Source organism: Gossypium hirsutum, chromosome A06, assembly GCF_007990345.1.
Source record: "Gossypium hirsutum isolate 1008001.06 chromosome A06, Gossypium_hirsutum_v2.1, whole genome shotgun sequence".
NCBI classification, from domain to species: Eukaryota; Viridiplantae; Streptophyta; class Magnoliopsida; order Malvales; family Malvaceae; genus Gossypium; species Gossypium hirsutum.
Window position 1 is genome coordinate 116,173,374 of NC_053429.1, and position 72,089 is coordinate 116,245,462.

General features: G+C 33.8%; 1 protein-coding gene, 1 non-coding gene and 1 pseudogene across 2 annotated transcripts; 2 read left to right on the plus strand and 1 right to left on the minus strand.

Annotated features, from left to right (window-relative positions):
• The first annotated feature begins 28,680 nt into the window (after nt 1–28,680).
• On the plus strand, nt 28,681–30,986 carry LOC107961976 (glucose-6-phosphate/phosphate translocator 2, chloroplastic). The gene is made up of 5 exons (XM_016898171.2): nt 28,681–29,533; nt 29,623–29,848; nt 29,938–30,160; nt 30,278–30,491; nt 30,645–30,986. The coding sequence occupies exons 1-5, from the start codon at nt 29,015–29,017 to the stop codon at nt 30,654–30,656; spliced, it is 1,194 nt and encodes a 397-aa protein (XP_016753660.1). The 5' UTR covers nt 28,681–29,014; the 3' UTR covers nt 30,657–30,986.
• A 4,677-nt stretch (nt 30,987–35,663) lies between these two features.
• Nucleotides 35,664–54,544, minus strand: LOC121230543 (putative pectinesterase 11; annotated as a pseudogene).
• Nucleotides 54,545–71,400: 16,856 nt separating this feature from the next.
• Nucleotides 71,401–71,505, plus strand: LOC121231214 (small nucleolar RNA R71). The gene has a single exon (XR_005929280.1). It is a non-coding gene; the product is annotated as a small nucleolar RNA R71 (small nucleolar RNA).
• The last annotated feature ends 584 nt before the right edge of the window (nt 71,506–72,089 follow it).

The following is a 72,089-nucleotide window of genomic DNA, read 5'->3' on the forward strand; positions in this document are numbered from 1 at the left end:
TAGAGTACAGCTAATCGTCTTTTCACTGCCACTACTGGTGCAAAAATCTCCTGGATTAAACATGATCTTCACTCTATGAAAAAGGGTGATTTAAATTTTAAGGAATATATAGGAAAATACAAAATGTTTATGCATTACTTGCAGCGTCTAGATCAGAGGTGTCAGAGACCGAAAAAGTGGAAGTTATTTTGGTTGGTCTCTTGTCAGACTTCGATGCGATTTTAACGTTGGCTTCATGTTCGACGGAGCCCCTTCCCTTCTGGTGCCTACGTTCTTCTAGAATTTGAGAGTAGACAAATGCGAGTGGCGTGTGAGGTTCTGATGCATGCTCATCTAGTCGAAACGCCAATCACTACAGTGGTTACCTCTAATTCGCAAGATGCGCGTGGTGGGAGGTCTTCAGTAGGTTCGCGTGGGCAAGGATTTCGACCACGAACACAGTGCCAAATATATAGCTGCTTCAGTCATTTGGCACAGCGCTGCTTTTATCGTTTCAACCGCGATTATGGCGACCCGAATGCCTCCACCATTGTGTGATTTTCTTCTTCGTATGATGGCCAAGGGTTACGAGGGGATGAGTTTGCTGGCCATTCTGGTCTGTTCGGAGGTCCTAGGTCTAGAGATAATTCGTGGGGAGGTTTGCAAAATGGTGGCAATTATTAGCCGCAAGCTAGGGCTCCTAATTATGACTATTCGTACCCCAGTGATGCTGGCTATGGATTTGGCCTTGTAGGTGGATCGATTAATGCATTGTAACCCGTATTTGACGTCGGAACAAGGTACGAGGCATTACCGGACATAAACAAAATCAAACATACAAAACCGAACGTAAATCTCCATCCAAATTTAAACTTTTCATATGCATTCATATCGTCCCAAAAATGAGCCTACAAGGCCCAAAACATGCATTGGAAGCGATTTGGGACTAAATTGAGAACTTTAGAAATTTTTACAACACTTAGAGAATTTTTGCTAAAACAGGGGTTACAAGCTCGTATGGCTTGGGACATGCCCGTGTGGGCAAGTCGTGTGGTCATACACGCCCATGTCTCTAACCTGTGTAACTCTCTGTTTATCACCCAAGAACAAATTGAAGTCACACGACCAAGATACATGCCTGTGTCCCGAGGCCGTGTCCTTCACACGGCTAAGACACACGCCCATGTCTCTTTTCGTGTGCTCAATTCTGAGCATTCTGTTTTTCAACAATTAAAGTGCAGGGGACACACGGCCAAATCACACGCCCCATGGGGCTGACCGTGTGTCACACACGCCCGTGTGTCTACCCACGTAGACAAAAACAAGGCTATTTACCAAGCCATTTTGCCATCCTCACTTGCACATATTTACTCAACATCACATGTCACAAACTCAAGCATGAAGAGCAACCAAATAATCACAACCAAGACAATAACATGTCATTCTCATACCATTTTCAAATATGCTTAAAACATCAACCTTTCCACATCAAATTATGCAAGTTTCCACATTCACAAATGACATTAATACAAATATACTTATAACCAACATTAGCCAACTTCCAAGGCTATATACAAAATGAACCATGAACCATTTAAAATTATAACCATCACATATTAGTACCATATCAACATCTATCATACACACAACATTATTCATTCCATAAATCATTCATGTCAAATTCACCTTCATTAGGCTTCATTTGACTACTTTTAGTTAGCTTATTGTACACACAAATTTATCATATCATCAATAGACCACATTACCAAACATTCACATTCACCAAGCATACCATGATCATATCACCATATACATTGACACATATTGAATATACTTAGGCTCACAACCATGTTGCCCAAATAGCAAAACAAGCCTTTGACCCTTACAAGCCAATACATTGGCTAAAGTCATAATGACACATATAACAAAATGACCAAGTCCCTATACATGCCATAAACTCCAAATACTCAAATTTATCAATACCTAAAATGATAGCTTGATAATGTGATAGAATCTCTGAAGATATCCAACTCGAGCTAGCTTAATAATCCTATAAAACATGGGAAATGAATGGGGGTAAGCTATATAGCTTAGTAAGTCTGCATGAAAATAATAAGCAACTCTTATTAGGCATTTATCAAGTTCAATAATTTAAACACAAAATATTACTAATTTCTATAAATCTCATAGTTATGATTTTATTCAATCACTATATTTACTCTATTAACTTATATGCATAATTTAACATATCTTGACATTAGCCTAACAACCATAATCTCTCTTTCGTAACATATCACAATAATTAACAAGTCATTACTAACCTCATAGTAAACATGTACATTAAATTATGTGTACTCATATTTCCAAGCATATATCTTAATATTTTTCAATTGCCTGGAATTTTATCTTCCCTTACTTTTATAACCACAATAATAGGCAATTATGCCAATCTTTTCCTTTTTCTCATATCCGATAAATCACAATTCGTGCGAATAAAACATGTTATATCATAACTCAATTTGGCCCAAAAGCCAATCACATGATTTTCAACTGAATTTATCATGAAATTCATACATCACAAGTATAGACCAATAATCACCAGATTTTCACAAAAGTCATTCTCGTAGAAATCATGAATTCACAATTTCATGAAATCAATGCTTATAGACTTTACGTACATACTTGTACCAATTCGTAATACTTACATACTTTTTCTCTTCTTTGACATACCCATTGAATTTCTCATTGAACTACTTGGAATACTAAAGGATACTTGGGAATCCCATACACTCGGTACCATACCAATGCCATATCCTAGATATGGTCTTACATGCAATCTCGTATCGATGCCAATAGCCCGGCTATGGTTTTACACGAAATCTCTTATTGATGTTATATCCTAAATATGGTCTTACATGAAGTCTCATATTGATGTCATATCCCAGATATGGTCTTACACATAGACTTAGTAACCCTAATGTCATGACACTTGTATCCTATCTATTCCTAAGGTTCAACCAGGACTTTCACTGTATCAAACCTCTATCGGTCATTTCCGTAGTGTTGTACTCAATAACATTCACATTTTATTTCAGTAATATAGCATTTACCAAATTAAATCAATTAATCATTTAAATATATATAATTTAATGGTTATTAAACATATGAACTTACCTCGACATAAAAATAGAAAAAAGGACCTAACCGTCAAATACTCATTTTTCCCCCGTTCTAGGTCCAAACCTCATTTTTTTATCTATATTATCACATTCAACTTATTCAATCATTATACTATTCAAAACAGCCCAAAATCACATTATGGAAAAAATTACGTTTTTCCCCCTAAAGTTTTACATTTTTACATTTTAGTCCCTAGGCTCGTAAAATGATTTTCATTCAATTTCTTCAAAACCCAAGCCTAGCCAAACCTATATCATGCTCATAATAGCCCATATTTTTCAATTATTCACACTTTAATACCCATTTTACAACTTTTTACAAATAGGTCTTTTTAGGTATTTTTACCGAAAATCACTTAGCAAAAGTCATTTAACAAACAACAAACATGTATTTTCTACCATCAAACATCAAAATACTTACATGTACCACATGGGTAAAATTTTAAACTTTGACATCACTTCAAATTAGTGGTAGAAATAGATAGATCTTGTTACGAGGATTTCAAAACGTAAAAATCATTAAAAACGGAGCTAGAACAGACTTACAATTGAGCTTGGAAGTTGAAAAAACTTAGCTATGTCTTCTCCATGCAAGTTTCAGCCATGGGGTAGAAGATGAGCAAAAATTGGATTTTAATTTGGTTTTTAATTCATTTTAATTACCAAATTACCAAAATGCCCTCAATGAAAAACTTTAGAAACATTTCTAACCATGTCCATTTTTGTCCATCAACTTAACCAATGGCTAATTACCATTTAAGGACTTCCAATTTAAAATATCATAACAATTGGACACCTCTAGCATGTAGAACTCAACTTTTGCACTTTTTACAATTTAGTCATTTTGACTAAATTGAGTGCCCAAACGTCAAAATTTTTGAATGAAATTTTCACGAAATCATTCCATAAAATTGTAGACCATAAAAATATAATAAAAATAATTTTTTTACGTTGGATTTGTGGTCCGAAAATCACTATTCTGACTAGATCCACAATCAAGCTGTTATATGCATGGTTGATGCTGGCTATGGATTTGGCCTTGAAGGTGGATAGACTAATGCATGGTTTGGTGGTTTGTCTGATTTTTGTGGCCCATATGCTAGACCATTCTTTGGCCGTGATGTGTAGCATAATTTGGGGCGTGATTTTGGCCAGCGCAGTAGTGGGCCATCTACCCTGGTGCACATGTTGGCTTATGCTGGGCAATATCTTGGGTAGATTCTTGGGTAGTCTGTTGGGTCAAATGCTGGGCAGTCTGTTGGGCAGAATAATGGGCCGCATAGTGAGCAGGCCAATGTTAGTCAAAAAATTTCACTTTGGCCTAATGCTAATTATGTTGATCTTGGAGACTCTATGCCAAATAATGCTCTTGAAGTTCCGTGGCAAACTAAACCACGAGCTTGTGTATTTGATGTTGACTCCTCATAGTGTGTTGGGCTACCCTGAATTTCTAATTTTCATGCGTCTAATTTTTAAGATGCTAAGCAATATGATTCCAACTTTGATAATTCTAACTCATATGTTCCTGTGTCGGTAGGAACTTCATCATGGTATCCAGACTCAGGGGCCACTCATCATGTCTGTCAGAATGCGTCTAGTTTAAATGACTCTTGTAACACCCCTAACCTGAATCCGAACTCCGAATTAAGGCTAAAAGGTATTACCGAACTAAACATTTAATTATCTCATTCACAGTGTCAATAAACATAAACAGAGATCGAGCTTAAATACATACTGATATTTAAGTTATACGCCATTTTCGTATGGCCAAAATATTTACAATTTCAAAACATAGTTATCATCAGCCTAACCTATACATGCCATATCGAGTCCAAAATATAACTATACCAAAAAGATCGATAGTGTGATGAACTGCTGACGATCCCCGAGTCGGTGGCCAAAATCAACAATTTATAAAACAGAGAAATAAAGAACAGAGTAAGCTTTCAAAGCTTAGTAAGTTTTAAGCATCACAAACAATTAAAGACTTATCGAACATCGAAACATTCATTCACACTTAAGTATCATTCTTTAGTACTAATAATTCACAAAAATCATTGACTGAATGTACATGAGTACATAAAGAAATTTTAACATATAATTCATATACAAATATACCATGACCGATTAAATCATTCTCATATTCACAAATATAACCATCAATCATATTTATATATATTCTTATTTGATGCTAATGATTCACTTCGAAATCAATTCACCGATGAGTAAGTAATACGTACCCGAACATTTTAAATGTATAGTACTTACTCGACGATGGTTTACTGCGAACATTCAATATCGTAATCTTACTTAACTTACTGGCATTAAGCCTGTTAGGTCTTAGGACTTGAAACCAATTACCAGCACAAGCCTGCGGGAATTTAAACCCGGTATAATACCAGCTCGAAGGTTGCGGGACTTTAGCCCGGACATATTTCCAGCATGTAGCCTGTGGACCTTAAGTCCAGATATAATTCCAGTACATAGCCTGCGGACCCTAAGTCCGGATATAATTCCAGCACATAGCCTGCGGACCCTAAGTCCGGATATACATCACTGAATGTCATGCATACTTATTCGCAAGAAAATTCAATTCACATAACATCTCACAATCATAGTTCATTTATTCCATTCGAATAATAGCATAACATGGGCACCATTCATATAACTTTTGGCTCAACAACATACATAAGAATATATGTCCATTTACTTTCCAAGCTTAACTTCTAATGTCTATTCGGCTTTAAGCCTTAAACATAAATTTTTTGTCACTCAACTATATTCAAATAGAATCAATAGATCGCAGTACAGTTATCATACACATATCTAGACATTATCAATTACGTACTAAATGTGACTATTCAAAACTTACCTCGGATATACTTGAACGGTTGCGGAAAGGCTACTCAATTACTTTCTCTTTTCCCCTATCCAACTTTGACCCTCTTTGCTCTTGAGCTTAAATTCAAAAATTTTAAACTTGTCATTATTCGACTATTCAAGCATTTCTTCAGAAATATAATATATATATTCGACTTTCACACACATAGATCATAGTAAGTTTATAAGAAAACATTAAGCAACTCATTAACAAATTTTTATCAATGATTACCAAATAATCACAAATTCACAATAAGCTGTCTTCCTGAGCAACAGTCACCAAATTATTTATAACTGGAGCTACAAAACTCCAAATCAATTGACGTAAAATTTCCCTAAAAATAGACTCATATATCTTTTATCCATAAAATTTTCAGAATTTTTAGTTTGGCCAATCAAAACCAGATTTTTCTTAAAGTTTCCCCCTGTTTCACTGTTTGACTAATCTGACCACCCTTTATTACGAATCAAATTTCTAATTGTACAGAAGTCAAAATAGGTTCTCGTTGATTTCATTTGAAACTAGACTCATTAAGATTTAATTAAATAGTTTATTCATCTTCTAACTCCACTCTCACAATTTATGGTGATTTTCCAAAATCACTTTACAGCTGCTGTCCCATTCAGATTTATTACAATATACTAAATCACAAGTATTTGCATTCATATTATTAACCAAATATAGTTATGCAACCAAAACACAAATCATATATACCTTGTAATATGCATATCAAAATAACTCCAACCATGATCGGATATAACCGAATTTAAACATGAAAATTAAGCCATTTTCGAACTCCTATACTAAATCAATACATACCAAAAGCTAATTTTTACATATCCGTCAACTCGAACCTAAAACCACAACCGAATACTCAAGTACATATTATCTATTCTATTATTACAATTTATGCACATGTGGCTAAAACAAATTGAACCATTTTGAACACAAATATCAACTAAAAGTACAACCATTTCCATATGTATATTTTACTCATGCAAAGACCATAACCGAATCAACCATAGATACCACCCAAATCATCAATTTTTTTTAACACACCTAACTACTCAAAATCAACCTTTCATACACTCATATCTAATATCATAGGTAATGCCAAATGTTCAAATTCAACTAAATTTAAATATTTAACCTTCATCATTTTAATTAATCACTACCTATTCTTCAAAACTTCAAATACAAGGTAATTAACACATATACTCATTTTATTTTATTCCCACCATGACCGAAAGCTCAAATTCTCCCAAAACTCAAAATTTTAACATGGGTTGAAATAAGAACTTGATAACTAACTTAAAAACAACTAAAATTTTAAGAACTAATAAAAATTCTTACCTTGATTTAAGCCTATGGTAACCGAATGAAGTTTTCTCCCCTTTCCTCTCTTACATTTCGGCCAAGAAGAACAAAGGTGAAGCTTTGTTTTCATCACCCATTTTCTTTTTATTAATTCATTACTAAATTAAAATTATAAAGCCATTATAATTAAATAATACATATATTCTATATAACATATCATCATGGCCGGCCACTACCTAAATAAAATGAATATTTGACATGCAAGTCCATCCTCTTTGTCACATGCATTAATAGGCCACTTAAGATTAACCTATCACATTTCAGAATTTTCTCACATAAGTCCTATTTAATAATTTCACATACAATTGACCAAATTAAAACATGAAACTTTCACACGTGTATGTACACATACAGTAAGCATAGATTATAACGGTTAATTATTTTTATGACTCGGTTTTGTGGTCCCGAAACCACTTTCCGACTAGGGCCAAATTAGGGCTATCACAACTCTACACTTATATAGGTACCTCCTCTCTTTCAATAGGAAATGGGGCTCCCACTAAAATTTCGTCCATTAGGAATACTATTTTACCAACAACGAAGAAATTATTACATCTTTCTAATGCCTTATGCGTACCTAGCACCTGGAAAAATCTTATAATTGTCTCTCAATTTGCTACCAACAACAATGTATTTTTTGAATTTCACCCCTTTCAAAGGACATCCAGACACAGGAAATTTTGCTGCGGGCCAAGTACGTGATGGCCTCTATTAGTTTTCCGTAAACCCGTCTGTTTCTTCTGCTTTAAATCCTTCTATTCATAACACTGAGATCCACGATTGTCCTTCGAATGATGATGTTTTTACACTATGGAATAAAAGGCTTATTCATCATTCTCTTGTAATTGTTAGAAGTGTTCTTAATAAGTGTGGAATTGTTTCAAATAAAAAATGCCTTGATAATATTTGTTTTACCTATCAGAAAGGGAAATCACATAAATTGCCCTTTTCACAATCTACTACTGCATATATGGAATTGTTTGAATTGGTTGTGTCTGGTTTGTGGGGACCAACTTCTGTTCCCTGTGGAGGTAATTTGTACTATGTTCCATTCAATGACACGTGTAGTCGGTTTACCTAGGTTAATTTGATTAAACGTAAATCTCAAGCAGTTAAATGTTTTTCTTCAATTCCAAAAGATTGTCTTCACTCAATTTGGGAAGAATATTAAAAAATTTCAAAGTGATTAGGGTGAGTTTCGTGCTTTTGTGTTAGTTCTCGCTAGTCAATGGATTCTTCATCATCTTACTTGCCCCCATACTTCTGAACAAAATGGTGTTGTTGAGAGTAGACACAGACACGTTGTGGAGATCGGTCTTACATTTTTGGCCCAGGTTAATCTACCAATGGACTTCTGGAGTTATGCTTTCTACAGTGCTGTGCATCTTATTAATCGGCTACCCGCTCCAGTCCTTAAAGGCCAGTCTCTGTATCAGATTATTTATGGGTATAAACCCACATATGATCATCTCAAGGTATTTGGTTGTTGTTGATTTCCATATTTGCGACCTTTCGTACGACATAAGCTGGACTTTTGCTCACAACCATGTACATTCCTGGGATATAACTCTCAAGAAAAGGGCTATAATTGCCTCACTGTAACACCCTTCGCCCGTATCCGACGTTAAGATAGGGTCCGTGGTGCTACCTGACTTAAACTCAACTAACTATATACGATTTGGGCCGTGAAGTCCCAAACAATTTAAAAAATTTTCTTTCCACATGCAATCTGTCCCTTATACGGGCTTACGAGGCCCAAAACATAAATTCGGGATGGTTCAAAGCCCAACCAAGTACTTATGAAAAACTTAGAAAATTTCATGAATCAAGGCTCCATACGCCCGTGTGGATATAGAACACACGACAGTGTGCTAGGGACATGCCTATGTCCCGAACCCATGTCTGAAAACTTGGGCATTCTACCAAATCCAAACAGCCCAAGTGCACACCCATGTCCTATAACTATGTCCTCCACACGGCCGAGACACATGGTCGTGTCTCTTGCCCATGTGTTACTAGCATGCATACTGACTTTATGACACGGCCTGGGTACACACTCGTGTGGCCTACCCGTGTACTAGAATAACTTTAAAGTTTTAAGTGCAGGAGACACACAACCATAATACACACCCATGGGCTTGAGCCGTGTGTCACACACAGCCTAGACACATGCCCGTGTGTCTTACCCGTGTGGACAAACTAGGCTATTTCCCAAGCCATTTTGTCACCCATTTCGTACAACCTACACAAGATCATTTCAATATACAAATTTCATTACAATGGACACCAATATATCTATAGAAAGAACATTATATGCGTTCATCAAAATGAATAATAGCCATTATTCCAGGCTTGATACAAGATAAAAGGGACCTTTGACTTAAGCCAAAAATACATGAATAATTCTCTTAATTCAACATCCTAGTCTAGCCCTATACATGCCACCTTCAAAAATATAAATTAAACTATACCGAGTGTTGCGGCTGATAGTGTGATCGATATCTCTGACTTTAAGGGATCTTTAAGCTAGCTTGGCATCACTAAAAGAAGGGGGAAAGAAAAAGGAGTAAGCATAAAGCTTAGTAAGTTGCATATAAATAAATATACAACAACAATCTCACCATTTATCAACATGCTTATAACTCAAAGGTAAACATAACTCAACTTACTCATTATCGTCTATTCGAGTCACATTTTCTAAATTAAGCTCATTACTCATGCTTATCATATGGGTACCTGTAACACTCATAACATGATTATTCTTTCTTTATCAAAATTTATCTATAACTTTCACCATTGAACCATTTGGAATACTACTGGATATTCTATGAACCCTCAACATGGGATATATTACCGATGCCATGTTCCAGACATGGTCTTACACTGGCTCTCATATGTACGTGCTGATGCATGTCCCAGACATGTCTTACACTAGCACAACTCTTAGTCAATGCGTGTCCTAGACACGTCTTACACTGGCTATCTTTGTCGAGGCCGATGCATGTCCCAGACATGTCTTACTCTGGCACTCATCTTTGTGCCGATGCCATGTCCCAGACATGGTCTTACACTGGCTTTCAAGTCACCCAATGTCTTAGCATGAATATCCAGTTCGTATCCTAATGTTTAACGGGATCTTTCTACTATATCAATATTGCTAATCATTCTCAATTTATAAATTAGAAACTCATACAATATCAATTCAATGACAACATGAATACAAGTATTAACAATGTAGTTGTATTATTTACATACAACTTACCTCGATTTACAAAAAGTACTTGACTAGTCGGCTTATTCGGATTGCTTGGCTTTCCCCCTGTCTAGGTTTGGTTTTGGCAATTCTTGATCTATAATAACCATATGCATCCATTTAGTCGCTAAACACAATTAGGCATTCATAAATTCACAACTTTGGTAAAATGACCATTTTGCCCCTAGGCCTTGGCAAAATGACCATTTTAACCCTATGCTCGAAAATCAATTTTTATCAAATTTATTCATATTTCAAGCCTATCTAAACTCTTTTTACTACTAGAGAAATCCCAAATTCTCATTATGTCACACACTTACCACCTATTTTGCAACTTATGCAAAATAGTTCCTTTAAGAGTTTTCATGTTAACACCTTTCACAAAAGTTGTTTATAACACAACTAGGACTCATATTCTTCCATAAAAAATCGGTAAACATCACAAATCCTTTCATGGTAACACCTTAAACTTTCAATCATTTTTTAAAATAGACCTTTCATTTGAAAGCCCATGCTTCAAGGGTCTCAAAAATGCAAAAATCATCAACAAAGGGTATGGGAATCACTTACTTGAGAGGCTTAATGTTGCTGAAATTTTTGAAGCTTTCAAAACCCTCCTATGGCTGGTAAAAATTGGTGGAAAAGAAGAAAATAGAGAAGAAATGGCCTCTGTTTTATTTAATTTAAAACTAGTCAAAATTGATGACCTCACCTTCACCTAATTTTGATCTTCTCCTCAATTTGTCTCCCCATGGCCGGCTATGCTATCAATTAAGGGCCTAATTGCCCTTTAAAACCCCTTAATTTTAATCCTCTATCTATTTAACACATTTGGGGGTACTAAAATGCAACTTTTTCCTTTAATGCGATTTAATCCTATTTCAAAATCGGGCTTGAAAACATTAAAATTAGCTCACCAAAATTTTCATGCACTATTAAAATCATACTATCATCTTATAAAAATAATAAAAATAATTTCTCTAACTTCAGATTTGTGGTCCTGAGACCACTGTTCCGACTAGGCCCTAAATTGGGTTGTTACACTCACACCGGATGGTAAGGTGATTGTATCTCGTCTTGTTATTTTTATGAGCATCGGTTCTTATTTCCCTTTTCTGTTGTGGACAAAGTTCAGACACTTACGTGTGCTCCCACGTATGTTCCTATTGTTCAGTTTTCATCTTCTCAACCTACTACAGAGCCTAGCAAAACCATTGTGCCTTTGCCTACAGTTCTTGTGGCTAGTCATAGCTGTGATTTAGTGCGGTCTGGTTCAGTTGCCTCCCTAGCTACATATAGTCTGCTTCAAGCTGCCTCAGTTGATTTATTGGCTGAATTAAAGTCTGGTCTAGGGGAGCCGCATCTTTCTATTAAAGCTATTCCGTTACCTATAGAGATTGTCACTGCTCCTCCTGTATCTCCATAGAATACTCATGCTATGGTTACTCGGTCTAAGGCTTGAATTTTTAGACCCAAGGTTTTGTCAGTAGATACTGTAGATTTTGAACCAAGCTCTTGCTAATAAGGAATGGAAATTAGTAGTTCAAGATGCTTTAATAGCTAACTCTGCCTGGGAACTTGTTCTTCTACCTCCTGGTCCGAAGGTGATTGGGTGCAAATGGATTTTTAAAGTTAAGAAGAATCCTGATGGGATGGTTGATCGACAAAAGGCACGATTGGTAGCAAAGGGATGTTCACAGGTACCTGGGTGTGCCTTCAAAGAAACATTTAGCCCAGTGGTCAAACCTGTTATTATCCAAACCATTTTATCTGTTGTAGTATCTAATGGTTGGCAACTTTGTCAAGTTGATGTAAACAATGCCTTTTTAAATGGAGACCTGACTGACGAAGTTTTCATGCAACAACCTCTAGGTTATGTTCAGTATGGTCATAATGGTGAGCAGTTGGTGTGTCATTTGACAAAGGCATTGTACGGCTTATAGCTAGCACCTCATACCTAGTTTGAAAACTTGAAGCAGTTTCTTATTTCTACCTATTTTGTCTTATCTAAATTGGATGCTTCATTGTTTGTTAAAGTCTCAACCAAGTTCACCATTTATGTCTTGGTTTATGTCGATGATATTATTATTATTGGAAGTTCACCTGAAGAAATAGCCTATTTTGTTCAGCATCTACACAATGAATTTTCTCTAAAGGATATGGGTGATCTCCATTATTTTTAGGGATTGAAGTCAGTAGATTATCTTTTGGAAATATTCACTTATGCCAGCGCAAATACATCTAGGATCTTCTTGATAGAAGTTCTTTGGCTAATGAAAAAAGTATTCATACGCCTATGGTGGGTTCATCTACCTTGTCTAAATATGAGGGTGACCGACTCGCTGATCCTACTAAATACTGAAGTCTTGCTGGGGCTCTTTAGAATGTGGTTTTAACTTGGCCAGATATTGCCTATGCTATAAATCGTGTGTGTCAGTTCATGCATGCCACCACTACGGCCTATATGCTAGCATTAAAACATATCTTGAGGTATTTACATGGCACTATTACTTATAGTTTGGTTTTTCGATGGTCTGATAGACTTTCTTTGGTCAGTTATATTGATGCCAACTGGGGTCTTGATTTTGATGACTGATGTTCTACTATGGGCTATCGTGTCTACTTTGGTCATTCACCTGTTTCTTGGTGTTCTAAGAAACAAAAAAGTTGTTTCTAGATCCACGGCAGAGGCTGAATATCGAAGTTTAGCAGAAGCCACCAGTGACATTGCCTAGTTGGTTTCTCTATTGACAGAATTGAAACTTAGTTCTGATGATCCTCCTGCTGTTTGGTGTGATAATTCCAGTGAAGTGGCTATTGCAGCTAATCCGGTCTTACACTCAAAATTCAAACATGTCAAACTTGATCTGTTTTTTATTCGAAAAAAGGTGGCTAATGGCTCTTTGGTTCTTGGTGAAGTGCCATCCTGTGACCAGGTTGTGGATATTCTCACTAAACCATTGTCCGTATCTAATTTTACTCGTTTTCTTCATCTTTTTCGGGTCATACCACTTGAGGAAGCTGGGTGAATATTAGAGTATGTAAATGTGTTAGGCAAGTTGTTAGTCAGTTATTAAGCCTAGTATTCTGTTGTAGGTTGTTAGTAGAAGTTAGCCTACTTTCCTCATGTATAAAAACCACTTCTCTGTACTGATACAAGCAGATTAACAATACAACACTATTTGAATCAATTCTCTTTTATTCTTTCAATTCTCTTTTAGTTTGTTTTCAATTTTATAGAGCTACTAACACTCTCTCAAGGATGCTTGTGTTGGTGATTTTTTTGTATACCTTCAGACTTGAATAATCTTTTTAGAAGGGTTTTGTATGATTGAGAGAGAAGACTTATGAACGAGGTGTTGGACAACCTAATGATCTTATTTGTTTTGTTGCTCCTAAAGGTTTCTTTTCGGTTAAAAAATTAACCAATCTGATTCTCATTTCAATCTCAAGCATTGCTGTCCCTCCAAGAATTCAACATTTCTTATAGCTCTTTCTTAATAAGGGCATTGTTCATCGACGAGAAGGTTTGCTTTGCTCTTTGTATTCTTTAGGTATTGAGGATCTCAACCATCTACTTATTTTGTGCCTACTATCTTGGTCTCTTTGGTGTGATGGGATGAGTTGGTAGAACCTCCCTAATAATGTTTTGGATTTTCTTTTTCTGGTATGATCAAGAACCCTTGGCTTGTTGCTTGTATTTGGATTGCTCTTGTAATAACCCAAAATTGGGTCTAGTTGGAACAAAGGTTTCGGGACCACAAAATTCGAGATATAAATAATTATTTTATGATTATTTTTAGGTCTATGATATGATTGCATGATTGTGTGAAAATTTTGTGAAGAAATTCTATGCATAAAGTGCTCAATTTGATGGTAGGGACTAAATTGAATAAGTTGCAAAACTTGCATTCTAGAAGTTTCTAGTATGAAATTCCTTTGAAATATTAATTAGGAGGTCTTAAAGAGAAATTTTACCAATTTTTAAGTGATGGACAAAAATTGGAAATAGATGGAATTTTTGAAAGTTTAATAAGGAAGGGCATTTTGGTCATTTGGTAATTAAAAGAAATAAAAAGGGAAAATAAAGCCAAAATTGACTCATCTTTCTCATGGAGGCTGAAATTAGCATGGGGGAAGCCATGGCTAGGGTTTTCAAGCTTTCCAAGCTCAATAGTAAGTCCGTTATAACCCCGTTTTCAAGTTCTTTACGTTTTTGGAATCCCGATAATTTGATTAAGCTTATTCTAGCAATAATTTAAGCTAGGGTTCATATTTGGAAAAATACCCATAGGAGAAATGTGTTTATTTTGATATTTTATAATAGAATATGAGGTTTTAAATTATGTTAGACAACTTGTGCTACTCGGTTTTGAGTGAAAATGAGTAAAAGGGCTTAATCGGTAAAAATACCTAATAGTCATGAGTATATGTTAGAGTGAGAATTTGATGTTTCCATAGAAGGGAAAAGTGATCCGCATGTGATAAAACATAAGAATAAGGGATGAAGTTTAATTCCCGAGCCTAGGGGCAAAAGTGTAAATATGCAAAAGTTTAGGGGCAAAATTGTAATTTTTCCAAAGTTTGAGTTAAGGACTATTTTGAATATTACATTAATTAAATAAGTAAAATATGATGTTTTAGATCCCGAAAAATGAGATTTGAACCTAGAATGAGAGAAAAATCGAAAATTGGGAAAGTTGGTAAAATGGCCGTTTTAGTATCGAGGTAAGTTCATATGTATAATAAGCATTAATTTATGCATGTTTCAATGTAAAATTGATATATTCATTATGATTTCCGAGGTGTTGAAAGTATGTAAGTTGGTATGATAATAATATAGCAATAATGTTGTAATTTATATTTGAAAGTTAAATTTAGTGAATTAATTAAATTATATTAAATTAAATGATTATGGTGCCAAGTTTATGAATTGATTTAAAAATATGTCTATGGTACATGAAGTGCATTGAATTATCATACATAAATGTGATTTCTATGATTATGGATTTTATGGGAAATTGTAAGTTCATATGATTTTTAATAAGGCAATGTGTAATTTAATGTTATTGCCTTGATATTAAATGAGATGTAAGTTTATATGTAAGTAATACATCAATATTACTTGTATTATGATATTTTATAATAATATTAGAAATATGTTTGTGGATAATTACTTGATTGGTGAAATTGTTGGAAAAGAGAGAGAAATCCCGGTTGAACCTTCGGAAAGATTGGATGATACAGATAATATGTAGCTAGGTCACATGTATGGTGCTGAGTGCACATCATGTGTACAAGAAAGCTACAAGACATTATGATGTAGCTAGGTCGCATGGGTGATACTATGTGTACACCATGTAGACAAGAGAGCTACGGGAATGTAGACAAGAGAGCTACGAGATAAATTGGCTAGGTCACATGGGTGGTACTGAGTGTTCACCATGTGTACAAGAGAGCCGAACTATATGATGGGTGGAGCTATGTGTTGAAACCACCAGGTATCGAGGATTGATCCGAAGTGTTCAACGGGAGACTCTCTATGTATTGCTTTGTGAGTTTTGTGATGAATAAGTGCAGGAACTTGATTATGTGAATGATGTGTTCATTAAGTGACCAGGATGTGGTGAGGTTATAAACAAGTTATACATGAGGATGATTTTATGGTGACATTGTGATCATGGGCCTATACTTGTGATGTATAAAATGTGGTGAAAATGATTTGTGATATGTATGTTAAAATGAGGTTAATACAAAGAAAGTGTGAAAGAGTGAATTAGCAATAAAACTGTTTTGGACAGTAGCAGTGACGTGATTTTGAAAAATCACAAAAAATAGTAGAAATTGAATCAGAGACTTAATGAGATATCAAATTAAATCTCAGTGAGTCTATTTTCATATAAAAGAAACAGATCAAGAAAAGGAGTTCTATATTTTGAGATATTTATGTTTTTTTGAGACTGGTTCAGAATGATTACGTGATCCCCTGTTCTAACTTTGGAAAATCACAAAATTTTGGATAAAAATAATTAGAGCTTAAACTTATATTTTTAAAATCCCTAATGAGTTTATTTTCAAGATAAATCAACAAGAACATTATCCGAGATTCTGTACTATGAGATAATTAATTTGTAGTGAAGAGAGGTCAGAATTGTTAGAAAGTGAAACAGGGGAAATTTTAATGAATAAACTGTACTAATTGGCTGAACCAAAAAATTATGAAAATTTTATGGTGGAAATATATGTGAGTCTAGTTTTAGGGGAAATTTACGAATCTTAATTTGGAGCTCTGTAGCTTGAATTATAAATAAGTAAGTGACTATGACTCGTGTGGACAGATTGATGTGAGCATTTATTAGTAAATTGTGAAATCGTACTTACAAGAATGTTATATACATTAAGGATGTGGAATGGAGAGGAGGAGGAGGAAAATAAATATATGTGGAATACATGGAAACTATGGTATATGAAATATTGATATAATGAAATAAATGATATGTGTTTATAAGAAAACAGAAAGAGAATGATATGTATCATGACATGTGTATATATATGACTAGTCTCAATGTAATGCTTGTTGGGTATGGAGTTGAATTGAAATGTTTCAGGCAAACATGTTATTTTGCGTATCTGAATTGTGGTATTTTATAAAGATATGATCTAGATTTAAATATGAATGCTTGATGATTAAGCTGAAGATATTTTGTAAGATGATAATCTTGGTATAAATGTATAAGTGTTACTATAATAAACAAGGTAAAATGAGTATGAGAGACACATGTATGATGACATACAAATGCTATGTTTGTGATATAGAAGATCCTGATAATTCCTCAGAGAAAAGAAATCCAGTAGAAAACATCATTTAGTCTCACTGGAATCAAATGCAACAAGAACAATGTATCTTTCCATATATATACATATCAAATGGAGCATCCAGTAGAAGAAACAGAATCATAGTATCATACATATTCTCTCATCAATTTTTTTTATCAAGCAGAATATAATAGAATGCCCGAAGGAATAGAGCAATATAAATTATAAACCAGTCAGGCTACCAATGCTTTCATTTAACATCAGGATTAGAAAACATCCCCATATAACAAGAATTTCTTCCAAAGATCAATAACCATAGAAATATTTCTAGGAACGAATAAACACATAGAACATCTTAGAAGAAACTGCTAAAATCTGTCCAACCGTAACTGTCACACTCAGATATTACACATTTCAGATATCATTTCCCCAACTATTTCTGCCATCACAAATTTCATATTACTTTTCATTAAAGAAGACTAGTTCTAAATAAATTTTTATTTGCACTTTTCTCAACCTTGTACCTTAGTAATTCGATTTATCAAAATAAATTTCTTCTCTAACTGGAACAGTGCATAACTCCAATAATCCTTATGCCAATCTGATACTTTTCTAGCTTTGACTTTACTTATCAATTCATTCTTCAATCTCTAATCCTATTTATAATTATTCTAGCACTGAACTCTTTGGTTTCTCAACCGGAAACTTATTTAGTATAAATCTCATGAAATTCCATTATAAAACACCACTTTGGTAAGGGGAAAGGGGTCGTAGGGCCTCTGATTCAACTCTCATATACATATACATGTAACACAATTTTCTTCATAGCAATCATATCTCAATCATGTTATTCATTTTGAGTAACTAACATTCATATTGATTTAATGCTCACTTTCCAGTTATCTCATTTAGTCAAGTATAATTATGCATGCATCCTATGTTTTCTGGATAGCTTGACTTATCCATTCATCTACTCGAACAAATCATACTCATGACATCATATAAGGGTTAAACAAACATAGATATTTATATCACAATCACAACTTTCGTTTCGTGCATCATCATATACATATAATTACAATCACATAATTCAGTCCAAACAATTTAACATAGATAAATTCATTTCATTATAATCATTTATCTCATAAAAAATATCATTGACATTCATCAACATTCAATGTTCAATCAAGGCAATGACATTTTCATTCATATCATGATATTAGGAACTTTTACTCATACTTCTACGAATTTCTATTTATCCCGTTCATCTTATCAAGTAAGCCAAGTGCACTACATCATATGAGCATCAAGCAAGTATGGATATTTATCACAACATGACATTTCATCTCACGTGTTATCATTTATATATATATCATAAACTTTTATTCATACTTTTCTAAATTGAGACTCATCATAATCGTAATTTTATTCAAACACCTTCGCATCACATTGAACATGGTAATGCCAAAGTCATGCACTGCTGCTGTCTAATACTGTTTTACTACTAAAGTTCACTTTTACACAATTTCACTTAATCCATTCCATTTTACTGAGGTTCACTCAAATATTGAGTATATTACTTGTAACATCCCGAAATAAGGCCTAAACGGAACGGTGGTTGCGAAACCACAAATCCGAGGTAGAAAATTTTATTTTATTATTATTTTTTGGTCTATGATATGTTTGCATGATTGTGTGAAAATTTCGTGAATAAATTCTATGCATAAAGTGCTTAATTTGAAATTAGGGACTAAATTGAATAAATTGCAAAACTTGTGTTCTAGAAGTATTTTGCATAAAATTGAATTAGATTATTCATTAGAGGTCCTTAAAGAGTAATTTTACCAATTTCTAAGTCTATGGACAAAAATTGGACATGGATGGAATTTTTGGAAAGTTTAGTAGTAAGGGCATTTTGGTCATTTAGGGGTAAAATGAATTAAAATACAAAATTAAAAGCCAATTTTGCTCATCTTCAACCCCATGGACGAATATAGCAAGGAGAAACCATGGATAGGGTTTTTCAAGCTTCCAAGCTCGATTGTAAGTCCGTTCTAGCCGCGTTTTTAATGATTTTTACGTTTTTGGAGTCCCGGTAGCTCGATTAAGCTTATGCTAACAATAATTCAACCTAGGGTTCATATTTGGAAAAATACCCATAGGTGAAATTTGTGTATTTTGGTGTTTTATGATAGAATATGAGGTTTTAAATTATGTTAGACAACTTGTACTACTCGGTTTTAAGCAAAAACGAGTAAAAGGACTTAATCGGTAAAAATACCTAATAGTCATAAGTGCATGTTAGAGTGTGAATTTGATGCTGCCATAGAAGGGAAAAATGATCAGCATGCCATAAAACATAAGAAAATAGGCTGAAGTTTAATTTACGAGCTTTGGGGCAAAAGTGTAAATATGCAAAAGTTTAGGGGCAAAATTGTAATTTTGCCAAACTATGATTTTGGGTCAATTTGAATAATGTGAGTCCTAATTAGACTATATTTTAAATGATAGATCAAGGAAAATTGAAATTCAGGATAAAATAGGGAAAATACCAAGTTGTGGACGAAATGGTAAAAGTAGCTATTTTGCATACGAGGTAAGTTTACAGTAAATAAATGTAATGTTCTTTTATTTACATTATTATTGTCAATTTCCAACATTTATATACTTTTTTTTTTGAGAATATTTAAAGTCGAATTAAAGGCGAAGTGACAGAGAAAAAGCATCAGGAAGCCCCGTTTGAACCTTAGGAATGTTAGGATATTGGGGTTGACAGGACAGGACAGGACAGAAATGAGCCATGTAAGTCCATATCAAATATATGGCTTTGGAGACAAGAATGAGCCATGTAAGCCCATATTAGATATATATATGGCATTGGAGACAGGAATAATTCATGTAAGTCCATGTTGAAGAAATGGCATTAGCAGGATATTGATAGACAGGAACGACCCTAGTATCCTTAGTATTCTGAGTGGTTCAACGGGTCATTGTACACATTAAATTACAGTGAATTATCAGCAAAAAGGGAAGGTAGATTAAATTTATGAATAGTGAAAGGTCAGGTAAGAAAGAAGGTAAATGAGTAAAGAAGAAGGTAGAAAATGAGAAGTAAAAAAAGTTTATGAGGCTAGGTGACATTATGTATAATTATTCATTATGTTGAATGTTGTAATTTATTTGCTTGTAAGCTTACTAAGCCTAGTGCTTACTCTCTTCATTTTCTTTTTCTTATAGTTCTTATCAAGCCACTCGGGGATCGAAGGAAACGTCGGAGTCCGATCACACTATCGAAGAAATCACATTGGTATAGTTAGACGTTTCGTTTTGTGTATGGCATGTATAGGAACTTGGTTTCTTTTGATATGATATGATCAATGAATGATGTGTAAATACTTGCTAGTGATTAATGAATAGAAGGGCTGATGATATACATGTTTAATAATATGTATGAATAAGTAGTAACTATCACATGAAAACTAAGAAAAATGTGAAAGTAACTTAAAAACATATTCAAGTATCAGAAATAATGTGATTTTGAAAAATCACAAGGAATTGTAGAGACACGGGTTGATGGTGAATAATATGAAGTTAAAGCTCATTGTGTCTATTTTCATATGGATTAAGCAAAACAGGTAAAGGTTTTGTATTTTATAAGATATCTGAGTTTTAGTGAAATAGGGCCAGAGCGATTTCTAGATCCCCTATTTCAACTTTAGAAATTCACCATAAATTTTACAAAAATAATTAGGTGGTGTACCTTATATTGTTAGAATTCTTATTGAATCTAGTTTTAATAGAAACAAACGGTATAGTCATATAATTTTTGTACAGAGAGAAAAGTGGTTCGTAGTAAGTAGAGGCCACTGCAGTCGAATTCTGAAACAGGGGTAACTTTAACTAATAAACTGTACTAATTGGCTAAGTCAAAAATTCTAGAAAAAAATTAGTAGATATATATATGAGTCTAGTTTCATGAAAAATTTATGGATCTTAATTTCGAGTTTTGAAACTCGAGAAATGAATTTTTAAGTAACCATGACGCAGAAAAATAGTTTATTTCGAAAATTAAAATAAGTGGTTTAAAGTTGTTTAAAAGGTAAGGTAAGTTTAGTAACACCTCAAGCTTGACTCCGGTGACGGTTTCGGGCGTGGGGGCGTTACATTACTCATAAATTCAAATAAACATATACTTGCACTTGTTCATCACATAATCACTTTCACATGTATTTTCATTTAATCGATTTCCCGTTGAACTCATCGGAATAATAACAAATACGCAATTGCCTGCACATTTTCCCATTTCCACACTTGTAGCCGAAGCTATCTGGTACGCATAGTAGCCTGCACTTAGTACTACACATGCGACCAACAGTCTGGTACACGTAGTAGCCTGCACTTAGTACTACACACGTGATCACAGTTTTCGGGTACGCATAGTAGCCTGCACTTAGTACTACACATGCGACCTCACAATAGATCATTCGTATCATTTTTATTCCAAAGGTTCAATCGGGAAATTCCTCACTTTTCAACATTTTACTAAATTTTCCGTAATCAATTTAAATTCATAATTTACATCAAATAACCATTTGATAGGCAGCCACATTTCATATGATATCAAAATATAATAACATAAAAAAAATTGATAGATTATTTATGTACGAATTTACTCGAAGTGTCGATCTCACTATCCATAGTACCAATTGTCCATTCATAATATAATAAGACACAACTCAAATATCAGATCAGCTTTTAAGAATTTACATAACATATATCACATATTTCATATATCACTTGTCATGTATCTTCATTTTCTTGCATTTCATGTAACATTCTTTCATGTCATATTTCCACATCATAAACACCATTCCATCAACTTTTCCAATATATTAAATCATAAAATATATGCAATAATAGTACCACTTATACATTTATACCAAGATTATCATCTTACCAAGTATCTTCAGCTTAATCATCAAGCATTCATATTTAAAGTTAGATCATATCTTTATAAAATACCACAATTTAGATGTGCAGAATAACATGTTTGCCTGAAACATTTCAATTCAACTCCATACCCAACAAGCATTACATTGAGACTAGTCATATATATATATACATGTCATGATACATATTATTCTCTTTCTATTTTCTTATAAACACATATCATTTATTTTATTATATCAATATTTCATATACCATAGTTTCCATGTATTCCACATATATTTATTTTCCTCCTCCTCCTCTCCATTTCACATCCTTAATGTATATAGCATTTTTGTAAGTACGATTTCACAATATACTAATAAATGCTCACATCAAATTGTCCACACGAGTCATAGTCACTTATTTATAATTCGAGCTACAGAGCTCCAAATTAAGATTCGTAAATTTCCCCTGAAACTAGACTCACATATCATTGCACCATAAAATTTTCATAATTTTTCGTTTAGCCAATTAGTATAGTTTATTTATTAAAATGTTCACTATTTCACATTCTGACAGTTCTGACCTCTCTTCACTAAAAATTAATTATCTCACAATACAGAAATCGGATAATGTTCTTGTTGATTTATATTGAAAATAGACTCATTAGGGATTTTAAAAATATAATTTTAAGCCTCTAATTGTTTTTATCCAAATTTTTGTGATTTTCCAAATTCAGAACAGGGGATCACATAATCATTCTGAACCAGTCTCACAAAAACATAAATATATCACAATATAGAACTCCTTTTCTTGATCTGTTTCTTTTATATGAAAATAGACTCATTAAGATTTAATTTAATATCTTATTCAGTCTCTGATTCAATTTATACTATTTTTGGTGATTTTTCAAAGTCACATCACTGCTACTGTCTAAAACAGTTTTATTGTTAATTCCCTCTTTCACACTTTCTTTGTATTAACCTCATTTTAACATACATATCACAAATCATTTTCACCATATTTCATACATCACAAGTACAGGCCCATGATCACAAGGTCACCATAAAATCATCCTCATGTATAACTTACTTGTTTATAACCTTACCACATCCTGGTCACTTAATTAACACATCATTCACATAACCAAGTTCTTGCACTTATTCATCACAAAACTCACAAAGCAATACATAGAGAGTTTCCCGTTGAACACTTCGAATCAATCCTCGATACTTGGTGGTTTCAGCACATAGCTCCACCCATCATAGAGTTCGGCTCTCTTGTACACATGGTGAACACTCAGTACCACCCATGTGACCTAGCCAATTTATCTCGTAGCTTTTTGTCTACATGGTGTCCTTCACCTGGAGCCACGCATGCGACCTAGCTACATATATCCCATAGCTCTCTTGTCTACATGGTGTACACATAGATCACCCATGCGACCTAGCTACATCATAATGTCTTGTAGCTCTCTTGTACACATGATGTGCACTCAGCACCATACATGTGACCTAGCTACATACTATCTGTATCATCCAATCTTTCTGATGGTTCAACCGGGATTTCTCTTTCTTTTCCAACAATTTCACCAATCAAGTAATTATCAACAAAAATATTTCCAATATTATTATAAAATATCATAATACAAGTAATATTGATGTATTACTTACATATAAACTTACATCTCATTTAATATCAAGGCAATAACATTAAATTACACATTGCCTTATTAAAAATCATATGAACTTGCAATTTCCCATAATATCCATAATCATAGAAATCACATTTATGTGTGATAATTCAATGCACTTCATGAACCATAGTCACATTTTTAAATCAATTTATAAACTTGGCACCATAATCATTTAATTTAACATAATTCAATTAATTCACTAAATTTAACTTTCAAATATAAATTACAGCATTATTGCTGTATTATTATCATACCAACTTACATACTTTCAACACCTCGAAAATTATAATAAATATATCAATTTTACATTGAAACATGCATAAATTAATGCTTATTATACATATGAACTTACCTCGATACTAAAACGATCATTTTACCAACTTTCCCAATTTTTTATTTTTCTCTCATTCTAGGTTCAAATCTCATTTTCCGGGATCTAAAACATCATATTTTACTTATTTAATTAATGTAATATTCAAAACAGTCCTTAACTCAAACTTTGGAAAAATTACAATGTTTCCACTAAACTTTTGCATATTTACACTTTTACCCCTAGGCTCGGGAATTAAACTTCATCCCTTATTCTTATGTTTTATGACATGCTGATCACTTTTCCCTTCTACGGCAACATCAAATTCTCACTCTAACATATACTTATGACTATTAGGTATTTTTACCGATTAAGCCCTTTTACTCGTTTTCACTCAAAACCGAGTAGCACAAGTTGTCTAACATAATTTAAAACCTCATATTCTATCATAAAACAGCAAAATAAACACATTTCACCTATGGGTATTTTTCCAAAATGAATCCTAGCTTAAATTATTACTAGAATAAGCTTAATAAAATTACTGGGATTCCAAAAACGTAAAGAACTTGAAAAACGGGGTTATAACAGACTTACTATTGAGCTTGGAAAGCTTGAAAACCCTAGCCATGACTTCCCCCTGCTAATTTCGGCCTCCATGAGAAAGATGAGTCAATTTTGGCTTTATTTTCCCTTTTTATTTCTTTTAATTACCAAATGACCAAAATGCCCTTCCTTATTAAATTTTCAAAAATTCCATCTATGTCCAATTTTTGTCCATCACGTAGAAATTGGTCAAATTTCTCTTTAAGACCTCCTAATTAATATTTCAAAGCAATTTCATACTAGAAACTTCTAGAATGCAAGTTTTGCAACTTATTCAATTTAGTCCCTAACTTCAAATTGAGCACTTTATGCATAGAATTTCTTCATGAAATTTTCACACAATCATGCAATCATATCATAGACCTCAAAATAATCATAAAATAATTATTTATATCTCGAATTTTGTGATCCCGAAACCTCTGTTCCAACTAGACCCAATTTTGGGCTATTACAGCTCTTCAAGAATAAATCATGGGATGTTGGTGCTTTATTGCGTCTCTGTAGACTGTAAAATTTCATCTTTTGCTCAACTTTTTTGGTGGATGGAGGACCCTGTTCAACTCCTAAAACCTTTTGTCTCACCTTCGTTTCTTGAACATCTTAGGGCAAACCTGGTCCAACCAGTTGTGGAGACATTCTTCTTGATCACCACGGTCACCTCTGAGGTAATTTTTTTTTTGGGTCCTCTTTGTCACCTTGACCTAATACTAGTGAGGTATTTTTTTTAAGTGGAAATCTACTAAAACATTAGTTTTTTTTAATTATGTTGGCATCACAATATTGCATTATTTATCTTATTTATTATGTCAACAAAAATTTAAAAATTATAAAAAAAAACTTCAAAAAGTAAATTCAAAATTAAAAAATAGCATGAAATACATGTAGTTGGTATTTTCCTAAATTTTGACTTTTTCTAAAATGTTGATAGTTAATTTTTTATTTTATTTTTAAAAAAAGTTGAAAGTCAAATTTAATTAAAAAAATTAAATTGATAAAAATATTAAAAGGCTAAATTTATTATAATGAGAAAAAATTGGTTAAGAAATTTGTATTATTATTATTTTAAATGCATTTTAAGTATTGTAAACTTAACTAATTTTTAAACATTACTAATTAATTGTATATGCATTAGTAAATTTTGTGTTGTGTTGATGTTATTTTTCGAGTTTTTTTTACACATTTTTATTTAACTTTATGCATATTTTAATGCATTCATAAATTTGACACTGTGTTTAAGTTATTTATTTTAATTATTTTATTGTTATACCATTTCTTAATTCATCTTATATATAGCATAGCTTTTGTCGTGTCCATATTTAAAAAAGGAAAAAAAGAAAAAGAAAAAAGAAGAAGGCATTTTTCATACATTAAAAATTGGTTATAAGTATATTTTAGCACATGTGTCATGTTTGCATGACTTTTATAATCTATATATTTTCTATAATTATTCAATTGAGAAAAAAATATTTTTATATTCATATTATATCTTAATTTATCTCATATTTTACACAATTTTTATACTAATTTAATCCCTATTATATTTACATTTTTTTCTTTAAATTACTATAAAATTAAAGGTTTGTTAATGATTTATATTATATAAATTTAACAAGTTTGATATTTGTGTTATGCTTACATCTTTTGTCATAACACTATAACTGTGTCTGTGTTTTTAAATCTTTGTATTTTTATTGTTTTACATTATTTTATTCTAATTTTTTTCATATTTATATGAAAGGTGCGAAACTCTTGGAGTTTAATTTGGTTAAAATACTTGAAAGGCCTTTGTATTATTGAATTACATTAAATTAGTCTTTTTATTATTAAATTAATCAACTTAATCTCTATTTATTGAAAAAGAATTAAATAAATTCTAAATATAATAATGTTAACACTTATTATATAAAAAAATGTTAGTTCAATTCTAAACAAAAAAATTTATTTACAAAATTTAAAAAATTTAAAAATATTAACTCTTTTAAATAATAAATAATTTTTTAAACAGTAAGTATTAACTTTATTTTAATTTGAGATTATTTAATCAGATTAAGAATAAAAAAAAATAATTTGATCACATCCGTACAATTCATCAACAACGACAGGTGGGGTGGCCAGTTGCAGCCATGAAGGGTTGGTGAAATGTTTACAATATCACACATCCCAATCACCAAGCCAAATCCTACTCCATTTCATTGGCTATTGGGATTGTCTGTCAGCTGTAATTACAAAACAATCTCACCGTCCCATTGCCTCCAAACGACAACGTGCATTACATGTTGAAACTCACGTGACTACTTTCTTTCCCATTCCAATTGCACCATCGAATGCTGTTCCAACTGCTACACCTAAATTTACATCTTGCACCAGCCGCCAATCAATCAAACTGATATATATATATAATATTTTCCCACCATTTTAAGAGTTAGAAAATTTTGATCCGTCCAAATAATATAGCATGAAAAAAAGGAAAAAAGAAAAAAGGTTTAACGATCAAAAACACATGCAGATTGACAGGTGTCTTTTTGGGTCCAGATTTTTATTGCTTGGGATTGTCTTTACATGTTCAATAATGGGGGTGCTCAGTTGCTGCAAGAAAATTAGCGGTGAAGAATTGAGACCAATGTTATGGGCTGTTGCCATCAACTATAATTGGTCATTTGGTATGGCTACACAGTGCTGAAGACATATAATAATATAAACACTGTCCACTATGATATTATTGGTGGGAAAATATCAAAGAAAAGAACGTTCCATATTTTTAGGTGGCTGAAAATTTGTTTAAGGAAATTCAATTTAGTTGTAGGTGGAATTTGGAACCTTAATTTAAGCATTATTCAAGAAATACAAAGGAAAGTTCATGCAAGTTTGACTACTGTTTTCCCATGTTCTAAAATTTGCAGCTTGACAATGGTTAAGAGAAATAATGGGTGATATCAAAGAAAACAAAGTTGGAAGTCCAATTTGCAAACATGCACTTATTCATTAGAAATTTCAAATTACTCTCGTTAAATATGACTCCTATTTTCAGTCAAATTTAAAAAATAATTTTTTAGTTAAACTCTGTTTACTTGTTTCAATCAAATACTGATTAGTTTAGATTATTTTATTATTATTTGACCTATAAATTTAGCGTATAAATCGACTCTTTTACAATCTTAGAAATACACACTTAATAGATATTAGAACTCATAACACATTTAGAGAATCTTGTGTTTACGTTTTGAGGGTTCTTTGTTTTCGGGTTTTCGAGGTTTAGTCTTTATTTTCATCTTTTGTACTCTTTGTTCTTTTGCCATTATAGTAAAATTATCTTTATCTGTGATTTTTTATCCACTTTGGAGGTGTTTTTTCACGTTAAATTTGTGTGTTTAATTTCTTAATTTATTCCTCTATTTTTTTTACTTGTTATTTAATCGAGTCGATTCTAACAATTATTTTAAATAATTGTCAAAAGTTGAAGTTATTCGAGTTTTTTAAATTCTTATCCTTTTAAGTTTGCATTAATTTAGACTATATATTGATATAATTTAAGCTTGAATTATTTAGAGGTAAATAATTTGACTTAAATTTAATTTTAGAGTAAACATCCTCAAACTATTAATTTTGTATGATTGAAATTTCATTTTTCATAATGGGAGAACTGAATAAGGTTAAGAAAAACAAAGGAGAAGGATATTTTAGTAAAAAAAAAAAAAACCAAACAAACAAACAATCTAAAACCGAGTAAGCATGTCCAACTCTGCAAGCGAAGAAAAATCAACAGTACCGCCTCATCTTGGAGGCGTCTTCTTCCTTCCTCTGCTCTTCACTTTCCTATAAATTCCCCTCTCTGCTTTGCCCTTCTTTTCACCCCAAACCAAACCAAACCACAACCTTTCTTTGCTTCTCTCTGAGACTCTTTACATCTATCAAACTTCCAGATTTTCCTACAAATATCACGTTCCTCTCACTGTTAAACTCACATTCTCTTTGAAAAACATACTAAAGCACCATGCTCTCTTCAATTAAGCTCTCCCCATCTTCTTTCACTTCCACAGGTTTCTTACCCAAGAGACGTTCAATCCCCACACCACAATTCTCTCCATTACCCATTATCAAGAGCCTCCACAGTGCCTTCCCCACCCAGTCTTTCTCTTCTCAAAAACCGCTACATGTTGCCTCCATTGACAATCTTGCAATCCCGAAAAACACCCAGCAGAGGAAAACTGAGTGCCAGGCCTATGAAGCCGACAGGTCTAGGCCTCTGGACATAAATATTGAGTTACCTGACGAGGATGCGAGATTGGAAGCAGCTAAAAGGATTAAGATTGGGATTTACTTTGCTACTTGGTGGGCTTTGAATGTAGTTTTCAACATATATAACAAGAAGGTTCTCAATGCTTTCCCTTTCCCTTGGCTGACCTCTACCCTATCTTTGGCTGCTGGCTCTTTACTGATGCTCATATCTTGGGCCACTAGAGTTGCTGATGCTCCTAAAACCGACTTTGAGTTTTGGAAGACCCTTTTCCCTGTAAGTTTTTCTACGTTTTAACCACTTCGCAAGAATAGAGACTTTTTTGAACATGTTAAGAAATTTATTGATGGGTTTGCATGTTTTAGGTTGCGGTGGCACATACAATTGGGCATGTAGCAGCAACTGTGAGCATGTCAAAGGTCCCTGTTTCATTCACACATATCATCAAGAGTAGTGAACCTGCATTCAGCGTTTTGGTTTCAAGATTTTTGTTAGGGGACTCATTTCCAATGCCAGTTTACTTGTCCCTTGTACCAATTATTGGAGGTTGTGCACTTTCAGCTTTGACTGAGCTCAATTTTAACATGACTGGTAAGAAGAAAGCAAGCCTGATTGAATTAACCTCTTTTCTCTCTTTTCTATGATACAAATTTGAGCTTTGCATTGTGATTGTGTTTCAGGTTTCATGGGGGCTATGATATCAAACTTGGCATTTGTGTTTAGAAACATATTCTCAAAGAAAGGGATGAATGGGAAGTCAGTGAGTGGGATGAACTACTATGCATGTTTGTCTATGTTGTCCCTTTTGATTCTTACACCTTTTGCAATCGCTGTTGAGGGTCCTCAGCTATGGGCCGTTGGCTGGCAAAAAGCAGTCTCACAAATTGGACCCAATTTTGTCTGGTAACTTACCAATTTTCTTTCTTTCGGCCGTTTTAAAGTTATTCAAATGACCCATATTTTTTTTTCTCCTTTAATTTGTTTCTAATAAACAATTGTGTGGTTCTGGATTTTTTACAGGTGGGTGGTAGCTCAGAGTGTCTTCTATCACTTATATAATAAAGTTTCATACATGTCTCTGGATCAAATTTCTCCCTTGACATTTAGCATTGGGAACACAATGAAGAGGATTTCAGTTATAGTGTCGTCCATCATCATCTTCCACACACCTGTTCAGCCCATTAATGCTCTTGGAGCTGCCATTGCCATCCTTGGAACCTTCCTTTATTCACAGGTAATATATATATTCTCTTCTCTCTTTGCTCAATTGGAATTTCAAATTTCCTTAGAGATTTTGGGACTAAAGAGTGGTAAATAATGGACAAATTTGCTCAATTTGAAATTAAACCATGTTTATTGTCTAATGAAAACGTATGGTTTTGAGCAGGCAAAGCAGTGAGAAAGGTCAAAGAATTTCAAAATTTTGTTGAACTGACAAACGATAAAAAAGGGGCTTTAAGAATATTTGGAAGGAATTCACAGAAGATGATGCTAATGGGCTTAGTTTTGATGCATTCCACATGTAGTCCTGGAGGTGGAAGCAACAAGTTAATATGAGTCTTTGCAACCTTCGATGCTACTAATTAACTAGTAGATTTTATTTTACATTTTGTAAGTTGAAACCGGGGGGGGGGTGCATAACCTTTGTATTATAGCGAAATAAGACAAGTTTGTTGATGCCTATTATGTTTTGAGCAATGGAAATGATGAATGTAGTGGGTTTTAATGATTGATTCTATTCTAGGAACCTAGACAGGCATGCCAAGGTAACTAAGAAAGGCCTACATAAATGATGCAAGTAAGAAGTTGGCACGACCATATTGTAATGCCGATTAGACAAGATCAGAATCAAGTGTGGGCGTTAATAAACCCGTTTTGAGGGACAGAGCAATGATACCACATGATAATTAGGTACCAACGTCGATCTGCGAAGAGCTTCAAATACTAGTCTCAACTGTCAACTGATCAATGAGAGTGACAATGAAGATGGAAAAAAGGGAGACACCGTGTCTATCTCTAATATCGAACAAGGAATTAATAGCTTAGAAAAACTAGTCCAATCAGATCATATTAGCAATGATATTGTTAATTCTCACGTGGAAATTGTGGGGTTTGTACGCAAGGGAGGAAAGGGAATGGCTTCAAAAATGTTTCAGGGAGATAAAAATACTAAATTTTTCCATCAGTTAGAAGAGTTAGGAATAAAGTTGGTGAGTGTGCCCAATGACATTAGAGGGGTCATTCAGGTTCATTTTTTAGCTTTTTACAGTAATGCTGTCACTCTTAAATTAATTGACTTGGATTGTTATAACACTCCAAACTTAATCTAAATGTACAATACTTAAACAAAAGAACAAACGCTTTCAACTGTATAAATAAATAAAACCTTTAAAAACATATCAAGTATTTTAACTTCTAGGAAACAAATTCAAAACCTAATTGCGTTCAAAGAATTAATGCCAATTTCGCTTCTTCATATTCATATTTCGAAAACTTTTTTTTTCTATAAAAATCCTCTAGGTTTATTTATTAATATATTTTTGGCGGAAAATCCTTAAAATTTTCAATATTTGAAAATTAAATTTCATTTTACTTATTTTAAGTTGGTGTGGTTAACTATTTAAGCCTTAAAAGTAAAATAATGTTTTTGCCCCAACGTTCTACACCAAATATAAAGTCCGAACATTAAACAAGCCAAAAAAAAAAAAGTCCTAAAATGTCCAAAACTAACAAACAAAACAAATCAATAAAATAAATCAAAATGTGAAACTTGGGCTCCAGTGTCACCATCTATTGCTAAGTCGGAGAATTACTTGAAACGAAACATACGGAACCGTGAGCTTATAGCTCGGTGTGTAGTTTAGCCCATAATTCAAAAACATATATTTTCTTATATATAAATTATGTATCAGAGTATCACAAAACATGTCTTTCAGATGATTCATATTGTATCATAATTTATTCAGAAAATAACTTATCATATAGTAGCAACTCATGCTAGGTCGTACCGAACATATCATATCGAATCATAACATACATATCGTATCCTACCCCCAACCGCTACACACCATTTCCGTCCAACCAATCACACCATATTAGACTACTAGAGTTTATAATTGTAGCTAGGCTGCCATACGTATAGTTATGCGGTCTAGCCGCTATATTTGTAGTAAATACTGCCATATACACTTCCTTCATCAAAACATATCCCACCCCAAACATATACATATCATATGCATATCTTATACATATCATAATCATAAACGAATGACATACATACATATAGCATACGTTACATGACATGCTTACTTACATAATTTATTTTACGCATAACATAACTTATAAGTTAGATTTAGCTTATCATATTTATCATGCTTTTACTACTACCCATACAAACTTAAGTACTAAACTTACAGTTTTCCGGCCTTATGACATTCTTGGACCCAAATATCAAGTCCCCCAAACTTCCCTCAATTGGGCCCTAAAATTTGCCAAAAGGCCCACACGATTGTGTGACCCACACGACCCAACAGCTTAACCCGTGTGATCTACACAGGCCACCCAAACGGTTTGTACATTTTCACACGAGCACACGGCCCAACCACACAGGCTGCTCAATTTCAACATAAGGCCAAATCACAGTCTGTACAAAAAACGCACACATACACACACACACACGACTGTGCGCCTCACACAACCCACTACATGGCCTAACACACAGACATGTGGAAATTGGGCAGTTTCGAAATAGCCCTTGTTTTGTGATTTCAGTCAAATTTCTATGGAGATTTTAGGTCATTTTTACACACTTGATTAAGAATACGATTAACCACGCTTCTGAAATTCACGAAACCTACAGACATTCATGAAATTGCCCTAATTAATCACAAGATATACCTAACCAAAAACACATTCTTAACCCGAAACTTTGAACACAACACTAATGTCGATACTTACCCTTTAAAACTCGGCAACAAACGCGACAACTATACCTCTGGAGAATCCTAATTTCCAACCCTCTCACCTAGAAATAAAAAAGCCAATCAAAATTCAATAGCGAAATTAATCACTAACGCTCCAGTAAACAAAACAAAAATAGAAACCAACAATAGCAATAGAATAACAACCATTTACACCCACAATTGTTGTAACACAACCTCCACGAATTCAATAGCAACGTAACAAGGTAGCAAAAATACCCCCACAACAAAGAACTTAAAGAAAATCAAAGAAAGAGTTGAGACCAACATGAGAACAAACAAAAGAGCACAGTAACCGAAAACCCAAAAGAAGAGAAAGGAGATTTGGGAGACTTGGTAAAAAAAATGGGAAAAAGCAAAGAACCAAAATGTGCAGGAGAGTTGCACGGTTGAAAAGATTGGAACAAATTTAGGGATTTAGCAACTTAAAGAATTAAAATAGAAAAACAAAACATCCCATATTAATCTAACCACCCAACTTACAATTTAACAAAAACTCAACTTCCCACATAGCAAGCAACAAAAACCATGCGCTCATGCTAGGATTCAATCTCAGGACCCTCGAAGTATGTTAACGCTTAACTATTAAATCACTAGACTCTTCATTATCATAATCTATTACAAAATTTAATTTAAACCAAAAGATCAAGTCCATCTTAAAACAAAAAATTAATAGGAAAAAATTCAAAACTTAGAAATTGAAATTGGGTACTAAAGTATACTCTCAAGGCGCACAACCACCATACCGAATCAAATCTTTTAACAAACAATTACATTTCCAAAAATTAAAATTTTGGAGTGTTACAATTGTAACTTTCGAAAATTGAGTGTTGATGCTGCTATAAGTTTATCGAGGCAAAAGTTTGGTATGTTTTGTAGCATGTTGATGGGACACAGGTGCCTGGACCTCTTCAAAAGATTTTGGGAGGTCATTAAAGACGATATTATGCAATTTTTTGGCCACTTTTATGAAGGAAAGCCCTGGCATGAGAATCTAAATCACTAGAATATATTGTGTAAATTACCTTAGTTGATGATATAATTTTTAGGGCACTACCATTTTAGTCATCAAAGCATTAAATCTCTAACGACGATTAACTATATGCGTTATATCATGTTACACTTTCATTTTAGTCACCCAAGTATTAGGTCGCTTTCATTTTGGTCACCAAAAAAATATTTTTTTAAAGTACTGGTTGGGGTAAAAAAATTCAAAAATTAAAGTGAAAAAGCGATAGAAACTAAAATAATACACGAAATTGTACTTGTTTATCCCATTGTCGAAAATTTTAAATTTCAAAACATTAAAATAAATTGAATAAATTGTTTAAATTTTTTATCCATGGATAATGCCAACCGATTTGTTACTATAATATTAAAATTAATTAATTTAATCTCCTTTTAATTTTTAAAATTTTATTTTATCTTTTCATATTATCCTTAACGAAATCAACTCAAATAAATCATATTTAATAATAGTCTACGAAACTTAAAATTTTTTTGATTATATAATCTCGAATCTTCCGTACTAAGTTAAAAGGGAAAAGATAATTGCAATCAATTAAATTAATTACTTGTTCTTCATTTGGGTAAAGAAGTGATGAAAAAAATATGAGTTTTATTTAGAATGAAGGATAAGATTAATTAATTGCAAAAAAAATCTTTACTTTTAGTTTAGCATGGAAGATAATCTTAAGAAATTTGAGTTTCGTGGACAACTATTAAAGGTAATAAATTTTATTGATAATTTTTAAAAATATTTCAAAATATAAAACATAAATCAAATAAATTATTAAAAAATTTTATCTATGGATGTCAACTAATTTATTACTATAATTTTAAATTTTACTATTTAAAATTTTATATTTCAAAACTCAAAATTAAAATTATCGACAAGTGAAATTTCGCATATGAGTTTATAAACTAAATTTCGGCAATATCACATAAAATAATTGAGTAAAAGACTTGAAATTCAACATCCAATAGCATACCAGTTTCTAAGCCAAAAATCCATGCAGTGATAGGTAAACAATAACAAATATTGTTCCACAGTTAGTAGGTCTAACCATTTTCTCCTTTTTAATTTGATGCCGTAAATGAATTTAATTTGCATATCAGTTTTTTTATGATAAATTAATTTTTATCTAAACCTTACATCACATATTCAAATTAACCTCAAAATCATATCAGATAAAATGTAATGCATATTTTTCAAAAATATCTTGTACTACTTTATTAATGTTTTAAATCATCCCCACAAATCAGGAAATTCAGTTTTTTTTTTGAAGTAATTACAAATATATATGTTATAGTTACAAAAAAAGGAAAAGAAAAAACAAATAATAAGGTAGAAAAACATATGCGCAACAACATTAGTAATCGACATCACTATATCAGCTAACATTTAAATTTGATGTTGTTCATGATCAAGCATGTGTAGTTGGATTGTTAGAAATGGCAGTAGAAGCTTTCTTAAAATGGGTAGGCGTAGACCTAATTCAACTCCTTCCACCCATCATGTTCTTTGTCATGAAAATCTCTGCCTGTTTGGCTGTTAGCTTTTTCTACCGTTCAACCCTTTTTCTTGCATTCGCTCTAGGTTCATAACATTAATATTCTTTGCAAAACACCGTGCTATTGAATTACAGCAAAATAGGTTTTTCGCGGCGTTTGTACAAAAAACGCCTCTATAGATCGAACATTAGTGGTGTTTTTTAAAAAAGTCGCTATAGATTTGCATTAGTGGCGCTTTTTGAAAACAACGCTATAGGTCGAGCATTAGTGGCATTTTTTAAAAAACGCCGCAAAATAATTTATCAACAAGCTGTCTTCTTTTTTGAGCCTTCGAGGCATTAGCGGCACTTTTCAAGAAATGGCGCTATAGATCGAGATTTAGCGGCGCTTTTTTAAAAACGCCGCTATATATCGAGCATTAGCGGCGCTTTTTGAAAAACGCCGCTATAGGTCTAGCATTTTGGCATTTTTTAAAAAATGCCGCAAAATAATTCATCAACATGCCGTCTTTTTTTTAGCCTTAGTGGCATTAGCGGCGCTTTTTCAAAAAATGCCGCAAAAAACATTTTATCTGTCTATTTATTATTTTAATGGTTTATTTATATTAATTAAAATGTAATTTATTTTTAATTGAATATTTAAATTCTTCAAAAAAAATAATGACACGTAGAAAAAATTTGAAAATAAAAACATATAAAAATATATGTTAAAAATGAAAAAAATTAAAATACTATTATTTAAAATAATTTTAAAGCTTTTTGGGTATATGACTGATTAAAATATTATTAAATTAATTATCATTATAGTTTAAGGTTTATGATTTAGGGTATATGGTTTAGGGTTTATAGTTTATGATGAGTTAATATTTTAAGGTTTATGGATTATGGGTTTAGGGATTATGGGTTTAGGGTTTAAGGTTTAGGGGTTTATATTTTATGAGTTAATATTTTAAGGTTTATGGATTATGGATTTAGGGATTATGGTTTATGGTTCAAGGGTTGAGGTTTAGGGGTTAAGAGTTAAGGGTTTAGGGGTTAGGGGTTAGGGGTTTAAGGGGCATGGGTTAGGAGTTTAGGGGTTAAGGGGGCATGGGTTAGGGGTTAGGGGTTTAGGGGTTAAGGCATTAAGGGGTTTAGGATAATTAGTGTTAAAAAATTTAATTAAAATTTGAAATACTATTATTTAAAATAATTTTAAAGTTTTTTTTTGGTATATGACTAATTTTTTAATTTATATATTAAATAATTTTAAATTTTAAGTATTTCAAATTTTCAATAATTTTCAAGATTTCAAATTTTATCTAATTCTTTTAAATATTAGTTAAATTTTAAAAAATTATTTATTTAAATTAAAAAAAATTAAAGTACTATTATTTAAAATAATTTTAAAGTTTTTTTGGGTATATAATTGATTGTTTTTTAATTTATATTGTTTATAATTTATACATTAAATAAATTTAATTTTTAAAGGTATTAACAACATTTTTTCTATAAATGCCGTAAAAGGTATGCAATAGAGCGTTTTTTAAAAACGCCGCAAAAGATCATCATGTTTTAAACTAAAGGGCGCCGTTTTATAGGATTCCTTAGTTGCACTTTTTGTGAAGTGCCGCAATAGGTTAGGATTTAGCGGCGCTAGGGTATAAACGCCCTCTAAAGATTATTTTGTTTAAATCAAAACATTGACGTTTTATTGGTTTATTAGTGGCGTTTTGGTAAAACGCCGCAATAGGTTACCCTTTTAGCGGCGCTATTATAAAAATGCCGCAAATGTTAAATTATTTTGGGCAAAACAGCGTCGTTTTGCTGTCTTCTTTTTTACCCACACGATAACACTTAACATTTTCCCCATTCTCCCCAGTTCATTTCCCCTCTTTTCTTTAGTCCCAAATCCCTAAAGTATTATCGGGTCTTTTTCCCCAATTCGACATCCTAGAATAACCCCTTTTTCCCCAATTTTAAATCCCTAAAATTCACCCTTCCTACTGGCCATTGATTTCCCATCTATAGAAAATTGGATTAAGAAAGGCAAGGGTTTCAGAAGTCGGCTTTGGGGTTGAAGAAAATAGTTCAAGGTAAGAATTAGGGTATTTACTGATATTTGTGTATTAGTATTAGTTTTTGTTATTGATTTAGCTATTTTTTGGTTGGCTTTTTTAATTTGTTATTGTTTTTGTTACAGAGGAAAGGCTCGCTGAGGCTGCAAGAATTAGGGTAAAATACCCAGATAAAATTCCATTACTGTTGGACGACGGTAAGCTTCGATTTTTTGTGTGGTTTTATTGGGTTCTATCAATTTTATATTGACTGCTTGACAATTTGAATAAATTAATATTGTATGAAAAGGTAAATTTGTATTTGGTTTTGAATGGTAGAAGTTGGAATGATAGAAAATAGAGGAATTTTGATTTTACATTTGCTTTGAAGAGTAGATTTTTTTTTATATATTAGGTGAGTGTTTGAATTGGTGGAGGCAAATAGTTTAATGGCTACGAATTCATGAGTTGAATAGTAGTGCGCATTCTTTGATGAATTGATTGAAAATAATTCGAATTTGATCAAAGCTTAGCTAGATTGGTTCATGTATTTATTTGTAATAGATGGTATCTAACAGGTCTGGAGTTAGCTAGTTTTGTTGTGTATATATATTTGGAATTGAATGAATTTAGAGATTTTTTTGGGATTTTGAGTGTTTTAGTATTTTTGTTAATGGATGGTACTGAAGTAAAGTGAATCTCAATGAAATTGTGGGAATTTTTTATTATCTTTCTTTGCCTTTGTATAAATATAGAATTCCAGTTATCCTTCCGATTCCTTTGGGAAAGTAAAGTTTGATGTTTATTGGAGCTATGCTACCTTAGCTCATGGTAAGTGTAGGATATGTATATATATAAATATTTCAAAGATCACATGCTCATAATCATGTTTGACCATGTGTTGACCATAGATAGACAAGGACACTCTTAGAAAAGTGAATTGCCTAAATAACATAACATGAGTATCAATGAAGTAGATATGGGGTTCATTGTTGGAAGTTCATTTCGGCAAATTTAATGGTTGTCAATGTCGCTTTACCCTTTTAGTTCGAAGCTGATTTACATCTTGAATATGCGTATGTTACGCCAAGATGATTTTTGTCCAACATTGATGTTTAGTTCTCTATCATGGATTTGTTGGATGCCTATTCAGTCTTGAACTTGAAAAACCTATAAGTATTTGTGATTTTGAGATTCATGTTCCTTGTGACTTTCAAATATTAATCATATTGAATCTTGACCAATTTATGTATGAAGTATGCATTTAGTTTTGACAATTTATACGATAACCTTTGTTAGGTTACAAGACTTCATTTCTACCAAAATGAAAACCCCTATTGTCATTAAATAGTGACATCACAGTCTTGTTGAAGTTGAAAGATGTTTGTACTTTTATGTTCCTAACAATAAATACAGTAGAAAAACATACTTTATGATCCACATTAAATAATTAATGCAAAATCTATTTATGAGTTTGAAATTGGCAGCAACTCAGTAATATTACAGTAACCAAACAAGCAGAACAAAGAAATTATCCAAAGCATTCATTAATTTATTTATGTATTTCATAATACATAAACAATTATATAAATTTAGTTTTTATCCTTAAATTAAATAATTTATAGCTTTTTGCTTTGGAAAATTCGTTAATGGATCATGTTTTTAATTCTTATTTAATTCTTGTTTATCCTTGGATTATTTTTTAATTTCATGGCTGTTCATTGTTTGCAGCTGTAATTTAATTTGCTGGAATCGACTCTACAATCCAATTTACAATTTCTACCATCCAATGTATATTTAATTTGCTAAATCTTTATTTGATGTCTCTCTATTGTATGTATAGTTAAAATTCACAGTTCATAAATTCAGAAATAACATATAGAAAAAAGAATTCATTTTTGTGCCAACAAGTCTATTGATTCTTTTCTAAGTTTGCTCAAAGTGAAATTCCTATATGACTACTGAATTTTAACTGTTGAATACCATGTGCTTTGATCTTTAGCTGCACTATCTATTGAAAGAACTTGTAAGGAAGTTGATTGCTGAAACACATGATCTCAGGCTTTTATTTTTTCTATATTATATTGATTAGATTTATATATTTACTGTTTGGAGTTTAATCTGTTTGGACCAAACGATCGTAGTTAAATCTGTTTAGAGTTTTATTTTGCAAGTTGCTACTAATTTCTTAGTCAAGTTGCATGCAAAATGCTTATTTTACCTTACAAAATACTATGTCATAATATTTGTAACTAAAATTAATATTATATTTGTATCTAAAATTACCGTTATATTATAAAACACTGTTTATACAATGTTTTTTTTTGAATAGAACTATTTATCCAATGTTTTATCTCTTATTGTAGGGGACATTTTATATTATAGTTATTTCATTTAATTTCATTTTATATTATAAAATTAAGTTTCACCTCCTCCTGCAATTATTCCAAATATTTCAATTTTATCAATAGCAACATTTAATTAAAATTAGGTTTTCTGAATGTACATTATCATAATATATAAAGTTTTCATTGACTCATAGGTTGGGTTTCATTTAGTTCATCTTAAAATATTATTATAGTGACTGATTATAATAAAACTTTTTCCAAACACATGTAAAGATCCTGTACTTTTATTATTAATTTTAAAACGTTAAGATATTTTTTAAAATACCATCGACTTTGGCCGGCGTTGATCATCGTTGCACAAATTTTATTTTGAATTTTAATATGTTTTTTTAAAAAATCAAATTCTTCTAATGAAATTATATTTTTTTTTGCAATTTTTTAAAAAATATTTCAATTTTTCTAGAATTCGTTTTTCAATTTTCCAAAGTTAAATATTTTTCAATTTTTTTAAAAAATTTAACTATTTTTTTTTCTATTTTTATAAATATTTGAAGTTTTTATATACTATTTTGACTTTTCCAAAATTAAGATTTATATATTTTGAAATTTTAAAAAAATAAATATACATTTATTTAAATTATTTATATGTTATATATCTTTAATTAATATAATTTACATAATATAAAAAATAAAAAGTAAGTGATGTGATTCATTTTAATAGCTTCACGTGCTAATTTTTTTAATCGTATGGATTAAAATATATAATGAAATGATAGTTTAAGTATTAAAAAAATTAAAATAAAATAAAAGAAGTGTTATTATTTGTGTAAAAAAAATAAATTTAATTCATAAGAATATATATAAATTCTAAACATATTATAACCAAAACAGAAATATATATTTAAATTTCATAACTTACATAACTTACATAATTTAAATAAATTTAATTTAATATATATAGGTTAAAGTTTAAATTTCATAACTTACATAATTTACATAACTTACATAATACATAAATATATATCATATCATAACTTACATAACTCACACTGTAACACCCCAAACCCGGCCCAGACGTTATGGCCGAATCTGACACGCCACATTGAAAAATTCATGTTTCGTTTTAGTGTTTTAAAAAAATGACTTTTGTTAAGCCAACAAAGTGAATGGAAGCTGGGCACCAGGTAGGAATCTGTAACAGAGGAGGTGAGCCATGAAGGCTGCTTAAGTACCAAGCTCTTCGAATAGATCCAATCCTAGACATGCCCACAACCATTGCCACACTTGGTTATATCGATTTGAAATTTATTTAAGTTGAAATCTTTGATAAACCGGATAATCGTGGCGTGGTGTTATTTTGAAAACAATTATCATTTTGAAAACATGTCCTAAGTCTAGCCCATTTATTACCAAACAGATTAAGGTTATTAAAAATAAAATAATCCCAGAAAAGAAAAGAAAATAAAGTTAGAATGGCCTTATTACAACCCAAAGAAAATAAAATAGTAAATAAGATAACTTAAAGAAAACCAGTCACTTGTTTCAAAGCCCAAAAGCAATCACTGTGGCCACTCTGAATCCCCTCCGGCTCCAAGTCCCCAAATCAAGGCTCACCTACAAGGTTAAGGAAAGGGGGTGAGTTTGGAAACTCAATGTGTAACAAGCCCCTTTCAGAGCCCAAAGCAATATCAGCCTGCTGGGCCTAAGCCCAAATCCAATCTCAACATATATTGGGCCGAAGCCTTATCATATTTCATATTTCATAACACTGGGCCGAAGCCTTTACTGTAAACGGTATGGCCCGTAGGCCCATTTCATTATCACGAGTAATGTCAATGAAAGAATGAATGCAAACCCATTTGGGGAGACTACTCGACCCACCATCCGCTACTCTCCACCCGTACCAACCAACACACCATGTGGGAAATGACTCAGCCCACCCAACCAACACACCACTGGCAGCATAGCTGCTTTATCATATAACTAGAGGCCTAGCCTCATTTAATAACTGGGGCAAAAGCCCTTTCGGTAATCTGGGGCGTAAGCCCTTTTCAATAACTGGGGCATAAGCCTTTTTCGGTAAACTGGGGCAAAAGCCCTTTCGGTAATCTGGGGCGTAAGCCCTTTTCAATAACTGGGGCATAAGCCTTTTTCGGTAAACTGGGGCATAAGCCCTTTTCAATAAACTAGGGCCTAAGCCCTTTTGCACTTCCTCCATCCATATAAAAACCCAACCCAATGCATTTATGAATACATCATGTGCATTTCATACATATCATGTGCATATCATACATATCATGTGCATATCATATCAATCATGTATATCATATCCCACGTATCAAATTTATAATTAAACCCTAGGGGTATAATGGTTATTTTTACCTGGGGGGCAAAACAGTCATTTTCATATTATAAAGGTAATTTCATAATTTCACCAAATATTAGGGTTTTCCATGTTCATTAACAGTTACTAACAATTCATATGTCCTAAACAGCGATTCTGACCCATTTTTAGCGCAACCGAGTTATTGGGCCAAAAACCCCTAATGGGCCCTACTTAGCCGATTTTGTCATCTAGGCCCATTTAGCCTATATTCCATAATGTTGTTACCAGTCTTAATGCACAATTTAACAGGTTCTCATTTTCTACCAATTTTACCCAAATGGGCCCGAAAGCCCATTGAGCCCAACTTCAGCCCCTCGAGGCCCAACTTACCGTAATGCCAAAAATCGTGCTCTTACCTGTTCCAACGATCCCGATCATTAACTTAGCAAATCTAACTAACCAATGAGCGTTCGCTTGCTCACAAGTCCTCGAAATGCCAGAATTTCGGCATTTATCGTTTTAAGCTATGAAAAAGGGTTCGTTACACACCTGTTTTGCGATATTCCTCGACGAGATATCCTACACGATTTCTCCTATAATCAACCGTTAATAGATCAGCTCACTATAATTGAACCAAAACGAGAACCATCTAATATCAACACTTACACATTCGACCACCCTCCATAATGGCCTTAAGAACCTTACCTTTGCCGAAATTGATGACTAGCTCTAGCCACTCCAATGATCCAAACTAATCCAAGTCGACTCTACGACTTGCTGCTCCTCCACTAAACAAACCATAAAAAGATTAAAAGAAAAACCCAATAGAGCCTATACCCATATTCGGCCATCTTCTAAACTATAGGGGTTTCGGCTTTTGTCAACAGTTACTATAGGAATCGTTTAGAGTTCGAGCACTTACCACAGTCTCTCTTCTTGAATCCGTTTATGCCTAGAAGATAAGGGAATTGGCCACTAAAAAATGAAAAGAGAAAGAGGGTTGCTGGTCAACAAAGAATCGGCACCACCTAGTCTCTACAGCTTCCAGCTTTTGCGGTTTTTTCGGCAGTAGTGGTGGTAAGAAAAAAAACAATAGGTGAACGAAGGGGAGTAGTGGGCTGGTTTTGGAAAAGAAAAAAAAGGAAGAAAAGATGAATGGGAGGAAGGTAGATTCGGCTGGAAAAGAAAAGAGAGAAAAAGACTACACCAAAAGGAGAAAACGGCACAACCTAGACCCTAATGCCGAAAATCCCTAACTAAAACCCCTCTGCCGAAATCCCTTCTCTAATCCTCTCAATTCGGCTAAGCTCTATCCTTCTCTCAAATCCCTAAAATCTCTCCCCTTATCCCTCATTAATCCATGCATTTGACTGATTCAAACTCTCTCCCACAAAGTTCCATCCAGCTTTAAACTCTAGCATGCACAAGCATAAAAATAACATTACCTTTTCCATCACAGGGAATCGAACCCAGGTCTTCCCCCAACCACTTACACGCCACCTTTTTAACTCCCTAGTGGCGTCACTTAGCCACTTTACCAGAGGCTCTTTTGTGTTACATTTTACCCACAAATTTTAATAAGACCACCTATCCAAGGCCCTTAACTTCTTAAGTCCAAAATTCAAAAATTCCACCGGGTTTTGGCCAACAAATGGGCCTTCCATAAGCCCATTTACCTACCCAAATTATGACTTCCACAACCAAATACCAAATTTTAAAAACTTTACCAAAATATCGAGAATCGCAAAAAACCCGAAAATCTGGATGTTACATACACAACTTACATAACTTAATAACTTATATATATAATATCATAACTTACATAACTCACATCACTTACATAACTCACATAGCTCACATAAGTTACATAACTCACATAACTTACATAACTTACATATATAATACATAAAAATATATATCATATCATATCATAATTTACATAACTTAATTATACTTATAAATAAACAACTTACTCGTGTAATTTATTGTCAACTTTAGACTTCAAGAACAACGAAATGAATAGGAGTTGGATGAATTTATCAAGGGTAAGCAACGACTATCGAAATGGAGTTCAAAATTTTCTAAATTTTGCATTTCAAAATGCAAGCCAAGAGCATATGATTCTTTGCCCGTGTAAGAGGTGTGGCAATATCAATTGACATTTTCGTGAAGTTGTCTACGAACATCTAATTGTTGATGGTTTTATTCGGGGGTATAAAAAATGGATTTTCCATGGAGAGTGTACATTTAGTGGAACTTCTTCAACGATTAATCCAACTTATCCTGGTATTGCTTACCATCAGTATGTTGGACAAGATGACATGGAATGTATGTTGTGGGATGCATTTAATATGCACAGTCATGGTAAGCAACCGTTTCTACCTGACTTTATTGTAACCGATGATTGTAATATTGGTGGAAATGTTTTTACTGAAATGGGAACAAGTGCACCTAATGAGGAGTCAAATGAAGAAGCGACGAAGTTCTACAATTTACTTAATGAAATGAACGAAGAACTTTACGAGGGATCAAAATATTTGAAGTTGTCCTTCTGCATTCGTCTATTTCACTTACAATGTCTGGGAGGGTGGACCGGAAACTCTTTTACAATGCTGCTAGAGTTTCTGAGAGATATGTTTCCGTTTGCTAAAAATCCCTCAGTCTTGTCAAGATATGAAGAGACTAATAAAAGATTTAGGCTTTGGGTACGATAAAATTCATAGTTACCCAAATGACTGCATGTTGTACTGGGGTGATCAGAAAAACCAATAGTCTTGTCATGTTTACAGTAATTCTCATTGGATGAATAGGAATACAGAAGATATGAATGCGGATAAAGGTGGGGCACAGTTAAGAAAGAAGCCAGCCAAGATTTTGCAATATTTTCCCTTAATACCAAGACTTCAAAGGCTTTTATGTCGTTAAAGATAGCTGATTCTATGAGGTGGCATAATGATCAACGAACTGATGATGGATTATTAAGGCACCCTTCGGATTCTTTAGCTTGGAAATCATTTGACAGTAAATTTCCAAGCTTTGCAAGTGATCCTCGGAATGTGAGGCTTGGGCTAGCAACTGACGCCTTTAATCCTTTTAAAATCATGAGTACTTCGTACAGTACTTGGCCTGTCGTGCTTGTTCCTTACAATTTGCCTCCATGGATTTGCATGAAGCAATCTTCTTTTATATTATCTATGATTATCCCTAGAGAGAAAGGTCTCGGAAATGATATTGACATTTATTTGCAGCCACTTATTGAAGAGTTAAAACAATTATGGTCGGGTGTTGAGACATATGATGTATTGAGGAAGGAGAACTTTAATTTACGTGCAGCTTTGTTGTGGACAATTAATGATTTCCCTACTTATGCCAATTTATCTGGTCAGAGTACTAAAGGACGTTATGCTTGTCCTTGTTGTGTTGCGCAAACTTGTTCGAAGTAGTTGTATAATGGGAAGAAGTTCTCTTATATGGGGCATCGTCGGTGGTTAGATGGAAATCATAAATTTAGATTTCAGAAGACTTTATTTGACGGTACTGAAGAGTATAGAAGAGCTCCAGAGCAGACCATTGGATCTGAAATCTTGTTTATGTTAAAAGATATCAATTTTAGTTATGGGAAGATGAATCAACCATATAACACGCAAACAAAGAGAAGATCGAGGGATGAATCTGATGAAGAGGATGATCCTAATGAGGTAGACTTGTGGAAAAAAAAGAGTATTTTTTTAGTTGCCTTATTGGGAGCACAACATTTTACGCCACAATCTTGATGTCATACATATTGAGAAGAATGTTTGCCAGAACATAATTGGGACAATTTTGAATGTCGATGGAAAATCAAAAGACAATCTTCAGAGTCGACTTGATTTAGTTGACATGGGAATTCGACGTGATCTTTATCCCCAAGTACTTCCGCATGGGAAATATCAGTTGCCACATTCTATTTTTGCAATGTCAAAGGAAGAGAAAGAAGTGTTCTACATGGTGTTGAAGGATATAAAGGTCCTAGATGCATATGCATCAAATATATCTCTATGTGTGAGTCTTAAAGATCAAAGACTATATTCATTAAAATCACATGATTATCACATCTTGATGCAAGATTTACTCCCAGTTGCTTTACGGTGTTGTATGTCAACAAAGGTGACGTCCTGTATAATTGAACTATCCAATATAATGAAAGCTATTTGTGGCAAAATTTTGGATGTTGAAGAACTTGAGAAAGTACAGGATCGAGCCGCTGTGACTTTATGCAATTTGGAGAAGATCTTTCCACCTTCCTTCTTCACTATTATGGTACACTTGCTAATCCATCTCCCTTGTGAAGCAATACTTAATGGACCAATTTTCTATTGGTGGATGTATCCTATAGAAAGGTGCTAATTTATTTGTAAAGGATTCATTCATTCACCTCTATAAATTTAGTTACAACTTTTGATAATGTTGTATATCGTGTTTAGGTTCGTAAGCAAATTAAAGTTTTATTGTCGTAATAAGCGTTATCCAGAAGGATCAATTGCTAAAGGCTACATGGTAGAGGAGTGTATGACCTTCTATTCTAGATATTCAGAAGATGTTGAAACACGATTGAATGGTCCAAGTAGAAATGCTGGGCTCAATGATCATAACTTGGCCGAAACTTATTTATTCCAAAGTTACGTAGAACCAATCGGCAAAGTTGAAATTGCAGAATTAAATGATATATCTTGGATACAAGCACATCGATATGTTCTTTTTCACCACGATTCAATTGAACCATTACGTAAGTAAGTTCTAAAATTTGATAAATATTCATCTTTTTGATTTGTTTATCTTCTAACCAATTAAAACTTTTTTTTAACATAGTGAGTACAAAAGAATCTTGAGATCTCGTTCACGCTCCCGAAGATTATAACATCGAGAGATTAATAAGTTATTCACAGAATCTTTTCATGAATGGTTAAGCCAAACGGTATGTAACTAAAGTTAATAAGTTACACATAATCACGAAATTTAGTTAATCAAATAATAATGTTTTTACATAATACATTTATAATTACTCAATTTACTTTCGATTCAATAGGTTTGGAGTGGGAAGGACATCAATGACGAAGTTAAATGGCTTTCCCAAGGTCCAAATAGAGTAGTAAAAAGATATAGTGCCTTTCTCATCAATGGATTTAGATTTCATATAAAATATCGCGAGAGAATGAGGAGAACTCAAAATTGTGGAATTGTTGTTAATTCTTCAATTACAAGTTATGCTAGTGCTAGGAACAGTAATCCTGTTGAGGGAAATGTGGAGTATTACGAACTTCTTACTGACATTATTGAGTTGGATTACTATGGAAAATGGAAAGTTGTCTTATTTCGATGTGATTTGGCTGATGTTAATATTGCTCGCGGAATTAAAAAAGATCAATTTGGTTTTACAATGGTTAATTTCTCTCGTTTGATTCACACTAGACAACTATTGATGGACGAGCCGTATGTATTTTCTTCTGAAGTGAAACAAGTTTTTTATTCGAAAGATCCAACTGATGAGGGTTGGTACGTTGTACTCTGGAACACCCCTAGAGACTTGTTTGACATGGGCAATGGAAGTAGAGATGACACCGTCGAAAGATCAGAAACTTTGCCTTTTCCAGAACAAAACTTAGATGAAAATATCCCTAGTACTAGTACACAACATCAATGGGTTCTCTATGATGTGGATGAAGATATTTACGAATAATGATGTAGTAAGATTTTACAATTTTTTAATTATATGTAATATTATAATTTAAATCTTAGTCTCGTTAAATATTTCAACTATTTTATATGTACTATTATTATTGTAATTAGTTACTAAAATTTCAACTATTTTATGTGTATTGTAGGAAAAATGCCTAGAAGAAGATTATGAAATCTAAGTATTGTTCAGAATTCCCCAAATTTGGAAGCAACAAATAGTGAACAACAGACTGCCATTGGATCTTCGAATGTTCTGGAAACACATGACGAGTCTGCAGAAATTCAAAGTAATGTTAAATTTAATTTACATGCGTGTTGACTTTTATTATTGATTTATTTTTCAAATTCTTATATTATAATATACCATTTTTCAACTGAAAGTGGTGGGACGCATAGAGGTCGAGGACGTACGCTGCTTAAAGATTTATACGAGTTAACTCCCGTCGAGCGTGTCAAAGTATCTAGAAACAATCTTGGTCAACCTGTTGGATCAAAAGCTCGACTTATAGCAGGATATTTGGGCATTATAGCACAAAATGCCAATATGTTGCCTACCAACTACGAATCATGGCATCAAATGCCTGATAGTAACAAAAATCAAGCTCTCGATAATATTTTGGTACCAAAACATGAATGTAATTTATAATACTTTGGTTTAAGTTTCATTTATATTTACTTTCTAAACTTGTGTTTTTTTAGGAGAGATTTGCTTTGGAGGTCTCAGACACTTATATCAAGAAGGCATTGGGAAAAAAATGGAGAGACCATAAAAGCACTTTAAAGAAAGAATATTTTAAGAAAGAATAAGCCTTGAAGAGAAATTGCGAAATGTCTCACCGGGGATGCTGAGGTACCAATGGGAAGATGCGGTCAAATTCTAGAATTCAAAGAAAGGAGAGGTATTACGTACTTCCAAACTCTTATAATTATTTCGGTTTATAGTATTTACTATATACGTAATAATAATTTTATAATGTAGGATCATGAGCGAGTTGGAACAAGCAGCAGGCAAAAAAAAAATTCACGCATATAGTAGGGTCGAAAAGTTTGCTTGTGTAGCTGAGGCCGATGTAGTTTGAATTTATTAATTGTGTCAAATATTAATTACTTTTTATTAAATAATATTTTTACTACTATATTGTAGGCACTCTTGTCCGGTCAAAAAATTGGACGCCTTCAGCTTTTTGACATTACACATAGGAAAAAAGATGGATCTCCAATGACTTCAGAAGCTGGAGAAATTATGGTATATTTACTTAATAAAATTTGATTTATTTTAAATATTTATAATGTTTAATTATAATGGTTTAATTTGTCATTAGTAGTTTTAAATAATGTTAAGTTATGTTGCATTTGTTTTTATTATATATTTCGTTTCTAACTCTTTGATTGATTTATTAGGAGAAACTAAAGGATAAAAAGGCAGAGTATGAACCGATTGCTTCGAGTGATAGTTCTGTTAATCTTGAGGACATTGATAACATAATTATAACTAAATTTTTAGGTCCTGAACGGTATGGTCGGGTTCGAATTCAAGGATCTGGTGTTAACTCAACCCAATATTTTGGATATAGCTCGCAGCAATACATGCTTTCGGGGAGTCAAGCTCAAGCTGAAGTTCAGAGGTTAAAAGATCAGATGGCTCAGATGCAAGCGAGCACAGGTGAGCAAATTGCTCAACTTAAAGCGGAGGCAGCATCACTTAAAGAGGAGGCAGCAATGAGGGAAGTAGAGAAAAATAGAAAATACAACGAACTCCAGCTACAGCTTCAGAATATGATGTAGATGTTTCAGCAGTCCTAGAAGCCTCCATCTTAGACGTTTATTTCCTTATTGTAAGAATGTTTTAAAAATATAACTTTTAACATTATTTTAAGAATTTTTTGTTATTTCATTTATAAATATATCTTTCGTTGAATTTTTGAAGTATCATTTAGATTTGCTGTTATTGGTTGGATTTGATGTTGCTTGAAGTATCATTTAGATTTGCTATTATTGGTTGGATTTGATTTTGCAGGAAGGATTGTATATGAATGGAATTAGGATATTATAAATCTACTAAAATTAGTGGCGTTTTTGGTAAAAAACGCCGTAAAAGAACATTAATTTTTAGCGGCGTTTGAGATAAAAGCGCCGCTAAAGAACGTGACCTTTAGCGGTGTTTTCCCAAAAAACACCGCTAAAAGCATGTTCATTAGCGGCATTTTTTTACATAAACGCCGCAAAATGTTAGCGGCGTTTTTTGTGGCGCTTCTAAAAGCGCCGCAAAAAGTTTTAGCGGCGCTTATAGGCCAAAAAAACGGCACTAAAAACCTGTTTTGCTATAGTGAATCAAGAAACCAAAACACCATTTATTTAGTTCCAAAACCTGAGTAATCATGTAATAAAAGAATAAGTTGATCTTCGTGTTATTTTTTGTCAGGCATTATCACATTAGACATGTAGGATAGGGCAAAAATCACCTTGAAATATGCATCCCATGGCCTTCCTAGTAGAGCACTCCTTACACCAATGATTTTGTAACCCAAGAAAGTGAAACTTGTGTCCTCCGAAAGAGACTCCCTCTGTTGGGCTGTTATAGATGCATCTCTTTTTGAGAGTGAATGTAAATGATACCTCTAAAAAAGGTAAAAAAATAAATCCTGATGTAAGTTTATGGTTTAGCTAAATAGGCCAGCAATATATAGGAATTGTAACACCCTATACCTAGTTCAGTCAGCTGATTTGAGCTATAAGGTGTTACACTAACAAACCTTGAACATTTTCCATAATTCCTATTAAATAGCAAACAAAAAATTCATTTAAAACCATTTCAATGCTTTTCAATCAATTTGGGACCTAAATCGAGATTACAGAACATTTAAAACAAACCGAGATCGATTTTGGATTAAATTGAAACTTCTATAAAATTTTGAGTAAAAACTGTAAACAGGGATCATACGATCGTATGGCCAGGCCTTGTGAAAGAGACCAGCTCGTGTGGCCCCAAGCATGGCCGTGTGGCTACTCCACACGCCTGTGTTCTCAAACCGTGTACAATTCAAATATAGGGTCATACGGTAGTGTCGCCAATCCGTGTAACTCTCTAGACGGTGTGGACAATATTGGACAAAAAATTAAAGAACCATATGACCGTGTAAGGCACACGACCATGTGGAAGCCTGTGTCACAGGCTGTGTATGCTCAAAACTACCTTCAAAATCAAGCCATTTCACATTCAAATGCTTAGGCTCCAAGCTATGTAACAACCAACAATCAAAACCTATTCAAAATGTGCCTAAACATGCTAAAATATACCAATTCACAATTAACCTATGTGCCTAACCAATATGCTCTCATTGACACTACTATTCAAACATATATACAACAACCATTCGATCAAAGCATGTACCACAAATTAGCTTTATTCAAACATCATTCAAACTTTAGATAACAATTACCAAAGTTCATCCATAAACCAAAACATTAAATGCTCATATATCTTATTCTAAATGTATAACCGAGCACAACCAATTTGACCATTCATCAAGCTCAAAGCATTCCAAGTTTCATATTAACCTAAATATACCAAAACAACCATTTAAATGCTTCTAGATTTCAATTCATGCATTCACCATCACAAACCATAACCAACCAGTTTACCAAATAGGATTTACATCAACACATACACCATAATCTTCAAAGTGCACAACATTTGTCCATATTGCTTATAATTTACATATCTAAAACCTGATTTACATGCCACTTAGAACCGGGCCAAAATAAGTGAATAACTACGGAATGAGTTGCAGGATAGTGTGATCTCCAACAACGTTCTAATTGACAATAAAAGCCTAACAATCTACAAAGAAATAAAACCAAATAAAGTAAGCTTTCATAAAGCTTAGTAAGTCTGTAAAATCAAACATATCATACTTATCAATTTAAATATAAATTGTAAATTACCATGAAACTAACAATTCCCTTATCGTATCTCATCATTCCAACTACCCAAAATAATTAAACTTGGATGATTCATATCATTAAAACATAACATATCAAATAATATAGTAAATCAACTTCAGATACACGGGAGGGTGATGCTCATACAAGCTAACATAAGGACATTAACCGATATGCGATGTTACTTACACATGCTTCAGAGAATCCGCAACACATGCAGAACCTCAAGCCATTAGTACGATATCCATCACCGGTACATAGTACCTGCTAAATAATACACCGAAAATTAATGCCTACTAAATATACACCGGTCCAAAGCCTGCTATGCCCTAATGACATGTCATTTGCATCCTAGCTATTCACTAAGTTCACACGAGCTATTTTGTTTCTTCGAAACATTCATACTCAACTTTATTCTTTCATTTTATTAATCATCCAATAGAACATAACATCATTCGAACTGCATTGTATCAAATATGAAATAAGTTAAAACATTATCAACATAATAACTGTAATACGAACTTACCAAAATACGATAGCTAACGACACGTGGCGACAATTACTCGATGAGTTTTCCTTTCCCCCGTTTATCAACAGATTGGTCCGTTTCTTGATCTAAATATAATAATTTAATTCAATTAACCAATTCAAACAACTTAAAACACTTAAATTCATGCAAGGAAGCCTTTAATGACATTTTACGTATTTACCCTAAACTTTCACCTTTTATTCAATTTAATCCCTACAATCGAAATTCTCACAATTATCACAAATTAACCCCAAAACCCTTGTGCTAAATTTTATATGGTCCCTAAATAGCCCACTTTTACCACTTTATCACAAGAATTACATGATATTTTGCAATTTTAACAACTTAGTCCCTAAAATTTAAAATTAACAAAAAATACTTTACAAAATAGTCCTATTTAACTATCAAACTTAATAATCTATCATTAAACTTCAAGAAAATTAAAAATTCATCCATGGTAAAATTCTAAACATTTAACAATTTTACGAATTGGTCTCCGAGTTAGCTAAATTAAGCTATAACGATATCAAAAACATAAAATTCATGAAAAATAGGTGAAAATGGGCTCACATGCAAGAGTATAAGTAAGACCAAACCTTGGACACTTAGAAACAATGGATTTCGATAGGGAGAACTCAAATGGAGAAGATGACAACAATTGGTTATCTTTTTACTTTTTATTATTTTTATTAATTTAATATTTTAACATAAAAAAATAACATAAAATTTGTTTATATCTTATTCACAACTGTCCATTACAATTATTATGGTCTAATTACCATGTTAATCCTTCCACTTTAACCATTTAAGCCATTTAATTAATAAAAATCAATAGTGAGTAACTTTTGCATCTTTTACAATTTAGTCATTTTTCCGTAATTAACCTAGCAAACATCAAAATTTAGGCCCAAAATTAAATACCCCTTATATAGTAACTCCGTAAATATTTAATAAAAATATTTAAGGGCTCGATTTACTGAAACGAGGTCTCAATACCTCATTTTCCAAAACCACTTGCACTTAACTATTTGTCCAATTAACAAAAATCATCAAATCGAAATTTGATATAATACTATATTTGACTCATAAATATTAAATAATAATATTTACGGACTTACTCGTTAATCTTGTGGTCCCAAAACTACTATTTTCGACACCACTGAAAAACAGGCTGTTATATGAATATTGGCGAGTGATAGAATCATTAAATATTACTTATATCCCTAAATTTTATTATCTCAAAAAGGGAAGCAACATTCCCACAAATGAAAGTTAATTGCTCCTTCAATGTAACAATTTCTGTAATAATGTCTTCCATTGTCATCTGGTAATGTATCCTAATAAGCTAAAATTATGCATCTAAAGAAAGTTGCCTATCTCCAAATACCTTTAAAACGACTGCTTTAGCTCCGGACTGCAATGTATTCTATTTATAAAAAACAAACCCAAAACGACCAAATATAAATATTTTAATTTTAATTTTTCTTGAATTATTGAAATTTTCAATCTATTCCATATAAATTATCATATCATCCATGTTATTGTTATATATAACTGAATTGTGAGATATCGACCAACAAAAACTTAAGCTAGCACTGTGAAGGTAGGAGATTCAAATATCTCCCCACCATCATTCTAAGTAATTATGGTACTATTTTCCTTTAAGCCACTTATGGTAATGAAGGGCTTATCGGAAGAGACAACAATCTTTTTTTCATATATGTCTAACTTAACCCATATGAAAACAAGGTCTTTGTTATTGGATGCCAAGCAACAATGGCGTCTTGTATTTTCTTATAGTCTCCCTTCCCCTATTGGTCGAATCTTATAAGTATGGCGATGGAAGTTACTGAAGCATCTGCATGAAAACTTCCAAGCATGAAGATAAATGAAGTCATTACAAACATGCAAAGGCAACTAGATTATGCTGGAGCCATTTTTAATATGATCAAGGTGTTGTAGTAAATGAAGAAATGAAGTATACTATGATCACTGATTTATGCATAGATGATGGTGGATGTTGTGTTTTATATAAATATCAAGGGTTGTTTTCTTGCCATGGAAGTGTGGCGTACATCGAATTTCAAGCAACTGTGTATGCATTAATATTAGAAAAGGCCAATGCCAGTTCTTAACACAAGTAGTTGACCACACCTCAACATGCATCCATTAGGGCTTAGGAAAATGCAATTGAATATAAATAAAGTGTGGTGTTTGCAAGTGTACAGGTTTGCAAGTGTATAGGTCAAATTGTAACATAGTTTTGTGTTTACAATGAAACACTTTAGAAGTATTCTGTGGAACGTACCCAAGGAATGCCTGGTTAAACTAAATTATAAGGAAGAAATCACACACTAACTAAAATACTACTCGCGTCTAGATTATATTACAACAGAATTATAAAGATTTTGGATTGCAGAATAAAAATAAAAACTAAACACTAAAATTATAATTAATATAAGTAGCCAGATAGGTGACTCATTTCCATGTTCATGATTAACTTAGATATAGGATTTTCACTAATTAGCTACAAACAAGTCTAATTAATACCTTTTTGCCTATAACTTGATTAATTGATTGACTTAATTTACTTATCTTTTGACATGATAAATTAAATTGGGTTAGATTAAGTTGATGCCAAGTAGTCTATCCTTTCAGCCTCATCTACCTAAGTGACTTCCTAAAGTCATCAATTCTAGGGTTTAATTCACTTAACCTAACCCATGTAACTATATGTGAAACCCCTAACCTAAGGTAATCCCACTTTAGATCGCCAACCTTTCTAGGGAAGCTAATCAATCCCACTTTAGATCACCAACCTTTCTAGGGTTTTAGTTTCGAGCCATTCTAGAAGCAAACTCTCTTACCAAATTTTTAAACATGCAAATAGATGTAAAGATAAAGAGAAGGGAGAAAAGAATGCTCAGAAGTCAAAGATCATTAATTGTAGCTTGAACCGTTGAACCCTCGATTGATGCTGATCTTTGACTTCGGTAAAGAGGAGAACAATAATAGAAAAATAATGAAAGGAAAAGAGAAATGAACTTGATATTGAAGTTAAAATGATTGTTTAACAATTTAAAAGAACTTGAAAACAAACTAAAACTCTAATTAATTCTAAAAACTAAAATTAAGAACATAAATCTCAAGTTTGCTTTCCCCAAATCAAGTGCTAAAATCTAATATTTATAGTATTTGTGTTAGATTACCAAATTAGGTCCATTACAAGCTATGTAACAAGTTAATATTGATTGTGCAAACAAAAATATCTTTGGCAGTCAAATTGCCCTTGTCGAATCGGTGTTGTGACACCCTATATCGTGACTTCGATGGTAGTTTACTTGGTCTTCAGGAATGGGTCTGATGTCATGACATTGTTTCTTGGTGTCATGACTTCGATGGCAGTATGCTCCCTTTTGGACTCGAAGTTTAATGTCACAACTTTGGCTTATGAATGTCGTAACATTGTTTCAGCAGCTCACCTCTTGGAGTTGTGTTCAAAATTCAACTAAGTGTTAATGTTTGCTTTGTTGTTACGACATTCTCTTTGAATGTTGCAACATCTAGGGCAGTGAAAAAATATTGTCCTGCATGCTTAATCAACATGTTAGTTTCTCCTTTGCCCGGATCAGCCTAACAGGTTATAAAAACAACACTAAAAACACAATTTATTAAACTTAAATTCAAACCTAAGTTTAAAAAAAAATTAAAAGATATAAAACCACTTGAATACAAGCACATTAAGTGGTAAAAAAAATTTAATTTGCCACAATGAGTTGTGGCAAATCAAATTCCCCACACTTAACTTCTTCCTTGTCCTCAAACAAACAAAACATTCACATGCAAAAAAAAGAGACATCCCTTGAACATGCTTAAAACAAATGGTTAATTAGGAAATAGAAGCTAAGAATACTTGCTAAAACTTGTAACTCTAACATGATATGAAAAAAACTCATAGTTCTTAAATTCAAACATGAGAGAGTTTACTAAATTACAAGGTTAACAAGTAAAAAGATAATTAAGCATACGATTCCATCAAAATAAATTACACAGTTATAGCATTTATGTTAGAAGAATGTAAGTAACTAAGTTTCGCATACTCATCATGACTTTTATCCATAAACTGAGTTACCTAAGTAACATAGGACTTTTCAACTTGTAACGTTCTGAGACTAAAGGTTGGTTTGGATTTCAAGAATTGAGAGCATCAAAACTGTTCAAGCATGAAAGTAGTTTGGCACATGATATTGTTCCCTATGCACCCCTAGTGTAATTTTTAGCTCACCTCCGTATATCCCTTTCTTTCACCTTCTTTTTCTCTCCAAATATGAAGTCTAAGTATTTGTGATTTTTACTTAATCACTTTTTTTCACTTTTTTTTCACTCACACTGCTTTTATCCCATTCTATGCTTTTATTTCTCTCGATTTGCTTTTAACCCTCACAATGGTTTTGTTCCCAAATTAATTTTAATTTAAGCACACTTTTTGTAAGAATCCTGATCTACCGTAACTCGAAGTACTAGATTAAACTAGTTTTCATACTTGAGGAGCTTGAATACGAGCAATTTTAGTATGTTTTAGTTATGTTTTCTTACTTTAGTTTAAATTCAATAAAGAGTGCATTTTAAGTCTTTTATTGATCTTAGGGGTTGAATGAGGCCAAAAGGCGAGGTAACGTACTTAGTAAGTGTCAAGAGACCATTCAAAGGCATAAGAACTCAAAACTTGTCATTGTGTTGCAACACAGGGAGTTCGATGTCACAACATAGGGAGCAGAATGCCAAAATTGCTATACTGCCTTGGGTGTCGCGACACAGACAAGGGATGTCATGACACACCCTTGAAGTTACCCTTAACCTGAGCATATTGCCTTTGATGTTGCGACACAGACACTAGGGTGTCACGACACCGACCCTGTACGAGAATAATTATGAATTAAGGGTGTTTTTATCTGCACAATGGAAATTAAACACGAGAACATTAGCTAGGCTAGGGTTGATGATGGCAACTACCTTAAATCTATAAATGGGCTGATTTAGCACTTGTTTAAAGACATCTTTTGATACTTTAAGTTTTCTTTGTAACTTTAGTTTTCATTTTTTCTTTCCTTTAGGCTTTAGGTTTATTTTTATTTGTTTTCTTCAGAGCACGTGGTTTGTAAATGCGATCAAACATTAGTGGATTTTTTGCATTTCATCTATCAAATACGAATAGAATTCTCTAACTCTACTATTTATTTATTATTTATTTTTATCCTTATATTCAAGTTTATTGTATTTATGAGATCCATGAGGAGCTAATCCTCTTATGGGAGATTAGTGAGTGGAGGTGTGATTAATGAATTTCTATGTAGGGTTTTCTCAATGGATCAACTGTTTGGGAGAGGAAGAACTTAAACCCTAGGCTTGACAACCTAGAAAGTCATTTAGGTAGGAATTAACCCAAAATTGGTATAGGTTGTCTATGAACACCTTAGCCTCGAATCAGTCTAGACTATGAGGTTGAGAGATAAGTAGTTCTTCCGACTCATTAATTTAGTGGAAGATCGAGAGATTTTGTTAGGGTAACGACTAGTTGATTAAGTAAAAACTTGAAATAGGAATTAGCTATGGCCATCGAAGCAAGCTAATCACCCATGCCTAGAATTGATTAAGTTTATAAATTAGTTTTCTGAAGTACTTTTTATTTAGGTTTTTGTTATTTTTATTTCTTTATTTATAAAAACCCAAAAATCTTTCTTTTATGTTTTATCGTAATTCTTTTGAAACCTTCAATATGTATCTACCTAACCCTCAACATCTATGGCCCGACATCTAAGTTTGTGCATAAGATAAATATAGGACCAAGAAAAAGACAAGTATGTTTTATTTTTTAGTTCATGGTTTCATATTGAGGTTCATCAAAAAGTGTATTAAGGCTCAAATATTGATACTAAGGTGCTCATGTATAAGGTTAGGTTTTTAGGCTCTAGATTTAACCAAAATTATAACTAAAAAGTGTCAATATTTGAGTGACAAAATTGTAAAACATACATGTGAGTGACAAAATTATAACTACCTACAGTTCAAGACAAACATACATGCCTTTCTATGCAATCATTTGTCATTTGGTATACCTAACTACTTTCACCTATTCTATATTGTAATAAAGTGGACTAACTAGTCTAATTTTAAAAGCCTAGAATATTTTACTATCATGCCAAATTTACCAATTCCTATTAACATGCTCCTAACTGATCGCTTGCATTATTGCAAGCTCAAGAACCATGCAAACAGAACAAAATTTTCTAACGAAAATAATAAGAAAAAAATGCAAAAAACAACAACAAAACAAACATAAAAATTCCTATGTAACCTTCCACACTTTAGATTACACATTTTCCCTAATGTGCCCCAACTAAATATAAGAGTGAGAATTTCCCTTTTTCATTGTGATGGTGTAGGGAGGAGTAGTTGGGATGTAGACTCTTGCATATTCCACTTGAAATAGTCTTGCATTTTCATATGAGGTGCCTATATGGAAACAATTTCTTTTTGAAGTTAGTTAACAAAAATAAACTAAAGAAATCCTATTACAAAGTAAAAAAATAAAAGAAATATCATGTAACACCCCTAACCTGTATCCATCGCCAGACTAGGGTTAAGAGGCATTACCAGACATATTGGAACATTACAAAATCATAAATTATACATCATCACATCATGGCAATTCATATACAACTAGTCCCTTTAGAAGGTTTACGAAACCTTAAACATGCTTTGGAAAAGGTTCGGGATCAAATAGAACACATTCAAAACTTTTCGAAACTTAAATAAAATTTCTAAGTTACAGAGGTCACTCGCCCATGTGAACAGGCCGTGTGCCTCACACGGCATTAGACACGCCTGTGTGTCTAGACCGTGTCAAATTAGGGCATACATACTGACTTAATCACATGGCCACAAGACGTGCCCATGTGCCTTGGCCATGGTCGAAAATGACTTGGGTCATACGGCTAGCCACACGCCTGTGTGCCTTGGCTGTGCTCAAGGTTGACTTAAAATTGTAGGATACCTCAGGGGACACACGGCCATGCAACATGACCGTGTGTCACACACGACTGAGACACATGCCCATGTATCTGCCTGTGTAGACAAAAATAGGCCATTTGAAAAGCCAATTTGCCACCCAATTTGGGTCAAACCTACAAGCATCAAACCAAGCACATTTGCACTATAATTTTAGCCAATTTCAATACCAAAACTTACATCATTCATGCCATATTATTAACAACCAAATTCAAGCTTATAATCTATACTCAATCATATTAAATCATAAGCCAAAGTCATATTAAATCATATGTTTCATAACTCCAATTCACCTCATCCATTCACATGCCAAAACCTTACCAAATTGACCATTTCACTAGGCCATTGAAGCACATCAAAACATACCATTTACGAACAAAAGCATATACCAAATTCATTCATAATCTCATCCATAACCAAGCCGTATCACATGGCTAAATATAAACATCACAAAACATAACCAAAACCCTCTAGCCTATACATGCCATACTCCAATATATACATTTTCAAAAGGTACCAAAATAGAGTTCGATAGTGTGATGATGATCCTTGACGATCCCCGAGCTCCCGAAGCTACGATATCTATAAAACAATGCAAACACACACAAAATAAGCTTTCAAAATCTTAGTAAGCCATATACAAATAAACTTAACAAATAACATCAATTCATTTATATAATTTAATACAAAATACATTCACTTAGCCATATATCGCTTATATTTCATTTGAACATAATTCACATATACATATCATAACTTATTCTCATAGCAACTCATACTTATATCATATATTCACTAAGGTACATATACTTACCTTTCATTCTCAAACATGGTATACAATTCAAACGTACCTGAGTCGGATACAAATTCACATGGTCATCTATTTTCTCAGAATGACCATTGAACCGTTCAGAATTATAAGGATACGTGGATAGCTCAGAAAGCTCGTACAATGCCAATGTCTTAGACGTGGTCTTACATGTAATCAAATATTAATGCCACTGTCCCAGACAGGGTCTTACCCGAAATCAAATACGATGCCAACATCCCAGACATGGTCTTACACGTAAATCATAAGTCGATGCCAACGTCCCAGACGTGGTCTTACACGATAACACATATCAGATCCTATGTCATGGCATAAGTATCCTAACTATTCCTAAGGTTTGTACGGGGCTTTTCAGATGTCGGAACTTTGTCAATACTTTCTCGGATGTCTCATGCTCAACTCATATAACCATTCATCAATGTTCAATATCATATTAACAGTAATATTTCAATTCAAAACACGTTTATTTGTATATCGACTTACCTCGTACGGATTTGGATAGACGGAATCGGCTACTCGACGACTTTCGACTTTCCCCAATCTAATTCTATTTTCTTTAGTTCTTGATCTATATAAATTCAAATTTAACTCTTTTATTCACCAAATCATTCAAATCAATCCACAAATACACATTTAGGGCATTTTACAAATTATCCTTCACATTTTCATATTTTGTCAATTTAGTCCCTAATCACAAAATTTAAAAAAAATACACAAAATTTGCATATACTTATGCTTAGCCGAATATTCATAGCACTCCAGTAGTCTAAATATTTCATTTATTTCAGATTTTAGTCCCTCAATTTACAAAATTTAGTCCAAATTACTCAAATTCATCAAAAATTCAAATACAAAAATATGTTAACTCAAAACATATCTTTCATTTACCAACAACTAACTTCACAAACCTTATAATTTCATCAATGGCTCAACTTAAAATCATAAAAAAATCAGAAATTGAGACATGGGCTTGATAGTATACAAAGCAACGATTACAAAAAACGTAAAAATTAACGAAAACTGATCAAAAACCATATCTTAATCAACAATTTGCTTGGCCGAACCCTAAGAAGCTTATTTTCTTTCTTTTTCTTCTGATTTTCGGCAATAAGGATGGATGAATCATCCATTGACATGTTTTGTTTTATTTAATTTATTATTAATATGCCAATTACCAAAATACCCTTTAATAAACCATTATAAATTCACATACATTAAGGCCATTAATGTCCATTAACCATGTAAATGGCATATTAACCACATAAGGACCTCTCATTTATAAAGACATAACAAATAAGCACTTTAGAAATTAGAAGGCCACTTTTATAATATACGCGATTAGGTTCTTTTATCCAATTAAGCACATAAATGATCAAATTTTCATATGAAACTTTCACACATGTAAATTCACATGTTATAAGCACAGAAAATAATATTTAAATATTTTTCTGACTCATATTTGTGGTCCCAAAACACTATTCTGACCAGGGCCTAAACCGGACTGTTACATATCATCCAAGTTAATTATTTACAATCCCCAAAGCAATAATAAAATTTTTTTATAATCTTCATTGAAATTGAATTCCAATGACTGAATCATCGTCATCCCTTTGTCTCTTCTTCTGACAGCCTACTTTGAAGTATGCCCACCTGATGAATGGATAGATCATCTCGGGTTGGACTACGAAGTTTGACACCCTTAGTCAAAGGTCGTTCGGGCTAGAACTCCTCCTTGAAGTTGTACATAGGCCAGAAGTATTCATCTATATCCTCCTTTCTTCTTCTTCTTCTTTTAGTTGCCCTCGGAATTGCATGGGTACATACTTACATGGTGGAAACTGTGGCATCCTCACACCATGTCTCCTAACATAATCTTCATAACTTGGTTGTACCTCATGCAACCATCTCATCATGAGCTCTAAGTCAAGTATCTCACCCTACCCTTGGCTTTTCGATTCTCTTGTCGTCTTGCTTTTTCCCTTTTTGGTTGATAAGGAAGGTGGCATGTAACACCCCAAAACTTGCTTACTTATGTTCTGTTAGTTTGTGACACAAGCGTGTATCTGCTTCAGTGGTTAAGTGTTATGGGTGCATGTGAGAGGTCTTAAGTTCAAGTCTTCCTTGAGTTGAATTTTGGGGTTTTTCTGAATAAAGCCTTAACCTTACTCAATAGGCTTATGTTTAATTATTGATAAGTTTATATTAGAATGGGCCTGCTGGTCTGATGGATAAGTGGAGTGTTGGTGAGATGGAGGTCCTGTGTTCGAATCTCTGCATTGCAAGTGGGTGTTTTATATTTTTGGTTCATTTGAATGGAAGAGTTTCGATTGTACTGAAAAACTGAGAGTGGGTGGTTAGGATGTGAATTAGTAGGGAGTTATCAAACATTTTATTTTTCACCATTTTCAAATTTTGGCTTTTTTTTCTTAAAATTCTACCGTCTATTCTCCTTCCTTTCCCCCTTGATGAAATATCGTTGAGTTCCTCCTCTTATTCTTCGTTTTTCCTAATCCATTTGTTCTCTTTGTTTTTGCAACACTGATTAGTACTCGTGCGGGTTCGATAAGTTTCTCTTTTCTTTTCTGTCATGGAATTCTTATCAATTGATTAGTAATGTATCCTTGTTCAATTACGGGTGTAGGAGGGGCTCTGAGCAGTGAATCCCGTATTTCTTTTTAACAGTGTCAATGAAGGGTTTCGTCGGTAGTAAGTCAAGTTACTATTGATAAGTTATTGTCGAAAAATTGTTGATAGGATTAATAAATAAGTTTTGGATGTTTCAAAATTGTAACAGATGTGTACCCAAAAACACAAAAAGAGAGAAACAGAAAAAGCTAAAAAATGAATCTGTGAACGCCACACGGGCGTATGGCTGCCCTTGTGGTATGCCGTGTGACAACACACAGGTGTGTGGTCGACGAGCTAGGCCATGCGCGCAAGACACGGGCGCATGACACGGCCATGTAATGGCCGGTGAGGCCATATGCGACACATGGGCTCGACCAATTTGGGTAGTGTGGGCCAATAGGCGTGTGGGCCCTCACGAGTGAACTGCACGGGCGTGTGGGATTCTGGGCCAGGCTGTGTTATCAATACAGCCAAGGCCAATTTGGGTCGTATGCGCTACACGGACGTATGGGCCCACACGGGCAGGCGACATGGGCATGTCGGCCCATTTTTCTAAAATGATTTGTAAGGTTGAACGGGTTGCCCAAGTCGACCGTGGACCTACCTAAGGTCGGTAAGCGCTACTTAAACCCGTTATTGAGTATTCTGACTGTCTGATTTCTGTAACGAGCATAAACTGTGATATTTGAACTGAATGTGTGATCTGATAAATTGCATATTAGCATGTCATTTTTGTATGTTGCATTGCATCGGGGTTGGGATGTGATACATGATATTCACGACAGGTTTTAAAAATTTATCATTAATCGTTCTTGAAACTAACTCTTATCACAATGAAGGCAAGTGTACCTATCGAACAGTAGTATAGCTTTAGCAAGACTAGATTGTCAAACCCAAAGGAACCAAGAGTACTAGTAATTACTTTCTTTTTATTATCTAGCCTAAAAATTAAGGGATTTGTTTATATAAACTAATTAACTAAACTAAGAGTGCACATAGAGAAATTGGGGAAAAGCTTTTGGGAAAATTCGATTGATTAAGACAATAACTAAGGAAAAATCCATCTAGACTTCACTTGTTATTTGACTCTAAATCAGACGATTTATTCATTTGACTTGATCCGTAAAAATCCCTAAGTTATATTATTATCTCTCTCGAAACTAATAACGTCTAACCCTAGGTTGATTAATTTAAATCTCTTTCTAATTAACGCCCTAGTGTTGCATTAACTCAATCAATGGATCCCCTTATTAGGTTTCACCCTAATTCGGTAAAATCTTATCACCTTATCTCTAGGCGTGCAATCAACTCCGCTTAATTATGACAAATTTACTCTTAGATAGGGTCTCTTCCTCCTCTAAATAAGAGTATTAACTCGAATCAATATCCTGGAATATTAAAACAAGAATTAAAATCACATAATTAAGAACAAGTCAAATATTTATCATACTATTTTGATAATAATAACAAGATCCATCTTAGGTTTCATTCCCCTTAGGTATTTAAGTAGTTTAGTTTATAATTATAAAAGAAAACATCTCAGAAGAATAAAGAATACAAAACATAAAGAAAACCTAAAACCCCTGAATGAAAATTAAAGGGAGATCTTCAGTTTTGATGATGAATCAGGGTTCTGAGATGGACCAATCAGCTTCCCTTGAGTAATTCCTTGCTTCCTACTCAGCGCCCCTTTCTAAGTGCCTCCTCAAGTGTTTAAATAGGCTTTAGAATGCTTAAGAGCCCTGAAAATTAGCCTTTTCCAAATAGGACTATAGTTGGGCTCAGCAGGGACACACCCGTGTGCAATTACTCCAGCCCGTGGTCAAGGCTATTTAATAGGCACGGGCGTGTAGTCTACCCGTGTAAGTCATGCTTCGATCCTGCCAAATGGACACGACCATGTGACACTCCCGTGTGAGGAAGTCCTGGTCGTGTTGATTTCCTATGTAGGTCCATTTTCTCCTTTTTCAGCCTGTTTCTCGCTCTTTTTACTTTCATATGCTCACCTAAGTATAAAACATGAAATTAAAGAATTAGGAGCATCGAATTCAGCAAGTCTAAGGAGAAATCATCCATAAATGTGCTAAGCATGGGATAAAAATATGTATAAATTACGGTTTATCAAATACCCTCACACTTAAGTGTTTGCTTGTCCTCAAGCAAAATCCTCAACTCACAATCAAAATAAATTCTTCTCAATTTATAATTCTTATCAATAATTTCTCAAAATAATCAGTAAGTATTCATACATTGAAAATTCAACTAAAAGTACATCAAAGTTTCATACATTCCAAGTTGAGCATTTTATTACGAAAACATAGGTGTCTCCCCTCATCTAAGTGATTACCTTTGATCAAAATATCACAGAGTTTAACATCCTCACTAAAGGTTCACTCAAATCACTCGAGGTATTTAAGGACATAAATTAAAGCACTCATTAGTCAATATGAAAGGTTATTGCCATAGGCTTACTTGAAAATCAAATCTCCACCACTATATATTGAGCTGATACATCAATCAAAAAGGCCTTTTAGAGGGTTGTAATGTGGGTTTGGTTAGGGGGTGTGGTCACAAGCTGAAAGAAAAGGTTAGAATCAAGATTGAATTGAAAAATTACCTAGCTAGAAAATAACTAGTCATCAGTTGAATACAAGTGAGCTTCTTTTCAGAATTTGGAATTAACACTCAAGCTCAAAAATGACGAATTACTACTAATACGTATTGAAGTATTTTTTTTAGAACAAGTCAAATAATATAGAACTTAATTATCACAACGAAGAATAAAACATAGCTAAGCAATTAATTCAAATCAAATCTCGACAAAAATAGGGGTCAAATTAGAGGATTTCAACAATAATAGGTTATGGGTTAATATTGAGGGTAAATCAATTAATGACTTGTTAGGCTCAAAGGGGATCACTAAGGGTTAATTATGAAGGAAGGCTTCTGTGGAGTGAGTGGGTTAAACCTAAGTGCCTTTATCATCTTAACATATCAACTCAAATGGTGTAGTCTTGACATGCATAATCAAGCAAGTTCTAGAATAACAAATCAAAACTGACTCACTCATAATGAAAATGAGCATGAAAGGAATAAAATATGCTCTAAAGGTTCAAGATCTTACAAAAATTATAGCTTTTTGATGTTTAAACTTGTGAATTTCAACTCACGATAATACCTAAACTTAGGGAAACAACCTAAAAGTTTTTAATTCTTCAAAAATCAACTTATCATGCTTGATTCCCTAATGTCTTAAAGTTTAAACAATCAATTCATAAATGCCTATGTTCTAATTCAAGACATATCAATAAAAGTCATAAATTAATTAAAATTCATTCTAATAGTGATGTAAGTGATTTACGTGAGAATAAGACAAAATTCAGGGATTTCTAATGATGATATAAAAGACCCTCCACACTTAAGATGTACATTTCCCTCAATGTACAAATATAGATATATTAAAACATATAGATATATAATCATAAGATAAGGAGAGAAGTGAAACTTCCTGAATGATGAATGAACTCCTTGAATTGGAGTTATGGAGAATAATCGACCAAGGCAATGATGAGAGTGGAGGAGGATACTCCGGTGGTGGTAGAGGTTCATTAGTCCATAAGTTTTGCGCCAAAAGAATATAATATCTGGTGGTAGCTATGGTTGTGGTCGAGCGGGACATGGCAGTTGTGGAAAACCTTTTCCATTAGAGTTTTTAGTTCCTATTTGATGATGAGCTTTGGAGCTCTTTATGACTGTGATAAAATTTGGAACTCTTTAGGAAATATAAGGAAACATAATTACTCGTAATGAAATAGCTGAAAATAAAAAAAAACTCATAAAAACTAAAATTAAACTAACATTAAAAGAAAATGAAATAAAAGTACTTAAAGAAGATAAATAAAGATAAAAGTGAAAATGAAAATAAAATAATAAATAAAAAGTTTTTAAACATGGTTATCGCCGGATGGTTCACGAGGTGGGGGTGGCGATGAGATGTGGAAGTGCTGACAAATCTGATGTAGAGTCGCATCAATGTGATCAAAGCACTGAAAATCTTGCTGCTCAAATCGTGTAAGGCGCTCAGAGATGTCAGACTGTAAAGTTGCCACATGAACTGGATGATGGATGGGTGGTGGCTGAGATGGTGGGTCCTCATGAAGTGGAGGGACATCATCAGTAATGTCCTCTGGGTCGTCCTCCTCGGTGGACTGGACGAGGCGGTACTGAGGAGGGTAGGTGCACGTCGCTTCTTGATCATCCTCATATTTAGCATGCTCGAGATGCCTTGTGGGGACATCTGGCCGATCAGAGTGAGGGAAGATGATTGTGCTTCTGTGTTGAGGAGCCCGAAGTGCCGAGCCAATCGAGTCACATAGGGCCTGATAGAGATGACCCCTCTCCTATGTCACTTTGTTTGATGGCGGATGGCGAGGGCGATGAAGTAGGCAAGGTTGAAGACGTGCCCATTTGCCATGCTCCACAAGAAATAGACGTTGTGAGGGTTGACGACGTCGGTGCTCTCTCATCGTCCCGTCAGAGTGTGGGCTAAGGTGGCGTGTAGGTATCGCAGGGATGAGGTGAGGGCCGATGCCTTAGAGCGGCTAGGATCATAGGTGGCTAAGGCAGGGATGAGGTCCTTCCAACACTTTGAGGGAGAGTAATGGATGTGGCGGTGGAGGGTGTCAAGTTCATTGTCGTCTATGAACTCCTCCGTGTACAGCCCTAGTACAATTCTAAACTCCGGTAGGCTCAACTGGTGCATTAGACCACCAAGGTAGAACTGGACCGTTCCAGGATCGTCGAAGTTTGTCATGACGACTTGGAGATGAAGGTTGAGCATAGTTCCATCGTGAGCTCGAGGTATGTCGGCTCGATGATCTCAACGAAGAGCCCCCATGGTTCCGTCATCAGGAGGGCTTGGATCGCGTCAGCCATCTGAATTTGTTCAAGTGTGGCCCAGTCGATGCAGCGGCTCACACCTAGGGGTCTACCCGTAATATCTGAAATAGTTCCTCCTAGGGTCCTAAGGGGAACTAGAAGAACGGGTGCGTAATCTCCGCGGCAGGAACCGAGAATGACGTTGCTCCTTTCCTTTTCTTCGAGGCGGGGACAGCGGCCTTCTTACCAAGTGAAGATGACATGGTATGTCTGCAGTGAAAAAAAATCGAAGTTCAACCAATATGCCCCAAGAATAGCATGGAAAAACAAAACTAAATAGGAATATTTCATGAGACTCACGTACTAGATGAAGTAAACAAAACTAAAACAACTAAAACAAATATATCAAGTTATTAAAATAGGACTATGAGAATAATACGACGGGAATATCTAATGCAGAAGTGCATGTGGGTAAGCATAAAATCCATAGAAATGAGAAAAATGGATGAATGTGATATGAAAAAAATTGGCAAAATTTCTTAATAACAAGCATGAGTATTTCTATTATTCTACTATGAATATTCACTTAAAACAGTCAAATGGATCAGAGAAATCATGAAATAAGTAAAATATTTAAAGAAACTAGAGAGAAAAGAGTAAACAAACGCAAAAGGGAGAAGCTTGGGTAATTGTGAATAGTGTTGTAGGCGGCGCACGGGCGTGGCAGGTAGGGCGTGTGAAGTTGCAGCGGCTAGGGTTAGGGATTTTTGAGGAGGGAGATGATGAATAGTGAGGGGTTTATATAGATTTTGGGGCATACGGTCGTGGGGCACACCCGTGTGCCCTAATTTTTACCCGTGTCTTTCGTAATTTTTTAAATTTGGGCGAGTTTGGGACTCACACACGCCCGTGCTCTTTGGTCGTGTTGGTGCACACGGCCGTGTCGTACGACCGTGTCCTACTTCGTTCGCTTCTCCCATGTCCATGTTCCAATGTGCACGCCCATGTTGTTTTATCAATATTGAGCACGGGTGGTGGGCACGGGCGTATCGCACGGCCGTGTTGGTTTGACAGACTTGCTCACGGCCACGTTGCACGACCGTGGGCACTTATCGTATCCTGTGTAAGGGAAAATTTTTTCCATGTTTTCACAAGGCCATATTGCACAGCATGTCTCCTCTCGTGGTGTGAACACGGCCTAAAGAACACCCGTGTACCCGGCCGTGTGGATTAGAAAACTTGTGTTTCAATGACTAAGTTAGTGATTAGATGCTAAAGACTAAAATTTTAAAGAGGTTAACATCGTTAGCGCTCGGGTTGCCTCCCAAGAAGCGCTTATTTATAGTCTAAGCTCGACTTACCTTTTCTGGTGCATGGTCATGGTGGTGGGAGGAGTTTACACTCCTCATCCCTACTATCAATTTTATCAGCATAGAGTTTAATATGAGTACTGTTTACCTTAAAAGTGCCGAATTTGGGATGAATTACCTCGACTATACCATATGGGAAAATACTGAGTACCGTAAAAGGAATTGTGTCGTTAGGTTCAGAAATGGCAATACAAGGGCTGGTGTATCTAGTAGTACTTTGTCTCCAACCTTAAGTTGATTTGGTGTGATATTGAGCTCGTCATGGTGTGGTTTTGGTTTATCATGTGTCCTCGGTTTAAGTGTCCTCCATTCAACTAGTTTATTGATTTCTAGCCTATGTTCTTCATAGATGGGTCCTTTGTTGTTGCCTGAACATGGCTCGTGTAGGTTCTTCGAACTTATTTCCTGCAAAGTAGGTTGCACCACATGGTCAGTTTTAGTAGAATGATTTATACAATCACCTTCAATTTTCGATGTGTTACTTGAATTAAGAGCTTGAAGGATGATTGTTTCGTCTCCCACACGAAGTGTGAGTTCACCTGTGCCAACATCAATTATTGTTCTAGCTATTGCTAAAAAGAGCCTCCCTAAAATCAAAGGAACGTTACTATCCTCTTCTATGTCTAGAACAACGAAATCAACTGGGAATAAATTTGTCAATTTTAACGAGTACATCTTCAATAATCCCCCTAGGAAATTTGATTTTCTTATCGGCTAATTGAATACTCATCCTAGTTTGTTTGGGTTTCCCAGGACCTAGTTGCTTAAACATTTTATAAGGCATGACATTGATACTAGCCCCTAAATCAGCCAAAGCATTATTAACATCTAGGCTACCAATTAAACAAGGAATCGTAAAACTCTCTAGATCTTTTAATTTGTTGGCCAGCTTATTCTGTAGTATGGCTGAGCAAACCGCATTTAGCCTCACATGTAACGCCTCATCCAACTTTTGCTTATTTGTTAAAAGCTCTTTTAAGAATTTGACTGCGTTTGGCATTTGCGAAAGAGCTTCAATAAATGATAAATTAATATGTAACTTATTTAATAATTTAACTAATTTATCGAATTGATCTTCTGTGTGGTCTTTCCTTGTCGCGTTTGGTTATGGCACACGAGGTTTGTATTCTTCACTTATCGGTTTCTGGTCATTGTGGTCCACCTCACCCATAACGGTACTTACCATAGTTTCTTGCCTTGGTTCTGGTTCAGGTGTAACTAACCCTTCCTCATCTTGAATGGTAATTGCATTGATTTGCTCCTTTAGGTTAAATTCAGTGTTACTCAGTAGGCTACCTTGTGGTCATTCAGATATAAATTTAGTGAGCTGACTATCTGAGTTTCGAGCCCTTGGATTGATGCTCGTTGATTTTTAAGTGTTGTCTCGGTATTCTGAAAATGAGTTTTTGACACTGAGATGAATTTTGTTAGCATCTCCTCAAGGTTCGAATTTTTCTCTTGTTGGTAAGGTGGTTGTTGAAAGCCTAGAGGTGGTGGTGGTCGCTGATTCTCTTGGCCTCCCCATGAGAAATTTGGGTGGTTCCTCCAACCTGCATTTTAAGTATTACTATAAGGATTATTTTGAGATCGAGGATTATTACCCATGTAATTTAATTGTTCATTCTCCATGTTGTGGCCATAGGATGGGTATTCTGAATTGTTTGATCCACCTTTACTAGCTTCGCACTGCATTGCTGGGTGAACCTGTGAAGAACCAATAAAACAGTCAATTTTTCTGTTCAAAAGTTCTACCTGATTAAAGAGCATGGTTACCGAATCGACGTTAAAAACACCGGCTATTTTTGTTGGTTTTGTCCTCATGACTTGCCACTGATAATTATTCAGTGACATCTCTTCTATAAATTTATAAGCATCTTCAGGTGTCTTATTATTGATAGTTCCACCAGCAGCTGTGCCGATCATCTGTCAAGTCGAAGGATTCAGGCCATTATGAAACATTTGAACTTGTAGCCAGAGCGGTAACCCATGGTGAGGGCATCTTTACAAAAGGTCCTTGTATCTCTCCCATAATTGTAGAGTGTTTCTAAATCCATCTGTACAAAAGAGGAGATATTATTATGTAATTTAGCTGTTTTAGCTGGCGAAAAATATTTTAATAAAAGCTTTTTGGTCATTTGCTCCCACATAGTGATCGACTCTTGTGGTAACGAGTTCAACCACTGTTTAGCCTTATTCCTCAACGGAAAGGGAAACAACCTAAAGTGGATGGCTATCATTAGAAACGCCATTGATTTTAAAAGTGTCACAAAATTCTAAAAAATTCATCAAGTGAGCGTTGGGATCCTCGTCCTGCAAATCATCAAACTGAACAAACTGTTGGATCATTTGAATGGTGTTAGGTTTCAGTTCAAAATTATTGGCAGCAACAGCAGGCCTAACAATGCTCGATTCAGTTCCTGTTAAAGAAGGTTTAGTATAATCATACATAGTACGTGGAGCAGGATTCTGATTAGCAGCAATCGCAGGAGGTAGCCGATTTTCTTGGTTTTTAGCCATCTCCTCGGTTGTGGTTGAAATATCGTCCTCTTGCTCTTCCTCTGTGTATCTTAAGCTTCGACTTATTTCTCTTCGGTTTCTGCGAACTGTGCGATTGATCTCACTATCAACCAATAATGGTCCCGACTGGTTTTTTCTAGTCATGCACTATAA

Excerpts from the sequence above, each read along its gene's own strand:
- LOC107961976 (XM_016898171.2), top strand. The coding sequence starts at position 29,015 with ATGCTCTCTTCAATTAAGCTCTCCCCATCTTCTTTCACTTCCACAGGT. Across the intron at positions 29,534-29,622 it reads TTTGGAAGACCCTTTTCCCT|GTTGCGGTGGCACATACAAT; the intron begins GTAAGTTTTTCT and ends TGCATGTTTTAG. Across the intron at positions 30,161-30,277 it reads ATTGGACCCAATTTTGTCTG|GTGGGTGGTAGCTCAGAGTG; the intron begins GTAACTTACCAA and ends GATTTTTTACAG.